General features: G+C 35.5%; 1 non-coding gene and 2 pseudogenes across 1 annotated transcript; 1 reads left to right on the top strand and 2 right to left on the bottom strand.

Moving 5' to 3' along the window:
* Positions 1-8,847: 8,847 nt before the first annotated feature.
* LOC124971646 (60S ribosomal protein L32-like) lies at positions 8,848-9,291 on the bottom strand (annotated as a pseudogene).
* A 14,512-nt stretch (positions 9,292-23,803) lies between these two features.
* On the bottom strand, positions 23,804-60,872 carry LOC124971645 (protein DEK-like; annotated as a pseudogene).
* Trnas-cga (transfer RNA serine (anticodon CGA)) lies at positions 28,918-28,994 on the top strand. The gene has a single exon. It is a non-coding gene; the product is annotated as a tRNA-Ser (tRNA).
* Positions 60,873-72,089: the final 11,217 nt, after the last annotated feature.

Below are 72,089 nucleotides of genomic sequence, written 5' to 3'. Positions count from 1 at the left end.
TGAAAAGACTCTTCAGCCTAAGGTTAGTCCTGGAAAAGAATTTAGTTGAGAATCACTGAACTACTCAGGGTAGCTGGAAGTTCTAGTAGAAGGGAGATGGTGATTGGCAGTAAATGCTTTAAGATTGTCTTTCTGGAAAATGCACAATAGTATGTTGAATTAATTCTTAACTTTCTTCACGAAAGATGCCAATTGATGCATCTTGCACCTCTGTTATACTTGCACTTCTTTTTATATTGTAAGAAATAGAACACTTTATTTGTTTTATTTCTAGCTAAATTAAAACACGGGTATAAAATCATGTATTTCCTTTATTTGCAGACATCAGTTAATTGTTTCTTAAGTTCATAGTTCTTGCTTTAGTTGTTACCATACATAGAGCCAAAACTCTTTTATGAAGATCCTATTCTGTAACTGACACTATGTTAGGATTCGGACTACAGATATGAATAATATGCAGCCCCTGATTTCAATGATTTCAATCCAGAACATATGACTTTTATGACAATCACCTTTACAGCATCTTCTGAATTGGAAGATGATCTGGTAGGCAGAAATTTTAAAATCGCCCTTCAAGATCCCATGTTGATGTGACATAACTCCTGTAATTAAGTTAGTGGATACACTCCTACAAATAAAAAGGCGTTCCATATTCATTGGTTGGAATAATTGCTACTATGGAAATGTCCATACTACCCAAGGCAATCTGCAGAGGAAAATGAAATCCCTAATCCCCATCAAATCCTGATGAAATTTTTTAGAGTAAAAAATCATTCCTTAAATATTATGGAGTCATAAAAATCCTCAAACAGCCAAAAGTATCTTGAACCAAAAGAAAAAAAGCTTGAGGCATCACACTCTCTCATTCCAAAACATATTTAAAGTGATTATAATTAAACACCATGGTACTGACATAAAAATAGACACATTAATCAATGAAAGAAGACTGACCCCCCCCAAAAAAATCCACAATTTTGGACAACACAATAAAATTGGACCTTTATCTCACAGTATATATAAAAATTAACTCAAGATATATTAAAAGCTTAAATATCAGATTTGGAACTGCAAAATGATTAGAAGAAAGCATAAGGGAAATCTCTATGATATTGTTCTGGGTTTTGATTTTTTGGATATGACCCTGAATGCACAAGCAACAAAAGTGAACATAAACAAATGGAATGGCATCAAACTGTAAACTTTCTGCCCAGCAACAGAGGGAATTAACAAAGTGAAGAAGGCAACCTACAGTTTATGAGAAAATAAAAATTTTAAATCATATATCTAATAAGGAGTTGATTTCCAAAATATGTTAAGAAGTGTAGTAACTGAATAGTAAGAAAAACAATAACCTGATTCAAAGAATGGATAAGGGATCTGAACAAATATTTCTCAACTGTATACATACAATTCCAAGTGCATGAAAAATGTGTGACATCACTAATCATTAGGGAAATTCAAATTAAAATCACAAATCTGTTAGTATGACTTTTAACAAAATGATGAAAGAAAGGGTTGATAAGATGCAGATAAAAAGAAACTTTTATAAATTGTTGGTGGGAAAGTACATTTCTACAGCAGTTAAGGAAATGGTATAGAGGTTGGTCAGTTAACTAAAAGTAGAACTACCATATGATTTAGTAATCCCAATCCTGGATATATAAGCAAAGAAACTGAAATGAACATGTCTAAGGAATATAAGCACTACCACCTTCATGGCAGCATTATTGACATTAACCAAGATTTGGAAACAACCTAAGTATCCATCAATGGATGGAAAGATTAAGAACATGTGGATAAATATATGTGTGTAGATATATATATATATATACACAATGAACTACTACTTTGCCTATCAAATGAGATCTTGTCATTTGTAAAACATAGATGAATTAAGAAGACAGTTAAGCTAAGTGAAATAGTACTGCTATAGAACAACAAATACCTCACCATCTCACTTAAATGTAGAATCCAAATAAGTAAAGCTCAGAGAAGTAGAGAGTAGACTGGTGGTTACCAGAGGCTGAAGAAAGTAGGCTTTTAGGGGAAGGAAATATCTTGATTAATAGATATAGAATTTCAGTTTAGACATGAAGAATGAGTACTAATAATCCATTATAGAGCAGGGTCATTATAGCTAAAAATATGTGTTGTACATGTCCAAATTTTTAATGTTGATTTACTTTTTAAAATTTAAAATGTATTATTAACATTGTTTTCTGTTTATAAATTGAAATTGTATACATTTAATAGAATAAAATGTGATGTTTTGATATATGTATACAGTGTGATGTGATTAAATCAAAATAACATTTATCATCTAACCTATCATTTTTGTGACGTGACTTTTTAAAAATATTTTTTGTTGTGGATGAAAATAATGCCTTTTTTAAAATGTATTTTTATGTGGTGCTGAGGATCAAATCCATGGCCTCACACATGCTAACCAAGTGCTCTACCACTGAGCCACAACCTGTGATGTGACATTTGGAATTTGTTTTTAGTTATTTTGAATACATAACACATTGTTATTTGCTATAGTCACCCTATTGTTTAATAGATCTCAAAACCTATTTCTCCTGTCTCTCTGAAACTTTGTAATTATTGATCAACAACTCTCTGTTCTCATACTCCTGAAGTCCTATCTGCTGGAAACTATCATTCTATTCTCTATTTCTGAGTTTGATTTTTAAAGTGACTTTTTGTGTCTGTTCTGTTTTATTTAGCTTTATGCCCTCCAAAGCTATCCATTGTAAAAATGATGAAATTACCTTTATTTTGAGACTGAAAACTAATTTTGTTTATGCAGAAAACTCATGTGAATAGACTAGACTCACCATGATAATCTCTCCATCATAGCTCAACAAGTTCTTTTGGATTTGGTTGCAGATCACCATAATAAAGCATAAAGCAAATATGGCAATGAAACAAGCCACTCAATTTTCTTGATTTCCTAACATCAAAAAAAAAAAAACTATCTACCAGCATCTTTTATGAATATAGACTTGACAATCCTAACAAACAACTAACAAAGTACACCAATATTTAAAAAGAAATATATACCATGAACATGTGATCATTGTTTCAAGAATAAGTTTAGTTTGACATATGAAAATAAATAAATACAATGCATCATGTTGATAAGACAAGAGACCATCTCAATAGACACAGGAAAAAAAAACTAGAAAAAATCCAATTTCTTTCTTGATAAAGAACTCAAACTACCAGGTATGCAGGAGAACTTCCTCAATCTGATTATTTAAAAATATATAGAAACCTTATGGTTAACAATTAATAATATCAAAATGAAAGATTTACTCTTAAGTACAACAACAAAGAAAGAGTGCTTACTTTCACCGCTTCTATTCTATATTGCAGTGAAAATTTCAGCCAAAGCAATTAGGAAAGAAAAATAAACAAAATCATTTGAGTTGGAAAGAAACAAACATGCTATTTGTATTTGAAGCCAACATTATCTTGTATATAGAAAATCCAAATTAATTACCAAATAAACATATGAACTAGTAAACAAAGTGAGCAAGTTTGCAAGATACAAGATATGCAAACAAAATTCAATTGTATCAATTGTGTATCTGTATCTTAGCAATGAATAGTCAATGAAATGAAGGAAACAATAACATTCAAAGTAGTTTGATAAAAAGAATAAAAGAAGCATAGATCTAGGAAATAACAAAAACACTTTTCCAGTGAAAACTGTACATCACTCAAGCAAACTAATCAAAACAGAAATAAGTAAAAAGAATCTTGTGTTATCTGATAGGAAAACTTAATTGTGTTAGCACAGCAAGGCATCACTGATTATACTTACAGATTCATTTCAATACTTCTCAGGATTCCCATTGACCTTTGTTGTTGTTGTTGTTTTTGGTACTGGGGATTGAACCCAGGGATGCTTTACCACTGAGCCACATCCCCAGCTTGTTTATTTTATTTATTTATTTTTTGAGATAGGGATTCACTAAGTTGCCAAGGGTCTCACTAATCTGCTAAGGCTGGCTTTGAACTTGTGATTCTCCTGCCTCAGCCTTCCCAGTCGCTGGGAGTACAGGCACGCTCCACTGTGCCTGGGGCCAACTGGCTTTTAAAAACAAAAATCAACAAGTTAATTGTATAATTCATATGGGACCCAGAATAAGTTCCAAAATAAGAACCCAGAATATCCAAAATAATTTTGAGAAAGAGAAACAGATTTCAAGGATTCACGCCCCCAATTTCAAAGTTTACCACAAAGTTACAGTAATCAAAATTGCATTATCTTGATACAAATGCATACTAATGATCAGGGGAAGAGAATTGAGAACGTAATAATAAGGCTATATATATTTATCACCAATTGATTTTCACCAAAAGTGCCAAGATCATCAAAGAGGAAACCTGGTATTTTCAACAAATGATGTAGGACCAAATAGAATAGTCACATATGAAAGACTGAATTTGAGCCATTACCTCCAACCATGCTCAAAAATTAGCTAAAATGAGGTGGGTGAGGTGTCACATTCCTGTAATCTCAGCCACTCGGAAGACTGAGGCAGGAGATTGTAAACTCAAAACCAACCTCAGCAACTTATGGAGATCTTACCTCAAAATTTAAAAATTAAAAAAAAAAAAAGATTGGGGATGTGGCTTAGTGTTTGAGAGCCCCTTGGTCCAATCCCTGGTACTAAAAAAAAAAAAAAACTAAACTAAAATGGATCAAAGACCTAAATGTAAAAGCTAAAACTATAAGTCATAGAAGGAAGCATAAAAGTCAGCCTTCATTACTTTGTACTGATATCCAAAGTATAAGCAACAATAGGAAAAACATAATTTAGAACTCTTCTAGGTTTGAAACTTTTATGAACCAAAGGACAATATCAAGAAAGTGAAAAGACAACCCACGAAATCAGAGAAGATATTTGTAAATTACTTTTCTCACATGACTCTAGTATCTAGAATATATTACAAAAGGTCTAAAAACTTAACTGAAAAAGAAAAATAATTTCTTTGGTACTGGGGATTGAACCCAGGGGCACTTACCACTGAGCTATGTCCCCAGCACTTTTTATGTTTGATTTTGAGACAGGATCTTGCTAAGTTGCTGAGTCTTACTAAATTGCTAGTGCTGGACTCGAATTTATGAATCTCCTGCTTCAACCTCCTGAGTCATTAGGATTACAGGCATGTGCCCCAAGTCCAGCAAAAAGTAACAATTTTTAAATGAGGAAAGAATATAAAAAATATAGCAAGAATTCTTAAAACTAAACAATAAAATAAACGACCTGATTAAAAATAGATAAATATGTCAACAGACATCTCCCAAAGAAGTTATGCATATTTTAGTATATGTACAGAAATACAGAAAACTATGTGAAAAGATGCCCAGCATCATACATCATTAACAAATTATGAATAAAATACATGCATACCATTACACACCCATTAAAATGGTTAAAACAGAAACTTTCATTCATTGCTGGTGGGAATGCAAAGCCACTCTTGGAAGACAGTTTGGCAGTTTCTTACAAAAACATAGTGTTATACAATCAGGGTAATACAATTACACTCCTCACTATTTCCAAAGGAATTAAAAACATATACACAAAAAAATCCCTGCACATAAATGTCTACAGCAGCCTTATTCAAGGTTGCAAAAGCTTGGAAGCAACCAAGATACCCTTCAGTAGATTAATAGATAAATATACTGTGGTACATAGAGATAATATATTATTCAACACTGAAAAGAAATGAGCTATTAAGCCATGAAGAGACATGGAGGAAGTTTAAATGCATATTACTCAGTGAAAGGAGCCAATCCGAAAAGGCTGCATACTGCAGGATTCAACTGTATGACAATCTGGAAAAGGGAAAACTATGAAAACAGCAAAGCGTTTGGTAGGTGCCATGAAAGTAAGGGGAGGATGGGATAAATAGGCAGAATAGAGAGTTTTAAAGCAATAATACTATTTTATGTGATACAACAATGGTCTATAATCATCATTATGCATATATCAAAACCATCCAATATAAAATGCCTAGAGTGAACCTAATGTAAACTATGGACTTTAGGTGATAATCATGTGTCAGTGAAAGTTATTAAATTACAATAAATATTCTATTCTGGGGCAGGGTATTGACACACAAGCAGACTATGTATGTGTGGTAGCAGGAGGTATTTGGAAACTCTCTGTGACTTCAGAATCTAAAATTATTCAGAAAATAAGATTTTTAAAAAAAATTTTAGTTGTAGATGGACATAATACCTTTATTTTATTTGTTTATTTTTATGCTGGACTGAGGATCAAAACCAGGGTCTCACATGTTCTAGGCAAACACTCTACCACTGAGCTACATCCCCAGCCCAAGAATTTTTTGCAGGGAGGGAGTTATCAGGGATTGAACTCAGGGGCACTCGACCGCTGAGTCACATCCCCAGTCCTATTTTGCATTTATTTAGAGACGGGGTCTCACTGAATTGCTTAGTGCCTCACTTTTGCTGAGGCTGGCTTTGAATTCATGATCCTCCTGCCTCAGCCTCCCTGGGATTACAGGCACGCACCACCATGCCCAGCCCCAAGATTTATTTTTCAAAAAGGTAATATCTTAGGGAAATAAACAATGATTCATTTAAAAAAAAAAAACTCTGTGTAAAATATTTGAGTAGGTATTTCTCCAAAAGATATACAAAATTGATCTGCAATTGCTTGAAAAGTTAATCAACATCATTAGTGATCAGGAAAATGCAAATTAAAACCATAATTAGAAACTTGATATACATTATATGATTATACTAAAAAGACTGTAACAAATATTGTCAAGGCAAAGGAAAACTTGAATTCTTATACATTACTGGAGTACTGTACAATGGTGCTGCCACTTTGGAAAATAGTCTTACACTTGTTCAAAATGTTAGGCATTAAAAATACCTTTCAAGGGCTGGGGTTGTAGCTCAGTGGTAGAGCACTTGCCTGCATGTGTGAGACCCTGGGTTTGATACTCAGCACCAGAAATAAATAAATAAATAAAATAAAAATGATCTATTGACAAGTAAAAACAAAAAGTTTAAAAAAGAATACTTTTCATGTCAGCAATCCTAGTTTCGGGTATACACTATAGAAAATTAAAAAATATATCTAAATAAAAACTAATTCATAAATGTTTGTCACAGCATTATCTATAATTTCTGTAGACTGGAAAGAACTCAACTGTCAACTAATGAATGAATAAACACAATGTGCCAAACCATATAATATAATATTATTCAACATTAAAAATAAGGAAGTACTGATATATTTTACTCTGTGGAAGAACCTTCAAAATGCTATGGGTAAGTGAAAGAAAACAGTCACAAAAGTAGACTAGTTGTTGCTAGTACATATGGAGAGGTAGTTGGGGAGTAACTGCTAATGAATATGGAGTGGTATTTTTGTAGAGGAATGAAATATTAAACCTATAAATCCTGATGAAATTTACACAAATTTGTGAATACACAAAAAACAGTGAATTATAAATTTTAATTAATTTTATATTTTTAAATTTTATCTCAATATGAGAAAGATATATTAAATAGAATGATGTTAATGAAAGTGGTAGCATAATTTTACACATTAATTTAAAAAATTGCCTAAATATAGATGCCAGAGCAATTAGATTTTGAAATGTCGGCTAATATCCTGTACCTGTTTTTCCACTTAAATCCTGCCTTTTCTTTTCACTCATACACACAATCCTGGACTTCCTGAATTGTTTTCTCTTTGAGCCCTTAATAATTTTCATTGTTCATCACAATTTTGGTACACAGCATGTAATTCCTTGCATTATAATTAATCTCCTTATATATGTGCAATATTGTTTAACCATATTTTTATTTCTGTCAGAGAAAGGGATATACTTTATTGTTCCCCAAATCAAACACATGGAAAATATATAGTGAATAATTAGAGAATTAATGCTGCTTATATTTATTTTTGAGATTCACTCTTCTGAAAAATGCCATTAAAATTTTGACAATAACTGCACTAAATCTGTACATTACTTTCAGTAGTGTGGACATTTTAGGATTAATTCTAGATTCCATGCAATCTAGATCATTTTCCGTTCATTCATGTCTTCATCAACTTATTTCCCTAATGTTTTATATTGTCCAGTGTACAGATCTTTCACCTCCTTGATTATATTTATTCTTAGGAATTTCTTTGCTATTATAAATGGGATTGAATTCTTGATGTCTTTTTGTAGACTTTATTGTTAGCATACAGAAATATTACTGGTTTGTATACATTGAATTTATGACCTGAAATTTTACTAAATTCATTTTCTCTTTGAACATATTTTGATGTAGTTTTTATTTTATTTATACAATATTGTGTTATCTGCAGAGAAACATTTTACTTTTTCCACTCCAATATTAATAAGTTCATTTTAATTTATTTTGTCTATTTTCTCTGTCTAGAGCTTTCAGTTCTATTCTATATTGAAGAATTGGTAAGCATGAGCAACATTGTCTTGTACTTTTTATAAAATATTTTTTACTTGTTGATGAATACCACACCTTTATTTTATTTGTTTATTTTATATGATGCTGGGGGATCAAACCCAGTGCCTCACATGTGCTAGGTGAGCACTGAGCCACACCCCAGCCTGCCTTTTTCTTGACCTTAAAAGAAAAAAAATACTTTTTCACTATTTTGTATGATGTTTACTTTGGGTTTGTCATATATGGCCTTTATTGTACTGAAGTACACTATTTCTTTTTTTAAACACCACTGTTTTATTTTTATTGACAAGGTTTGTAAGAACTGATATTTAAAATCAAAGGTGAATTTGATTTTTTTAATGGTTTTTATGGTTTTATTTAAGCACACAAAAAATGTGCCCATGAACTGTCTCTTCGTTTTTCTTCATTGCGCAGCATGGCATTGGGATTGTGACTCTGATGGCCAGTTGGGCTGCTCTTTCCATGATGGCTTTGCGATTCTTGGAGGAAACGTTGTGAGCAATCTCAGCACAGCAAGATTTGTTGCACATCAGCAGCACTTCCAGTTCCTTGACAGCGTGGATCAGGAACTTCCGGAAGTCACTGGGCAGCATGTGCTTTGTCTTCTTGTTGCTCCCATAACCAATGTTGGGCATCAAAATCTGGCCCTTGAATCTTCTCCGCACCCTGTTGTCAATACCTCTGGGTTTCTGCCAGTTGCACTTAATTTTGACATATCAGTCTGACTGGTGCTGGATGAACTTCTTGGTCCTCTTTTTGATGATTTTGGGCTTCATGAGAGATCTGAGGGCAGCCATGATGCCAAATACAGATGGCGGCCACTTCTGTAGGCAGCACCAAGGAAGAGAGAGGAAAGCGGCGCTGAAAGGGTTTGGTGAATTTGATATTAAACACCTCTACAATGAAAACTACAGAATGCTAAAAAAAAAAAATTAAAGAAAACCTTAGAAGTTGAAAAGATCTCCTATGTCCTTCAATAGGCACAATTAATATTGTCAAAATGGCCATACTACCAAAAGCACTATACAAATTCCAATTAAAATCCCAATGATGTACCTCATAGAAATAGAGAAAGCAATCATGAAATTCATCTGGAAGAATGAGAGACACAGAACAGATAAAGCAATCCTTAGCAGGAAGAGCAAAGCAGGTGGTATCGCAATACCAGAACTTCAATTATACTACAGAGCAATAGTAATAAAAATGGCATGGTATTGGCACTAAAATAGATAGGTAGATCAGTGGTATGGAATAGAGGACACAGAGAGAAACCCACATAAATGCAATTATCTCATACTAGACGAAGGTGCCCAAAACATACAATGGAGAAAAGATAGCCTTTTGAACAAATGGTGCTGGGAAAACTGGAAATCCATATGCAACAAAATGAAACTAAACTCCCTATCTATCTCTCACCCTGTACAACACTCAACTCAAAATAGATCAAAGACCTGGGAATTAGACCAGAGACCCTGCACCTTATAGAAGAAAAAGTAGGTCCAAATCTTCATCATGTCGACTTAGGACCAAACTTCCTTAACATGACTCCCAAAGCACAAGAAATAAAAGCAGAAATCAATATTTGGGATAGATTCAAGCTAAAAAGTTTTTCTCAGCAAAGGAAACAATCAACAATGTGAAGAAAGAGTCTACAGAGTGGGAGAAAATCCTTCACACACACACTTCAGATAGAGCACTAATCTCCAGAATATATAAAGAACACAAAAACTTTTTACCAAGAATACAAATAACCCAATCAATAAATGGGCTAAGGAAATGAGCAGACACCTCACAGAAGATCTACAAACAATCAATAGATATATGAAAAATGTTCAACATCTCTAGTAATAAGAGAAATGCAAATCAAAACTACCCTAAGATTCCATCTCACCCCAATTAGAATGGCGATTATCAGGAATACAAGCAACAATAGGTGTTGGAGAGGATGTGGGGAAAAAGGAACACTCATACATTGCTGCTGGGGTTGCAAATTGGTGCAGCCACTCTGGATAGCAATGTGGAGATTCCTTAGAAAACTTGGAATGGAACCACCATTTGACCCAGCTATCCCACACATTGACCTATACCCAAAGGACTTAAAATCAGCATACTATACTACAGTGGTGCAGCCACATCAATGTTCATAGCTGCTCAATTCACAATAGCCAGATTGTGGAACCAACCTATATGTCCTTCAATTGATGAATGGATAAAGAAACTATGGTATATATACACAACGGAATATTACTCAACTCTAAAGAAGAATAAAATTATGGCATTTGGAGGTAAATGGATGGAGTTGGAGAATATTATGCTAAGAGGAATAAGCCAATCTCCAAAAGCCAAAGGCCGAATGTTTTCTCTCATAAGTGGATGATTATACATAATGGAAGAGGGGAAGGATGGATTGTGTAGAGGGAAATGATGGGTGGGGAAGGGGAGGGGGGAAGGAAAGATAGTAGAATGGGACAAACATCATTACCCTATGTACATATATAGTTACACAAATGGTGTGACTCTACTTCATGTACAACCAGAGAAATGAAAGTTGTACCTCATTTGTGTGCAATGAATCAAAAAAATAATAATTAAAAAATAGATAAATAAAATCAAAGGCCAATTTTTAGGTCTCATTTAGGTGCTTATTTCATTCACTTTTATTAAGTATACCTTTCCCTAATATCCTAACTTTATCAAGAAACAAATGAAACCTGTGAAAATACCTGTTAAATCATTTATATGTACATTTCTGTGATACAAAGATTTTTAAACACTCAGTTGGTACATCAAATATCTAATCTGTCATAGGCAATGTGTTTAAACTAATTAAGACCATTAATTTAAAAGAAAATTTAGGGGGGAGATCCAAGATGGCAGACTAGAGGGAGGCTGCATTCCTTGTCGCCCTGAAACTCTGGTTTCAAGCAGAGGATATCTATTTCTTGGTGAGGCAGATTTTGCTGTGATCACATGCAGTCTGCCACCATATCAACGCCTTTTTCTGAGTGCAGATTGCTCACTGTCAGGCGCCTATCATCCACCATTTGCCTGCCTCTTGCCTGTCCATTGACTGCCTTTTACCTACCCATCACCTGCCTTTTACCTACCCATCACCCACCACCCGAGGTTCACCTCCGGATCCTCCTACAGCTGCCAGCAGACTGATCGCAGACCACCTGTGGAGTGCCAGTTGCCTGCTATTGCCTGGAAGTTCTCTGTCACAGTACATGCAGGTTTGATTACACGTGACTGCCGCCATTGTGAGACAACAGCCAGACCCCATAGGACCCCTGACCGGACTGACTGAGCCCCATCCAGGATCCCTCAGCCCAACCAATCACGCCATGCCTCCGGGGCCGTCACATCTACTGACTGCTCCCTGGTACCAGGACCCCCAGACCAACTGACTGCATCCTATAACCAGGACCCCATACTGACATTGCACGCAACATCCAGGATCCTGCTACCACACCAAACACACCCGACCTCAGGGACCCCTGCCAGACCAACAGCACCTCGCCTCCAGGACCTCCAGCCGACCACATTCACACCCCGAGCTGCAGCTCCCCATTAGCCAATACATTTGGTAGCCAGAGCGGCCATCTTGGAAAATCCTGGAAGCCATAGCTCCGATCTTTAGGTGGAGCAAATTCCATCCTGAGATGCCTGCTGGAGACTTGAAACTCATTGTCAGGTACCTCTCATGCACCAGGCTACTGAAGACTGGGAGGTTTGAATACGAGATGACTATTAGAGTGTAGATAATCTTTTATCTCCTTACTGAACAATTTTAAGTTTTTTATTTATTTACATTCTTTGCTCTCTTTTCCTTGTGTTTACCTGTTCCCTCAGAGTCTTTTTCTCCCTTTTTGCATGCTAAAATCCAATTTCTTTTGATTACACTCTCACACTTTCTATTATTTAGAACTTCTGTATATTCTTTTCTTATCCCATTAACAGCTTCACCCTACATCTCTCTGCATCCTCTTTGTCCTCCATTAGAAAATGCAGACCTTATTGCAAATCTGTTTGTTTTACTGAAGATAATATTTGAACTCATTCTGTTTATTATGACAATTTTTGTTATTGTCCTCATAGGCGCTATTTGGTCTAGGATTGCATTGTGTCTGAATTGGGCACTACTAATATTGATCTCCCCTTAAAGAAAAGGTTTTGGAAACCTATAGTGTCACTATAAGCCTATAGGGGGAAATCTGCAACACCCCAGATCTGCACTGCTAGAGCGGAAGCACATGAACAACATGAAAAAACAAGGGAAGAAAATGATCCAAACAAATCTAGATTCTATATTAATAGAATACAATGACAGTATGGTAGAAGAAATGTCAGAAAAGGACTTCAGATTATACATGATTAAGATGATTTGTGAAGCAAAGGATGAGATAAGAGAGCAAATGCAGGCAATGAATGATAATACCAATAAGCTGAAAGAGCACCTGCAGGAAGCAAAAGATCATTTCAACAAAGAGATAGAGATTATCAAAAAGAAAAACCAAATGGAAATCCTTGAAATGAAGGAAACATTAAACCAAATAAAAAACCTCAATGGAAAGGATCACCAAAAGACTAGACCACTTGGAAGACAGAACCTCAGACAATGAAGACAAAATATTTAATCTTGAAAATAAAGTTGCCCAAACAGAGAAGATGGTAAGAAATCATGAACAGAATCTCCAAGAACTATGGGATATCATGAAAAGACAATTTAAGAATTATTGGAATTGAGGAAGGCACAGAGATACAAACCAAAGGAATGAACAACCTATTCAATGAAATAATATCAGAAAATTTCCAAACCTGAAGAATGAAATGGAAAATCAAATACAAGAGGCTTAGAGAACACCAAGTGCACAAAATCACAACAGATTCGCACCAAGGCACATTATAATGAAAATGTCTAATATTCAAAATAAAGATAGGATTTTGAAGGCTGTGAGAGAAAAGCATCAGATTACATATAGGGGGAAACCAATACAGATAGCAGCTGACGTTTCAACCCAGACTCTAAAAGCTAGAAGGGCCTGGAACAATATATTTCAAACTCTGAAAGAACATGGTTGCCAACCATGAATCCTATACCCAGCAAAACTAACCTTCAGATTTGAAGATGAAATAAAATCGTTCCAAGATAAATAAAAGTTAAAAGAATTTGCAAATAGAAAGCAAGCACTACAGAATGTTCTCAACAAAATATTCTATGAGAGGAAATGAAAAATAACAATGGAGGTCAGCAAAGGGAGGAACTGCCTTAGAGAAAATCTACTCAAAGGAGAAACCAAGCTGTTGCTCCCTGTCGGGCAATAAGATCTGATGTACCTCCTCAGGGCCCACCTGAGGAGAATATGGGGCAGAGCAGGATGATGAGTGTGGGTGGCAAAGGAAACAAACCAGAGCTGGGAGGTCTGTCAGTGCATGAGGCAGAGCAAGAATCTCATTTATTGAGGAAATCACACAACTTTTATGTAGGGTGTGGGCTAGGTGGGAACCAATTAGCTTAAAGGTCAGCAAGGCACAGGGGGTTCATGCAGGTGAGAGTCCCATAGGACTATATGGCAAGCATGAGGCGATCACGTTCACGGAACTGTTGTTAGCCAATCCCTGAAGGTCATCTGATTTATCGTCATTAACCTTTGAAACCGCCTGAGGCCATGATCTTGCTCACTTACCAGGGAGTGATGAGTCAGCCTGAGTTAGTTAACATGTCATTAATCCCAACACCAAACTAAGCTAAAAACCACACATAAGCCCAAATGACTGGGAATAGAAATCATATCTCAATAATAACCCTGAACGTCAATGGCCTAAACTCATCAATCAAAAGACATACACTGGAAGAATGGATTAAAAAGAAAGACCCAATAATATGCTGCCTGCAAAAGACTCATCTCATAGAAAAAGACATCCACAGACTAAAGGTGAAAGGATGGGAAAAAAACTACCATGCACATGGACTCAGTAAAAAAGCGGGAGTTTCCATCCTTGTATCAGATAAAGTGGACTTCAAGCCAAAGTTAGTCAGAAGGGATAAAGAAGGACATTTCATACTGCTTAACGGAACCATAAATCAGGAAGACATAATGATAGTAAATATTTATGCCCCAAATAATGGTGCAACCCTGTACATCAAACAAATCCTTCTCAATTTCAGGAATCAAATAGACCACAACACAATAATTCTGGGTGACTTTAACGCACCACTGTCACCACTAGATAGGTCTTCCAAACAAACACCAACCAAAGAAAACATAGAACTCAATAACACAATCAATAACCTAGACTTAATACATATATATAGAATATTCCATCCATAAATGAGTGAATTCACTTTCTTCTCAGCAGCACATGGAACCTTCTCAAAAATAGACCATATGTTATGCCACAAAGCAGCCCTTAGGAAATGCAAAAAAATAGACATACTGCCTTGTGTTCTATCACATCATAATGGACTGAGAGTAGAAATCAATGACAAAATAAAAAACAGAAATTACTCCAACACCTGGAGACTAAATAATATGCTATTGAATGAAACATGGGTAACAGAAAACATCAGGGAGGAGATAAAAAATGCTTAGAGGTCAACGAGAATGACAAAACAACATATCAAAATCTCTGGGACACTATGAAAGTGGTTCTAGGAGGAAAATTCATTGCATGGAGCGCATTCCAGAAAAGAATGAAAAGTCAACAAATAAATGACCTAACATTACAGCTCAGTGCCCTAGAAAAAGAACAGAATAAGAGCAAAAGTAGTAGAAGACAGGAAATAATTAAAATCAGAGCTGAAATCAATGAAATTGAAACAAAAGAAACAATTCAAAATATTGACAAAACAAAAAGTTGGTTCTTTGAAAAAGTGAACAAAATAGACAAACCCTTAGCCACACTAACAAAGAGAAGGAGAGAGAAAACTCAAATTACTAAAATTCATGATGAAAAAGGAAACATCATGACAGACACCACCGAGATACATAACATAATGAGAAGCTACTTCGAGAATCTGTATTCCAACAAAATAGAAACTACCGAAGACACTGACAAATTTCTAAAGACATATGCTCCTCCCAAACTGAACCAGCAGGACATACACAATTTAAACAGATCAATATCAAGCAATGAAATAGAAGAAGCCATTAAAAACATACCATACAAGAAAAGTCCAGGACCAGAAGGATTCTCAGCTGAGTTCTACAAGTCCTTCAAAGAAGAACTCATTCCAATACTTCTCAAAGTATTCCAGGAAATAGAAAATGTGGGTACACTACCGAACTCATTCTATGAAATTAATATCACCCTCATACCCAAACCAGGAAAAGACACACCAAGGAAAGAAAATTTTAGACCAATATCCTTGATGAATATACATGCAAAGATCCTTAACAAAATATTGGCAAACCGTATCCAAAATCATTAGGAAAATTGTGCACCACGATCAAGTGGGGCTCATGCCTGGAATGCAAGGATGGTTTAACATCCTTAAATCGATAAATGTAATCCATCATGTCAACAGAGTTAAGGATAAGAATCATATGGTTACTTCACTGATGCAGAAAAAGCATTTGACAAAATACAACACAACACCCCTTCATGCTCAAAACAGTAGAAAAAATAGGGATACTAGGAACATACCTGAACATTTTAAAGTTATTTATGCTAAACCCATGGCCAACATCATTCTTAATGGAGAAAAACTGAAACCATTCCCTTTAAAAATGGGAACAAGACAGGGATGTCCTCTTTCACCACTTCTATTCAACATTGTCTTTGAAACTCTAACCAGAGCATTTAGACAGACTAAAGAAATTAAAGGGATACGAACAGGAAAAGAGGAACTTAAGCTGTCACTATTTGCTGATGACATGATTCTATATCTAGAGGATCCAAAAACCGCCTCCAGAAAACTTCTAGACCTCATCAATGAATTCAGCAAAATAGCAGTCTATAAAATCAACACAAATAAATCTAAAGCTTTTTCATACACAAGCAATGGAACATCTGAAAGGGAAATGAGGAAAACAGCTCCATTTGCAATAGCCTCAAGAAAAGTAAAATACTTGGGAATCAATCTAACCAAAGAGGTAAAAGATCTCTACAATGAAAACTACAAAATGTTGAAGAAAGAAATTGAGGAAGACCTTACAAGATGGAAAGATCTCCCATGTTCTTGGATAGGCAGAATTAATATTGTCAAAATGGCCATACTACCAAATGTTCTATACAGATTCAATGCAATTCCAATTAAAATCCCAATGATGTACCTTACGGAAATAGAGCAAGCAATCATGAAATTCATCTGGAAGAATAAGAGCCCTAGAATAGCTAAAGCAATCATTAGCAGGAAGAATGAAACAGGCGTTATCGCAATACCAGAACTTCAACTATACTACAAAGCTATAGTAACACAAACGGTATTGTATTGGCATCAAAATAGACAGGTAGAGCAATGGTACAGAATAGAGGACACAGACACAAGCGCAAATAAATACAATTTGCTCATACTAGACAAAAGTGCCAAAAATATGCAATGGACAAATGACAGTCTCTTCAACAAATGGTGTTGGGAAAACTGGAAATCCATATGCAGTAAAATGATATTAAACCTCTATCTCTCACCCTGCACAAAAATCAACTCACAGTGTGTTGGGACTAATGACACATTAACTAACTCAGGCTGACTCCTTACTCCTTGTCGAGTGAGCTAGATCAAGGCCTCAAAGACGGTTTCAAAAGTTAATGACAATAAATCGGACCACCATCAGGGATTGGTTAACAACAGTTCTGCAAACGTATCCTGCCTAGCCTCCACCCTACATAAAAGCTGTGTGATTTCCTCAATAAACGAGATTCCTGCTGTGTCTCGAGCGCTGACAGACTTCCCGGCTCTGGTGTGTTTCCTTTGCCACTGACACTCATCATCCTGCTTGGTCCCATATTCTCCTCAGGCGGGCTCTGAGGAGGTACATAAGACCTCTTTGCCCAACAGGGAGCAACAGCTGGTGACCCATGTGAGGAAGACGAAGTCACCGACAGACAAAATGGACTCCGGGTGAGTGTACTCCCATAAAATATGGGACAGTCTAATTCCAAGTCTGACCCCTCCCTTGACTCCCTTAGGATTCTCCTTAGAGTAGAGGATTGGAACTCTCAGATAGCCAGGCGTTTCAGACCTGGAAGGCCCTCACTAAGGCAGCCCCTTGGCTGCCTGAAGCAAAGTTGTTTGACTGATCCACATGGGATTATGTAGAATAACTTGTTAGGAAGAGGGAAATCAATTTAGGGGAGGGTCCCCCATTAGGAGTCTGCTGTACATTATCCACCCTTAAGGCCTGCTTCTCTCCAGTACCTCCAAAAGTGGTCTCCAAGTTTCTTCCCAAAGAGCCGCCACCTAAAGAACCGTTGGCTCCTCCTGTTGCATTTCCTTCCAGAAACTTGCCACATAGTAAACAACATTGGGAGACCTTTAATGAGGAGCCCAAATCCATCTCCATCCACTCCACCCAAGGTTGAAGAACCACGAGGGCAGCCAGCCTCTACACATAGCGAGGGCCCACTTCTGCCCCGGGGAGGCTCATTGCCACCATCTTGTATTCTGGGGCCACATCAGACTCCAATGAAAGCCCTTGCCCTCCTCTTTCCGGATGGTGGGAAATCTTCCTGGTGGCCATTTTATGATACTGGGCAAGAACTCACAGACTCTAACCTCTCCCCTCCCTGTATGGCCATCCTGGTAAATGTTAAAATGTTAGTTTTGGAAGGAATGACTACCGATCACAAATTGGGGGCCTGTGCAGGGATGAAAGATCGCTCCAAGGGAAGGTGGATTGTGGCTACCAAAGATATTGGCACACAGCTTCCGCAAGCAAGGGAGCAGATGGAAAGGGATTCCTTATCTTCAAGTCTCTTCTTTCTTGCGCTTCTATGCTCTTCCTGCAAACTTGAACACCTCCTTCTTCTCCTCCTCTTAATCCCTCCTCCTCCTCCAACTTTGACTCTGCTGTTTCTGTTTCCATTCCCCAGTCCAGCCCACCTAGTCCTCCTGCCATGAGGTCCACATACGCTGGTGTGGAGGGAGTAACCAGCCCAACCATCAGTGGCATGTCCTAGTAAGGAGTATGATATCATAGCCCCAGTTCCCACAAGTATTGGGAGATAATTGTTTCACAATTTTCTGCCTCTAGACCTGAATTGATTACTAACCAGGAATAAGGGTTAAAATGCCCTAGGCACAAAGTTTCTGCTAAAACCTGTCAGCTCCTTCCAGATCTCAGTAAAGGCTTACATTGAAATGTAAATAGAGAAAGACTGAAGGCTCAGTAGGGGACTGGTCTCAAACCCAAGGAAAAAAATTAAAAGAAAAAAAAAAGAAAAAAAAAAGAGCCTTACTTGAACTCCAGCAAAAGTAAATTTTATGGTGCTTTACTAAAGTAATTAATGGCCGTATCATTTTTCCAGGACTATTGTTTTTTTTGAATTCCACATTTTTTTGAGCTCATGACTTTTTGATCAACTCTTTTTTTTATTCAACTAGAGTTTTTGAACATCTGTTACATTGCAATGGAGATTCACCTATAAAGTTACAAGGCCTTTGATTTTGTGTTATTTGTATGTCGTGCTGTCTGATGTCATGTTTTGTCTGTATTAAAACTGAGCACTCCTAAAATTAAAATTTAAAATTGGATCCAAATATTTTTAATTCACCTGATTTAAAAAGGTTCAATTTAAATTGGGTAAACTAATAGAAGTAAAATGTCTTCAAAATTAACTCACAAGTCTCTAGGTGGTCAAACTAATAAAATGTTGATGTTAAATAATATGTCTAATATCAATTGTTTGTAGGACTTTTCTTCAACAAGAAAAAGATGGCAAATACTGTTCAGGACAGTTGTCTGATATCTTGGTTTTAACAAAAATAAGTGAATCAGAGTTAACATGGGATTACTCATGTTTGTAGAGACATCTGATTAATTTACAAAGAAAAAATGCTAATTGTTAAATAACATTGAATACTCTTTAACTCCTTAAATTTCATGGGGTAACATGCTTAAACATTATTGGTGTTTTCATAGGTTGGTAAATAAAAGGGTTTACACAGTTAAAGCTATTTAAGGTTTTTCCTAAGGTGAAATACTAATGTTCTGATATAAACCAAACTTTAATCTATATGGTAAAATGACAAGGATTTCTTAAAAACACTAATTCACTCTTAACTTTGTGTCTACTAAGTTTTATTCTTTAGAACAATTAGTCTTAAAAATTAGGGTTTATACAATTATGGTTAAACAACTGTTAGAGTATTATACTACATTATAGAGTGTAATTTTTTATTTAAAAACTAAATTTGGTAATATAAAAGTGTCAAGGTAATTGTGAAATGGTCACTCTTTGTATATTAAATGTGTTCATATTTTCCAGCTATACAAGTTTTTAAAACAGGAAATTTATCAAGCTGCTATTCTTCAAATTAAACTTGTCTATCATGATAATTTTAAACTTATGAAGAGTAAATTTTATTGGGGATTTAACTAATGTTCATATAGACTCAGGAGTCAATATATGTAAACTTCTTAAAATGACATTTAAGAAAAAGTGTAATGTGCAGTAGCAAAAATGGGACAACAGTGATTGAGATTGGGGTCTCTGACCTCATGACTTTGGACAGTGGACTTCCTTGAGAGCTACACAGAGCTCCTAACTTTGCACTTTGCAGCTCTATCATCTTAGATCTACAGGCTCAACTTGATTCCTTGGCTGCTGTCATCCTGCAATGGCGAAGGAAGGAGGGCTTTGCCTGTTCCTTGGTGAAGAGTGCTGTTTCTACGCCAACCACTCTGGCATTGTGCAAGATAAAATAAAAAACCTACAAGAAGATCTGGAACGTCGTAGGAGTGAGCTCCACTCTAATTTCCTCTGGACTGGGTTACACGGGTGGCTCCCCTACCTCCTCCCACTTAAGAGACCGCTAATCACCTTTATCCTTGTGTTCACCTTTGGGTCTTGCATAATTAATAAGCTTATCCATTTCCTGAAAAGCTAGGCTGTCTGTGCAGCTCATGGTGGTCTGACAGCATTATACCACCCTTCATAATGATGATTGGGAGCCCAGTAGGATCATGGATCACTCATATCAGAACACTGGAGTCTAAGTGTCCCTCCCTTAAGCCCTTCTCCTCCTGAGGGGCCCACCTGAAGTGCTAAGGTGGTAGTCAATGACAGGTAAGATCCTCAGAGGAGGACAACATAAGACAGGCACACCTTCGAGTAAGGCAGACCCCCAAACTGCTAGGGTGATGTTCCATGATGGGTAAGACCCTCCCAGGGGCAACCTAAGACAGACACACCCTTAATATAAAACAAAAAAAGGGGATATGTTGGGACTAATGACATGTTAACTAACTCAGGCTGACTCATCACTCCCTGATGAGTGAGCTAGATCAAGGCCTCAAAGGCGGTTTCAAAAGTTAATGACTATAAATCAGACCACTGTCAGGGATTGGTTAACAACAGTTCCGTGAACGTGTCCTGCCTAGCCTCCACCCTACATAAAAGCTGTGTGATTTCCTCAATAAACGAGATTCCTGCTGTGCCTCGTGCACTGACAGACCTCCTGGCTCTGGTGTGTTTCCTTTGCCTCCCACACTCATCTTCCTGCTCGGCCCCGTATTCTCCTCAGGCGGGCCATGAGGAGGTACACCGAATCTTGCCCAACAGGGAGCAACAACAATGCATCAAGGACCTTGAAATCAGATGAGAGACCCTGCATCTTATAGAAGAAATAGTAGGTCCAAATCTTCAACATGTGGGTTTAGGATCAAACTTCCTTAACAGGAGTCCCATAGCACAAGAAATAAAAGCAAGAATCAATAACTGGGATAGATTCAAACTAAAAACCTCTCTCTCAGCAAAGGAAACTATCCACAATGTGAAGAGAGAGTCTACAGAGTGGGAGAAAATCTTTGGCACTCATACTTCAAATAGAGCACTAATTTCCAGAATATATAAAGAACTCAAAAAACTACACCAAGAATACAGATAACCCAATCAACAAATGGGCTAAGGATATAAACAGACACTTCACAGAAGAAGATATACAAGCAATCAACAAACATATGAAAAAATGTTCACCATCTTAGTAATAAGAGAAATGCAAATGAAAACTACCCTAAGATTCCATCTCACCCCAATTAGAATGGTGATTATCAAGAATACAAGCAACAATAGGTGTTGGAGAGAATGTGAGGAAAAAGGTACACTCATACATTGCTGGTGGGTCTGCAAATTAGTGCAGTCACTCTGGAAAGCAGTGTGGAACTTGCTTAGAAAATTTGGAAAGGACCCAGCATTTGACCCAGCTATCCCACTCCTTGGCCTATACCCAAAGTACTTACAATCAGCATTCTACAGAGATACAGCCACATCAATGTTCATAGCAGCTCAATTCACAATAGCCAGATTGTGGAACCAACCTAGATGTCCTTCAATTGATGAACGGATAAAGAAACTGTGGTATATATATACAATGGAATATTACTCAACCATAAAGAAGAATAAAGTTATGGCATTGGCAGGCAAATGGATGAAATTGGAGAATATCATGCTAAGTGAGATAAGCCAATCTCAAAAAAGCAAAGGACGAATGATCTCGCTGATAAGCGGATGATGACACATAATGGGGAATGGGAGGGGGGCAAGAATGGAGGAAGGAGAGACTGTATAGAGGGAAAAGAGGGGTGGGAGTGGTGGGGGGGAGGAAAAAATAACAGAATGAATCAAATGCCATTACCCTATGTAAATGTATGATTATGCAAATGGTATGTTGTTACTCCATGTACAGAGACAACATGTATCCCATTTGTTTACAATAAAAATAAATTAAAAAGAAAAAGAAAATTTAGTCTTATAATTCAGGAGTGAGCTGTGTATTGTGATGAAAGCCTATAATCCCAGCTACTCCGGAGGTTGAGGCAGGAGGGTGACAAGTTTGAGACCTGTGTGGGCAATTTAGTGACATCCTGTCTCAAAAGAAAAAGGGCTCAGGATGTAACTCAGTGTTAGAGCTCCCCTGGGTTCCATCCCCAGTATAGGGTGGTGGGGGGACATGGATTGAACCAGGAGTGATCCATATGTTGATCACCTAGAATCTTGATTGGCTGAAATTTAAAACCCAAGAGCCCTGATTCCTCATTAAATTTCTTTAATGTTAAAAATATTACTTTTGAGAAAATCTTTGTCAGAGATATCTGCTGTTACATACACGTTATCTTCTGGCATTATACCTAGTACTTTTTTCATAATTCTGAAGGTAGCCAGGTTTCCTGTAAATATCAGCATTTTATATGGCCAAAAGCAGTTAATAAAAACACTTTGTTTATTATAAGCCAAATGTGCTTGTACTTAAACCCACTCACCCCTTCCAAAGTTTTTGAAGCTTTGATGTCTTGATTTTGGTCTGTCCTTATATAAAATGCACCCACAGACACTTTTGCAGAGTTAACACAAACTACACATGGATGATACTTTGGAGACAAAGCAGAACTAGATAGTTCCTTCAGTGTTTCCATCACTGAATTCTGAGTTCCACTGGTGTCACACTGTCTCTCCAAACACTGACATTTCATAGTGTACACATGTAAAGACATCTACCTACATTGAATTTAAAAACTTATTTGTATAAAGGAAATTAAAAAAAAACCTTTATACAACAAATTGGTTTTAAAGAATACAAAAATAACATCTGTCATTTCTGTCATGTTGACAATTTGACATATATGCACAAGCAAGAGAAAAGTTCCAATTTAGTTCCTGGCCAGCTGTAGCTTGTTAAATATGAGCACATTGCCACTAAGTTTTCACATTGACAAGAGGAGATGTGTATTCAAACTATATAGTAAATACTGCAAGTCTCTGCAGGTATAAATGCTGGCTATAATAGTTTTGTTCTACTTGATTAAAATATGTCTTAAGCAGTCTCATATTAAGTGCACTAAAACCCACAACAGTTAGGAATCTATGACCTTATATAAAGAAATCCGAAGTGTACAAAATACAACTCCAAAAGCAAGGAATAATTACTGCCATGAAAGATTTTAAACTAAAAACTGCATAGAAATGCAATTTAAAACAGTAAATTGATTTATGTAACACTCAGGATAAAAAGGTCAGCAGTAAGTCCTACCAACACAATGCTTAACAAGGATTTAGAAAACGAAATACATTCTCTTTGGTGGTATGATGGTATAAATCAGATCTTCAAATCTATGGGAACAAGTCATCTGTCTCTGTCCTCTCAAGAAATTAGCTTCTTCTATAGTTGTTTTTAATGAAGTCTTTTATCCCATTTAAATCATAAGCAGGATAACACTCATATACCTCTTAGCAAATCTGTTTCATTGTGTCTTCCACTAAGTTGGCATTGGCCACTAATTACTGTTCCTTTTAACTCTTCATCTGTAGGTGGTTTCTTCATTTTTTTTTTTAATTAAAGGTTCATCATTTGAACTATCCCCAGATTCACTCTTGTTTGCGGTGGGGGGAGGGGGAGAACTGCTTTGATTCTTGGTGGTACTACTATCTGTCTTCTTAACATTTGCACTTTTTACAGACTTTTTATTTTTAGAAGTAGCTTTCTGTTTCACTTTTTCTTTATTAGAATTCTGTTATGATGGCTCCTCTTCATTTTCTTTATCTTCATCATCTGAAGACCCTTCCTTATTTTTGTCTTCATCACTACTAGATTCATCTGACAGAATTTCAGGACATTTGGTTCCCTTTGCCTTCCTTGCCATCCAGAACTATTCCGTTCATTTCTACTACCCTTGCTAGAAGTTTTTATTAGATTTTGACAATGGTTTGCCAGAAGGCTTTGGATGCATTAGGAAATTCAAGATCCTCTACACTAGTTCACCTGATCTCTCCAAATCAAGAACCTCACAGTTGCTCCTTAACATGGCATTTCTAAATTTTTTCAACATTTCTTCCTTCTTTTTATATTGGATACTTCCTTTTTAAAAATATTTTTATTTGTTTTAATTAGTTATACATGACAGTATAGAATGCACTTAGATACATCATATATAATGGGGTATAATACTCTCTTTTTCAAATGGAAAGCCACTGAACTGCCCCGCATTCTTCTTTAATGAGGACGCAATTCTTGGTGTGTCGTAAAGCAGTTTGTGTTGATTTCTAAGTTCATCTGTTTTTTTCTTGCTCAGAAAGAAATGTATTCTTTCAATTTCACAAAGTTTCTGCCCCTTTCCTTGTGTATGACTCTCTTTCTAAAGAAGACACTTGCATAGTCAACCTCTCCACTCTTTTCTTCTTCGTCTTGCCTTCCACAGTGAGACTCTTTTCTTTCTCCTGGTCCTCCTCGTCATAGTCTTCCTCCTCGTCGTGGTTCTCCACTCTGGGGCCAGGCATTTTGGGCTCCTTCTTGGATGTGGGCTGGGTGGGGACTCCGTGCCCGTCAGCGCAGATTCTGAGGCGGACATGCTGAGGGAGGCAGGCAGGCTGCTTTCTAGCAAGACGTTAGCATGCTGCTTCACAGAAATCTGAAGTACCTTATTTTTGTACCTAATTTGTTGGTAATTTTTATTATGAGATTATGTTGAATTTTTTCCACTATGTTGTCTTCATCTAGTGAGATAGTTGCATGGATTTCATCTCTCGTTCTGTGAATGTACTGTATCATATTGATGGATTTTTGCATTTTGAATCATCCCAGGGATAAATCCTACTTAATCATAGTTTGTGATCCTTTTAATCTGATGTCGAACTGGGTTTGGTAGTATATTGTTGTAGGTTTTTACATCTATGCTCATCAAGGATATTAGTCCACAATTTTCTTTTCTTGACTTCTAGTATAACTTTTGTGTCAAGGTTATGCTGACCACATAAAATGAGATTGGAAATGATCCATCCTCTTCAAAGTTTGAAGGAGAAGGATCAGTATTAAGTCTTCATTACCAGTGAAACTATTAGGTTCTGAGTTTTGTTTGCTAGGAGATTTTTGATTATTGATTGGACCACCTTCTTCATTATCTGTCTGTGTAGATTTTCTAATTATTCATGAATCAGTCTTGGTAAGCTTTAGGCATCTACTAATTTATACACTTGTTCTAGGTTATCCAAATTTGGGTGTATAATTATTTATATTAGTCTCTTAAGATTATTTTATTCCTGTGGTAGCAGTTGTAATCACTTTTCTTTCATTTCTAATTTTGAATATTTCCTTTTCCTTCTTAGTGTAGCAAAGGGTTATCAACTTCATCTTTTTAAAAGCCATTTCTTAGTTTCATTGACCTTTTCTGTTGTTTTTCTAATCTCCATATATGCACTAATTTTTGGAGAGGGAGAGTACCTGGGATTGAACTCAGGGGCACTCAACCACTGAGCTACATTCCCAGCCCTATTTTGTATTTTATTAAGAGACAGGATCTCACTGAATTGCTTAAGGCCTTGTTTTTGCTGAGGATGGCTTTGAATCTGCTATCTTCCTGCCTCAACCTCCTGATTCGAAGGGATTACAGGTGTGTGCCATTGTGCCTGGCTTCCAGTTTTTATTATCTATTTCCTTCTGATAATTTTGGATTTAGTTTACTCTTATTTTGATCTTTCTTTGAGGCATTAATTTAGGTTGTTTGAAATTTTTCTTTTTCTTTCCTTCCAGTCTTTCTCTCTCTCTCTCTCTCTCTCTCTCTCTCTCTCTCTCTCTCTGTGTGTGTGTGTGTGTGTGTGTGTGTGTGTGTGTACTTGTGAGATACTGGGACATGTACCCAGTAGTGCTCTAGCACTGACCTACATCCTCACACATTTTTTTATTTTTGATTGAGATAGAATCTTAGCACTAATTTACCCAGGCTGACCTCTAATTTACAATCCTCCTGCTTCAGCCTCCCAAGTTGCTGGGATTACAGGCATGCATGACCATGCCCAGATTTTCTTTTTTCTTAATATAAAAGTTTTTGTCTATATACTTCCTTTTTTTAGTTTTGGAGATAAAACCGAGAGTTTCCTGCATGCCAGGCAGACACTTTACCACTGGATCCACATCCCCAGCCCTGTATTTCCTTCTTATAGCTGCTTTTATCGATCTCCTAAGTTTTGGTATATTGTGTTTCTATTTTCATTTTGTTATTTTGCTTTTTGCTTTTTTTTCTTCTTTGACCATGTTTATTCAGGAGTATGAGGTTTAATTTTCACATATTTGTAAATTTTCAAGTTTTGCTCCTGTTATTGATTTCTATTTTTGTACAGTTTGGGTCAGAAAAGATACACGCCATAATTCCAGTATTATTATATTTGGTAGGTTTTGCTTTGTGATCAAACATATGAATCATCCTGGAGAATTTTCTGTGCATACTTACAAAGAATACCTATTCTGATACTGTTGGATGGACTATTTTGTATGTATCTGTTAGGTCTGCTTTTCTATAGTTTTGTTTAGGATCACTGTTCCCATCTTGATTTTGTGAATGATACATCCATTGTTCAAAGTGAGATAGTGAAATCCCCTACAATTTCCCTATCATTATCTATCCCTTCAATTCTGATGCATATTTAGGTACTTCAATGTTGTATGCATATATATTTATAATAATTACATGAATTGGACTCTGTATCACCATAATGACCTTCTTTCTCTCCTGTGACAGATTTCTTTTTAAATTTAAAGTCTAGTTTGTCTGAAGTAAACATAACCATCTCTGTTCACTCTCTTTCGATTACTATTTGCATAGAATAACTTTTTCTATCATTTCACTTTCAGTCAAGTATGTCCTTAAAGCTAAAGTGACTCGAGTAAGATTTTTAAGCCACCAATTAAATACTACTTAATTCTACTACTAACAAATATTTTGATTACATATTAAAGGGCATTCTGGTTAAAGAAGTGTTTGCTTTACAGTAATGGTTTTAGGAGGTGGGACTTTTGGAATATGATCAGGTTATGAAGGTGGAGCCCTCATTAATGAGATTAATACTCATAAAAGGAACCCTGAAGAGTTCCTTGCCCAATCCTCCACATGAGGACCAAATGAGAAGACAGCATCTATGAACCAAGGAGTAGGAGTTACCAGACACATAATTTCCCATGCCTTGTTATTGGACTTGCAGTCTCCAGAACTGTGAGAAATAATTTTTTATGGTTTAAAAAGTATAATTCTTATTCAATTTTTTGAAATGTATTAGTTATCATATTTTTAAAAAATTAGTACAAAATTATTAACTAAACTTTACTGTAGACTTAGCAATGGAGAAGAGTTAATATACCTTTTTTGTGATAAAGAATACTTTTCTGTGAGCACTTCTGAAGTTGCTTTGAATATTGAAAAAAACGTGTGAAATTTTCTTTCTTAACAGCTTGAACTACTGAAAAAGAAACAATTTCCCTCCTTTTTATCTTTATGAGCGAAACATATTTAGAGCATTAGTTGTGATTGTCAAACAACTGTTAACTGAATCTTAATCCTGTTCCCAATACTAGAGATTTGGTCAATATTATGATTTAGTGGAATCCCATTTAAAATCTTAGAGTAAATAATAAAACTCTAATCCAGAAAAATCAGACTGGGATCACTACTTTTCAAAAAACTATATTCATTTCTTCTTTTTAAAAGTTTATTATTTTTTGGTTAACATTTATTAATTTTATGTATTAATGGAGTTCAGTGTGATATTTCTACAAATGTATATTGTGCACTGATCATATCCAAACTCCTTTTATCCACCCTCCCTCTAAATACCCTTCCCAACTTCTATGAAGCTTCTATTAAACAGTATTCCATAGGTTGACTTTTTTTTTTTTTTGATACTGGGGATTGGTATTGAACCAAAGAGTGCTTAACTGTTGAGCTGCAACACCACCCTTTTGATTTATTTATTTTTATTTTTGACACAGGGACTTGCTAGGTTGCTTAGGGTCTCACTAAATTGCTGATGCTGGCTTTGAACTTGTGATCCTCCTGCCTTAGCCTCCCAAGTCACTGGGATTATAGGCATGTGCCACCAGGACCAGTCACAGGTTGACTTTGTAAGCTACCACATATGAGAGAGAAACTGTTGTATTTGTCTTTCTATGTCTGGCTTATTTCACTAAACATAATGTCCTCCAGTTAATTCTGGTTTGCTGCAAATGACAGGGTTTTATTCTTTATTGCTGAACAATACTTTACTGTGTTTACATATTACATTTTCTTTACCCATTCACGTGCTATTGGGCTTCTAGGTTGATTTCATAGCTTAGAAGAAAACAGGAGAATCACCTCAAGGCATTGATATAGGCAATGAATTTCTGGATAGAACCTTAAAAGTTCTTCATATTGATAATGAATTCATTTTCTTAAATATGTTTCAAATAAGCAAACTATATATGTTTCACAGGTTATCAGGTTAAGAATCTTGCTGTAGGAGGCTGGGGAAATAGCTCAGTTGGTAGAGTGCTTGCCTCGAAAGCACAAGGCCCAGGGTTCAATCCCCAGCCCTGCCAAAAAAAAAGAAAAAGAATCTTGCTGTAGATAGTTACCATTGGCCAAGAAGCTGGTCCTGGTTTAATCAGTTATAAAAGATAAAATGAATGAATACTAGATAATATGTGTGTGTGTGTGTGTGTGTGTGTGTGTATATATATATATATATATATTTATGTATAGAAGCAGATGGTTTGTTTCATAGGTCCCTCTCCAGAACAGAGAACAAAAAAGAATTGATTTCTCTGGGAGTATCTCTGCCTGTATCTGTGTTGTTCAATATTCCATAGGTGACTTAGAAATGAACACAAATGGAAGTTTTTCAAAACTGCCAATAGACAGCAAAATGTAGTTATACTAGATATTAGAATCATGATTCAAAAATCCCTTAGCAGACTGAGGTTTTCAATGTAATCAATTAATTTAAAGCTAACCAATTTGTGTTTAGTCACACACACACACACACAATATTGACAATGGGGTAGTGCCCAAAATACCCTAAAGGTTTTTACATTTAGACTCCATATAAATGATTGTTTTATAACAATCTCAGAACATTTTTATAAATAGATTGACTTGTCTTGTATAGCAAGTTTCTTGCTTCAGTTTTCCCAGCCATTAACTATGCCAAGAATGTCATAAAAAGTATTCTATAGAGAAATAGAGATGGTACAGAATGAGCATCAGTGTTTTGGGGATTTCATTTCCTTGAGATTATGATTATAAAATAGATTTCCTTCTTTCTTTTAGTCATGTCTTCTAAAAGTAACATTTTCTTTCACCAAGATTTTGTTCAGTTATTAGTTCACTAGTTCAGAACTAGGCTGAGAACACACAGAATCTCACCTAAGTCTCAGAACAGTGTTATCTCCACTATCATATCATTGCATGCTTAGCAGAGACAGAGGAATTTATGACTAAAGCACATTCCCTTGCCCTCTTGTCTCTCCAACTCTTTGTCTCCACTCAATCTATATTTAAATGCATTGTTTATAGTGACTAGTATATTTCTGAGCAAACACTACAAACCTGATAAATGCATGCAAAAATGATCCATTCACTTGCCTGCTTTTATGTAAGTTTTCACATTTCTGCATGCTTTTATGATAGTGAAAAGCTATTAAAATGGAATGCATGCATTCCTTTGTTCTCTGTGCACTTCCATTTAAAATATCTGTCTTTCTTTATGTCCCAGAAAATGTAAGTAATACGAAATTGCTTCAATAAACCTTTACATTCATATATACATTTTCACATTAAGAGCTGGCATAACCTGACATTTGTTGAATTATTGATATTCATATAACTGTTTGTAGACATTTGAATGCATACTATTGAGAAAAGGTTGAATTGATCAGAATCTTCTGAATTGCATATGCAAATATCAAAGAACTGCTATTTATTGCTATTCCAGAGTAAATGGTATTAAACTGACTTATCGAATATTTACATTGTGCATGTTGTATTATGACCATGTTATTTTAGAGCTATGTGCTCTTAAAACACAGAAATTCAGAAGCTTTGGCATGATGGCCACTATAAAAATAATAGTAGGGGAAAAATGCCTTGCAAGTTTATATGTAACACTTAAAAGTAATATTTGACAGTTAATTTTTAGGATGGGTGAATTATTATAAAAATTAGTAATGTTGTGTTTTAAGAGACTCATACATTCCTATGACACTTGTGTATAAATGGTTTTAGAACTTTTCATGACCATCATTTCATGTCTCCATTTGTGTTAGTCAGTTTTCCATTGCTCTGACAAAATACTTGAAGTAGAACTTTAAAGAAGGAAAGAATTATTTGGGCTCATATTTTCAGATGTTTTAGTACATGGTTGGCCCAGTCATGTTTGGGTCTTTGTTGAGGCAGGACATCATGAAAGTTGGAACATGTGGCAGAGGAGGCTGCTGAACTCATAGTGGTCAGGAAGTAAAGAGAATTTGCTTTCTTAACAAAGCCTTTCCTCCCAAACCCATTAAGCTATGAATCCATAAATGAATTAATCCAGTCATGATCTCACAGCCCAAAGGCCCCATCTCCGAACAGAGTTGCAATGGGAACCACGTCTCCAACCATGAGACTGGGGGATATTTAAGATAAAAACCATACCACCTTATTAGTCTACCCATAAAAACTTGCATTAACTTTAATGTTATCCTTCTAAGCATTGCTACCATCCTCTAAATACCCAGTTCTGTACCAGGAAGAACAACAGCCAAGATTATGGGGTGACGTAACTGAATAGAAGCTGCTTGTTGGTATTGCTTTTCCTTGCATTCTTCCTTCTGACCTTCTCCCTGATTCTCCATTATGTTTACATCTCTTGGAGCTTTCTTTTCATGTCTCTGAGGAGTAGCTTTCAAAATAAAGGACAGATTGTTGTTGTCAGATTCCCATCAGAAATGCATAAACAAGAGTGTAGTATTAATAACAATTATCACCTCAACAAGAAAATCTGAAATGTTAATTTTAACTTTCCTCTGCTTTTCTGTATCATTTTAACTACATGGAAACAAACAAACAAAAAAATCCCTTTGCAAATGTATTTCAGCTGATTGGCTTTAAAGCATTGCCATGAAAGCTAAACTGCTTTCTAAGGTCCCCTTGGTTCCAAACTTTAAGTTCTACCCATCATATTTATCATAATTAATCAACATGCCTGTCAAAAAAGCAGTCAAATCTACCGTCCCCACAATGTCCTGGATCACAGCCCACATGGAAAGGAGCTGAATTTTTTTCAGCTCTCTTTTTTCAACTTGTTCTAATTTATACTATTTAATCCCTCTGAGAGTTTTTTGTCTCTTACTTGAGTAATTTCTAGATAGGCAACTCGGATTAACTTGATCTTGAAAATTATGGCAAATAGAACGGCATCTTTCAGGCACTTTGACAAATAGACAGGGAGACACTATTTTTTTTTTTTAATATGGTCCCTTCAAAGTGTAACAGTGGTCCACTTCACCTTTTGAATATAGGTCTGAGGCTTATTTTTTGTTTTTGTTTTTGGAGTTAGTTTAATTAATTTATGACTTAACTTTCCTTTTTTTTAATTACTTAGATATTATCCTTCCTCTCTCTCTGCCCTTCAAAGGAAGAGATTTCAAATGGATGGAAATTGGATGGACTTAATCCTTTTTTTTTTTTTTTTTTGTACCAGGGATTGAACCCAGGAATGCTTAACCACTGAGTCACATCCCCAGTCAATGTTTTACTTTTTAAAAATTATGTTTTATTTTTACAGACTGCATTTTGATTCATTGTACACTAACAGGGTACAACTTTTCCTTTCTATGGTTGTACATAATGTAGATTCACACCTTTCATGTAATCATACATGTATATAAGGTAATGATGTCTGTGTAAGTCCACTATCTTTCCTTTTCCCACCTCCTCCCACCCCATTTCCTTCTACACCATCCAAAGTGCCTGTATTCTTCTCTTAGCCCCCTTGGTCACTTCCTTCCCCGGTTAGGTCTCATCATCCACTTATCAGAGAAAACATTTGGCCTTTGGTTTTTGGGGATTGGCTTATTTCACTTAGCATGGTATTCTCCAATTCCATTCATTTACTAGCAAATGCCACAATTTTATTCTTCTTTATGTCTGAGTAGTATTCCATTGTGTATATATGCCACAGTTTCTTTATCCATTCATCAATTGATGGCATCTAGATTGGTTCCCCAATCTAGTTTTTGTGAATTGAGCTGCTATAAACATTGATGTGGCTGCATCACTGTAGTATGCTGATTTTAAGTCCTTCGTGTATGAACTGAGGAGTGGGATAGCTGGGTCAAATGGTGGGTCCATTCCAAGTTTTCTGAGGAATCTTCACACTGCTTTCCAGAGTGGCTGCACTAATTTGCAACTCCATCAGCAATCATTGCTATGAATCTTCTGAAACAGAAATTAGGAAAAGTACTCCATTCACTATAGCCTCAAATAAAATAAAATACTTGGGAATCAATCTATCAAAAGGGTGAAAGACCTCTACAATGAGAATTGATACTGCTGTTTACTGGCGACGAGTTCTGCTTCCTCAAATGTTGAAGTTTGAACATTAGAGGAGCACACCAAGGCAAGTGTTATTAAGCAGGTTTTATTTAAAGGTAATTGTAAGAGCCCAGAAACCACTCCAGACATGGAAACTCACATAAGAGAGTTTATTAAGCAAACAGGCAGAGTGTCTCCCTGCAGGATAAGAGAGAAAATGAGAGGAAAAGAGAGAGAGAGAGAGAGCGCATGCAAGAGAGAGTGAAAAGTCAGGAGGAGAGAGCATGAAAGCGAGGAGGGGGGAGAGAGAGAGAATGGTGGGGGAGCTATTCTTAAGCAGTTGAATTCCGCCCGACTAACAGAGGACCAATAATGGAGAAGGATACTTGCAAGCTGACTGGTGAACCAATAGCTAGCTAGGATGTTCACAGACTGACAAGTAGTTGGGAGGCGGGGAAATGGCTGCAGCGGAAAGGGCAGGGAGAGCAGCTTTCAGACTAAAAAGCTAGGTTGTGATGCAGCAGAAAGGGCGGGAGAGCAGCTTTGTATTACATTACCCCCTTTCTGTTTTTATAAGAAAGTCTTTTGTTCTCCAGTTCTTTCCCGCCTTATGTCTCCTTCCTGCCTACGTGACTAGGCCTGGTTTTGCAGGTGAGAGGTAAAAAGTAAGAAGCGGATGTGGCAGGGGAAGGGCCAAAGTAATTCAGTCAGGCAAGGGCACAGGGGGACATTAATTAGCACCCCTTGCCTGCAATCCTTGATAAGGGCAGGGAAATATGAAAATCAATGGGCTCCGGAGATCTTTGACATTCCATTCTCCCAGGGGCAGTCTCCAACTTCCAGACTTCCAGAGGCAGATGGTTTTCATGGACTTCATTTCCTTGATTTGACTGATCCCCTATTTCTATACTAACTGCCTGTCTCCAATTCTGGCTTCATTCCCCCCTCTAGTTTTAGGAACTCCTTTACTGCTGTAGGGAAAGGGGATGATAACCACTCTGGATACTTTGAACTGGAAGGGGACAGCATGGTGCAAGCAGTTTGGAATTCCCTTTTAAAAATTGGGTCAATTGAGGAGTCCAAGTTAGAAGTCTGGCTGGGAAAGAACAAGTTGTAAAGGCATCTGGGGGCGGGTGCTTCTATGAGAGAAGAACAAAAAGACATGAGTACTGAAATGAGATTAATACAAAGTAAATTTGGAACATGTCAATGAATATCATGAAGATGACAGAAGTCAAGAATCCCTCACCAGGAGGTGGAAGAACTGAGAAATTGTTACCATAACATGGCCTAACAAAGACTGGAGAGGATGAGGCCTTTATTTGGGAACTTTAACATTGTCCAGGTTATCAGGACTGTAAACACAACATTTAACTCTTAATGTCATTGATGTCCCCAGAAAATATAGTTAAGCTACTTAATATCATCTCATTTTTGTAAAATTTCTTTTTATTGATATAATCTGTGTTTAGTAGAGATCTCTATATTTCTCTGTTACTTAGGACTTGATAATCATACTAGCCAACATAGATTAAGCCTACCTGTGTAATTTAGGAAGGTCTATAGGCCTTAAACTGACTAAAAACTTCTGACTCTGGCAGTTTCTCTTGATAGTTATCAGGCACATTTGCCTAAGAATCTCTCTTTTGTAGCTTCCAGTCTTTATTCTAGTGGGCTAACACAAATGTATATTTTAAGTTACATTTAACTATTGTTTCTTTTAAATGCCCGAGAATGGCTATATTTTGGTTTTAACTGTTTTGCTAGGTGTCTAAGATCAAGTTGGTCAAATAGATCTGTTCCTGCCTTGTTAAAGAGTCAGCTGAGTTCCCATAAGGGTCACTCATGGGGAACTTGAGAGCAACTTCTTAGCTCCATTAGTGCCGTCTGTTAGGCAGGGTCTCCTCGATGAGGAAGCTTCCCTAGGAAGCATCAGGGATGTCTCCCTTTTCCAATGACCCTCCTCTGCAGCAGGTGCACTGATTGGCTTTCTATCCTCTAGTGGTCTCACAACCTCCTGGATTGGGAGGTCGTATGACCTAGAGTTTCAAAGCTCCTTAGAGAATTCCTCTCATTCCCTGGGTTCAAGCTGACTTTGAGGGCAAGATAATGGTTTTCCTTGGCCTCTGTATTTAATTTCAATCTCTAAGTTTGACCTTAACCATCTAGCAAGCCAGTCTCACCAATCATAAAGTAAGAGTGCTGGGCTTTAATTTCAATGTCTTTGACTTTACAGTTATTTACCCCCTTTTATCTAATTGGGGTCTACATTATCTATACTATAGGTGATGGCTTACTATTTCAAGTTAATTTACAGTGTTTGCGCTTAAAGCAGTACTTCTGCAAAATATTATCAAACAAGTGTACTGACAGTATTTGCTGTCTCTTTCCTGTTGAAGAAAAGTCCTAGAAAAATTGTTAGACATTTTATAAACATCAACATTTCATTAGTTTGACCACCTACAGACTTGTGAGTTAATTTTAAAGACATTTTACTTCTATTAGTTTACCCAATTTAAATTGAACCTTTTTAAATCACGTGAATTAAAAGTATTTGGATCCATTTTTTAAAAAAATTATTTTTATGCATGCTTATATTTAACACAAAAGCAAAGGCCTTGTAATGTTTATCTCCATTGCAATGTAACAGATGTTAAAAAAATAACTCTAAAGTTGGATAAAAAGAACTGATCAAAAATAGTCATGAGCTCAAAAAAATATAGAATTTAAGGAAAAAAAAAGAGTCCTGGAAAAATGATATGGCTGTTAAATTTTTTGGTAAAGCATCATATAATTTCTTTTGCTGGAGTTCAGGTAAAACTTTTTGCCTTTTTTTTTCCCCTTGGGTTTGAGACCAGTCTCTGACCTTCTCCATTTACATTTCAATGTAAGCCTTGACTGAGATCTGAAAGGAGCTGAGATAACGGTTCTAGCAGAAACTTGATGCCTAGGGCATTTTAACCCTTTTTCCTGGTTAGTGATCAACTCAGGGTTGGATGCAGAAAATTGTGAAACATTATCTCCCACTACTTGTGAGCAATGGGACTGCTCTATCATACTCCTTACTGCGACATGCCACTGACTTTAGGCTGGTTACTCCCTTCACACTGGCCAACTCCTGTAGGGGGACTAGAATATGTACGTAGGACCTCGTGGCAGGAGGACTGGGTGGGCTGGTCAGGAGAATGGAAGCAGAAACAGAATGGGGCAAAGGAGATGGAGAAGCAGTGGCCGGAGGGGCCTCTACCGCAGCGGACCGGTATGGGGGTGGTTTGTTAGCTGAGTTGAAGTCAGAGGAGGAGGAGGGATTAAGAGGGGGAGAAGAAGCCAAAAGGAGGCGTTCAACTTTGCAGGAAAAGCAAAGAAGCGCAAGAAAGGAAAGACTTGAAGATAAGGTCTCCCTTTCCATCTGCCCGCTCGCTCACAGAAGCTGTGTGCCATTATGTGGCCATTTTGGACTGATTATATAAAGGGTACTGTGGCCAAGTATCATTACACAAATGAATAAGTTTTGATGGCTTTAAGCCAGGGGTCAGGCAAAGGGTTCTAAAGTTGTCTAATAGACATCCCAGGGGTGAATCTGCCAGAATCAGGACCCAGATCCCATGGTGGAGGCTGATACAGCCAAGTCAGTATTCAGAGCATCTCAAGGTCAGAGTAGTTGGTTGGAGACTAGAAGGCAGCACAGAGAAGGGGTCCTCACCCAAGCATCAGTCTGTGTGCCAGGCAAAAGCCGAGAGAGTTGAGGACCTGACATCAGGATTTTTGAGAGAGAGCTAGCATGAAGAGGAGCCTCAACCCTGAGAGAGACTCTCCACCATAAAATCAGGAACCCACCCAGCAGATAAGACTGACTAAGGAGGCCAGCCATAACTATAAAAGTCGTGTTTGGGGGTACCCCACCCCTCAGCCGCCTCGAGGGCCCTGGACACTCGATGGTCACTTCTCAGGTTGGCAGAAGAGTGTTTAAGACAGCCTAGGGGAACCCGCCTAGGGAACTCACCAATCTGAAGTTTGGTGATGGATGCAGAGCAGAGCGTCTGAACAAATGGAAGGTGAGGCTGTGTCCGGGGGGCACTGGGGCATCAGATGAGGTTCCACTTGCTTAAGAGACAATGCAAGAGCCCATTCGAGTCACAGCACTAATGTTAGAACCCAGAAACCACTCTGGACACGGGAACTCACATAAGATAATTTATTAAGCAAATAGGCAGAGTGTCTCCCTGCAGGGTAAAAGCTAATTCATCTGATTCTGAAAAGGGTACTTTCTAAACAACAAACACAAACACACACACACACACACACACACACACACACACACACAAATGGAAAGAACAATAAAATTTAAACTCAGTTCATATTAGAATGAAAGTAAACTATACATTACTGCAAAGGAAAGGCAATGATGAAATTAATCAATAGATTAGTACTGACTGTGTTCCAAATATGGTAGCTATAGTTCCAGTGTGTCACAATCACCACATAGTAGGCAAGCAATAAATATTTGATAAAAGAACAGAAGCCTAGCTAATTTACAGATGGTTTATGGAAAATCTGTTCAATAAATGTTTATTGAGAATTTAATGCATGAAATCTGATGAGAGATCAAATTGAAAGTCACAGGATCTTATCAGCAAGGATCTATGATAATCAAAATCTCATTTATTAGGTATTTTATTTTTCCCTGGTAAAACTGCAAGATTTCTTGAAAGAAAGAAAAATATTAATTTATGCTAATAAGCACTTACAAGAATATTCTAACACTTACAAGAATATTCTAACAAGAAACTCCTCTGGACTAACATCACTGTGCTAGACATTTTCAATAAAACCACCCAATCTGAAGCAATAATGTTTTTTAAAAATTAAATTAAAGCAGTATGTTGTTTGATTGGGTTGATAGTACAGGAATGAATTTATTAGAAGAATCTATTACAAAGCAATAATAAATGCTCTTATAAAAGGAAAACAGTAGAGATACATTTTGATATGGAAGAATTTGAGAATCAGGTTTTTAAAGCTTTGAAAGCATTTAATGCAGTAGTCTAATTTTATAGAAATGGAAACTAAGGCTCTAAAAGAACCAGTCATAAAATGAGTGAGAAATAGGAGTAAAATTTAAACTTGGTCCATCTCAATCAAGTACTCTTTCTTTTATTCTTGACAACCTGCAGATATTGAGTTTCATTTTGTGTTCCAATGTCAGGAAAAGACAAAAGTTGCCAAAGATCAGCTTGGTGCACTTGCCTATCTATTTTTATCTAGATATAATGTTGAAAATGACTTATGCACTACATATTGTCACATACATGTTTGACCTATGTATTATTGAATCATTCTTGCATTATTTGCCAGAAATTTAAAACTAGGAGGTTTTACATATGATTCTACATTTGAGAATTTTTCTTGAAAAAGGAAAAGATTTGGCAATACTGGGTTACATTGCCCACATGACAAAATTGACTTGACCTGGATAGGACATTCCACCATTTAAGAAGTCATGGTACTTCAGTTTATCACAATTCCCATTCATTTCTATTGTTCTCACACAGCCTGTTCCCACTCATTTATATTTACATTCTATATACCTCTGTAGCCCAAGTTGTTGAGTTTTAACTTCTGAAATCAATCTTAAAAAAATATTTTAGTGTTCCATGACTACAAGACTTTTTATTTTTATTTTTTTATTATTTATTTTTTATTTTTTAAAGACTGCATTTTGATTCATTGTACACAAATGGGGTACATCATTTCGTTTCTAAGGTTGTACACCATGTAGATTCATACCATTCGTGTAATCATACATGTACATAGGGTAATGATGTCTGTCTCATTCCACCATTTTTCATACCCCCACCCCCTCTTCCCTCTCATTTCCCTCTATGTAATCTAAAATTCCTCCATTATTCTCTCACCCCCATCCCTCATCCCCATTATATATCATCATCCACTTATCAGGGAAATCATTCAGCCTTTGGTTTTTTGGAATTGGCTTATGTCACTTAGTATGATATTCTCCAATTCCATTCATTTATCTGCAAATGCAAGCACAAGAAATCAAAGCAAGAATTGATAAATGGGATGGATTCAAACTAAAAAGCTTTTCCACAGCAAAGGATACAATCAATAATGTGAAAAGAGAGCCTACAGAGTGGGAGAAAATCTTTTCCACACACCCTTCAGATAGAGCTCTAATCTCCAAAATTCATAAAGAACTTACAAAACTTTACACCAAAAATACAAAGAACTCAATCAATAAATGGGCCTAGGAACTGGACAGACACTTTACAGAAGAAGATACACAGGCAATTAATAAATATATGAAAAAATGTTCATCATCTCTTGTAATTAGAGAAATGCAAATTAAAACAACTCTAAGATTTCATCTTACTCCAATTAGAATGGCTATGATCAAGAACACAAACAATAATAGATGTTGGCATGGATGTGGAGGAAAAGGCAAACTTTTATGTTGCTGGTGAAGTTGCAAATTGGAGCAGCTACTCTGGAAAGCAGTGTGGAGAATCCTCAGAAAACTTGGAATGAACCCACCTTTTGACCCAGTTATCCCATCCCTCAGTTTATACCAACAGGACTTAAAATCAGCATACTACTGTAATGTAGCCACATCAATGTTCAATGCTGCTCAATTCACACTAGCTAGATTGTGGAACCAACCTAGATGCCCTTCAACAGATGAATGGATAAAGAAACCGTGGTACATATATACAATGGAATATTATATGAACCTTTTTAATAAGTAGGAAATAAGAAATCTGAAATGCTTAACACTATAGAAAGATGATTTAAAACTGATTGTGGTATTATTGTAAATATTTCTGTAGTGAGGGTCATTTATTCCTTCATTAGTCAGCAAATGTGATTTTAAATTAAAGTGAAGTATGTTAAACAAGATGACTAGTAATGAAATAATTTACTGTGACACATCTACAGGTTTAACAAGAAAATAATTGAGCAAATTTCACACACTCAAAAAATAATGTTTGCTTTGGTTGCAAATGGTATAATTCAGTCCAGTTATGGTACAACATCCAAATGGTGAGAATTGTTAATCATAGTGTCAGGCTTCCATGTTATCAACTAAGTATTTATGACTTAATAGGTTCCTGATAAAGCCTACAATCCAGCAGGTAGCTAATCAATAAAAGAAAGTATATGAGTACAGGCAGAAATGTCTACTTCCTAAACTAATGCCAAAACCAAAGGTTAAATAAGTAAATGCACCTTCCATTTCTTTTGTCTATGAAGTATCACAAAGCTTGCTTAACCATTTTGAAAAATAAATTCTAAAATGACCTGATATTTTCAAGTCATATAGACTATTATAGAGTGAAATTTATTCAAAATAAAAGACATTTGCAATATTACATTCTTTTTCTTTTTAGACTAATTTAAGATGAAAAATCATGTCAAATATTACTTTCAAAGTTGATTTGGAAATTCTTAAATTGCCCACTGGAGGGCCTGAGTTAACTGGAATATTACAATTATTATGGATCCTTGTTCAAATTCTAGAAAATCAGTCAAGGTAAACTATTTTCAAGAGTCCAAAGCAGATATTATAATGTTATTTTCTTTACAATATTTCTCTTTAAAATCACTTTTTCTTTTCCCAATATTTTCTTAATAAATCTTGTTATGAGCATATTCTAGTAAAAATCCTTGTGACAGTGAAACACTATAAATGACTATTATTTAATATTTTCAACAGTCCTCTAACAGGCATATGTATTTTCTGTGCTGCCACTGAGTAACAAATACAGCTAAGCTAGAATCTTGGACATTGATTTCACTCCATTAAATCTTCAAATAGAACACATTTTGTAACTGGCTAACAGAGTATTTGGTGGGAAATTATGATGTTATAAGTTATTCTGTATTAAAAGAGATCATAACACAATAAAAATTATCCTACTCAATTTTCAATGTATAAAAATATTTATATAAAGTTGATTATATTCCTAATGATATTATGTGATTTGGTGCTTTTATTTATGAACATATCTATGAACAAATGCTAATCAACAAACATCATTTGACTATCACAAGTAGAAATCACTCTGATTATAGGAATTAACTCTGCAGGAAATTTAAATTCTGATTGGAATATCTAGATGCACATGAAAGTGTAAACATACATAGAAAATTAGGTAGGATAACAGTATGAAAAATAATTCTCATAGGTTCATTTTTTTTTTTACTGCAGCTTCATTCAGGCATAACAACTTAGCCTCTGAGAGATATCCCCAAAGCTAAAGAGCTTACTATTTCATGAGATGGCTCATATCTTTGTGGGGTTTTTTTGGGGGGTAGATGTCTGCCAAGAGACAGATTAAATTAAACTATAAATTTAATTCTAGATTCTCAGTTCCTGGAACATGTTATGCACTCAATTAAATTTTTTGAATGAATGTACTATTTTATACTAAGTCAATGTTACCTCTACAATTTCTTTCTCAGTACCAACTAAATATGTTTTTCTGATTAAGAAAAAAGAACTAGCCTGGCATCTTTCAATATGAAGAAACTTTACATATTTAAAGACAATTTTTAAAATCATAAAGTTCTAAAACTGAAAGAGTGCCTTGATTTTCAAATTAAGTTACTTGCCACCAGTATATGTGCCAAGGCTTAGAGAAGAAAACAAGATATATAGGGCTATGTTGTTTTGTAGCATCTCCTGAAAAGTGATGCATGAAAATCTTTTCATATTAAAGCAAACAAAAATATGTGGTGATATGGTATGGAAAATACACATGATTTATTCAAATGAAATACAAAATTTCAAAGAAATATCATATTTGTAGAGGAATGTTACAATACATTGAGATCTACAAAGAAAGCATAGATATTTTCCTTATCTATTAAAGGTCATTTGGTAGAAATTTTTGAGATTATTTAAGTTTATCACTACATTGTATCAATGTGGATGCTGAAATCCAGAAAGCAGAAATTATTTTAAAGAGGCTACTATATATATCAATGGAAAATCCTGATTAAAATCCATATAATTACTAATAATCAATAAATTCCTTCAATTGTGCATGTGACATATTTCAATATTCCTCATTGTCTCTATTATCCTCCTGCCTCTATATGCCTTGCAATACAATGCCTTTTCAAGCTACCTTTTAAATTACTAACAATGATTTCTGTCTAGAACATAAGTCAATGTATCAAACTTACCTCTTTTTTATTGGTTTTTTTAAGTTATATATGACGGTAGAATCCATTATGATATAATTATGAAAACATGAAATATATCTTATTTGAATTAAGACCCCATTCAAACTTACCTCTGAAAAAACATTCAACAATTCAAGGGTGTAGTTCAGTGGTAGAGCACTTGTCTAGTATGTACATAGCCTTAGTTTTAGTCCCCTTATTGCCAAAAAAATTTTTAAATGTCAATACCAGAAAGAATGCAAGTATCTAATACACAAAAGTAAGGGGACATGTTAAAGGAGCATGGGAGCTAAACTTTAAAACATCTCAATGGGTAAAGTTGGAGCAATTTGAGTAATAATTAATAAAACATTGACATGAAATTCAAAATATAAAATAAGTTTTCAGGAAGTCATAAAACATATTTGAAGAAATATTTAAATGGGAGGGAAGACAAATCTACCTTACAGAAAAAACTCCAAATAATATGTATAGTTATAATTCTTATCAAGAGGTGGAGATTGCCTACTTACTAGAATGGGGGCTCAATTTACTAATTTGCTTCCATAGGAAACAGTACAGAAGTTTGATGACTACACTTTAAACAAGGGATAAAGGCTAATGACATCTGATTACATAGACTTATCATGCACCTTTATATAAAGTCATGAATAGGTCAATTCATTTTATGGTATTCTTCCCTAAATCAATAATGCTAGCTTTTATTTTAAATGAGAAAAATATCACCTACATCCAAGTCGAAGACATTATGAAAAATACTTGACTGCTGTTTTTCAAGCCAGTCAGGATCATCAAAAATAATTAACAACTGTCAGAAATGAGATGAACCTAAGGACAGTAGTGGGACTTGGGACATAGCTCAGTCGTAGGGTATTTGCAGAGCATGCACAAGGCCCTGGATTCAATTACAGGACTGTAAGACCAAGCAAAACAAACAATGAGAAAAAAAGAAAGTAAAAGGACAGTAGAAAAGGAATGGAAAACCCAAATAATGTATACCGTTTAGTTAATAACTAGGTACCAATGGCAAATTTTTGGTTTTCAAAACTGTATCATGGTAATATAAAATGTCAGTTTTAGGAAACTGGATTAAGAGTATATGAAAACTACTAATCCTACTATTACAGCTTTTCTATATATCAAATTATTTTTAACAATAGTAACAAGAAAAAAATAGATAATATGCTTTAATAAAACCCATCATTATATGCACCAGTAAAAATTAGACCTATATAAATGCAAAATATTAAATACACAAATGGAAAATTCAATCTTCATTCTTATAACAAAATATTTTATTTTATTTTAAGATATTAAAATAATACTTCAATAAATATATAAAAGAAGACACAACTAAAATTAGAAATGAAAGGGAATACATTGCTACTGATCTTATGGAAATAGAAAAGAGTATAAAAATGCTATGAATAATTGTACAGTGACAGTTTAGATAATTATAATGAAAGGGGCGTGTTCCTAGAAACATACAAATTACCAAAACTGATTTAAGAAGAAATAGAAAATCTGAATAATCTAGCATGAATATGAGATTCAATAAGTAATTAAAAACCTACCAACAAAGAAAAGCCCAGTACAGATGTCTTCATTGGATAATTATTCTAAGAATTTAAAGAAGAATTAGCCAATCTTTCTCAAAATATTTCAAAAAATTACAGAAGGAGAAAATTCTTTATCCTCCGAGTCCGGCATTCTCCTGGTATCAAAGCTAGACAAGGTCATCATAGGAAAAGAACAGACCAACCTATAACATGAATATATAAGTGAAATATTCTGCAAAGTAATTACAAAGATAATCTAGTAGCATACTAAAAGTACTATATGTTATGACTAAGTAGAATTTATCCAAAATATGTAACAATAGTTCAACATTTGAAAATCAATTAAAATAATATCTCAAATTAATTGAGTTAAAGGGAAAAACATGAAGATGCCAATCGTAAAAACCTTGACTAAACCAAAACTCTTACATGATAAAATACTAAAAAACTAGAAAGAGAAAAAACATCTAGCATTATGCATAATCATAAAGACTGAAAGATTTTCCCCTAATATCAGGAACAAGTATAAGAAACCTGCTTTCACCCTATTATTGAACACTTCACTAAAGTTCTAATTAGTGAAGATGAGCAAGAGAAAAAGTAAAAATGCATACAATTTAGGAAAAAAGAGGAAATCTATATTTATTTTCCTATAAAACAACTTTAGAGAAAATCCTAAAGAAGTCATACAACAACAATTAGATCTAAAATTCCAAATCAGTAATGCTTTAGCATGAGATAAATATATATAATATCTTGCATTCTTCATCTAATACCAATGAATAGTAAATAAAAGGATATTAAGAAAGCAATCCATTTGATATAGCATCAAAAAATAAAATACTAAAATACTTAATAATCAATTTAATTAAGGAAGTCAAGTTTTATACTGAAAATGGCAAAACATTGTGGAAAGAAATTAAAAAGACCCAAATAAGTGAAAATATAGCTTGCATTTATAGAAAAGAAGACTTAATATTGTAAAGATGACGATATCATCCAAAGTGATCTAGAGATTCAATGCATTCCCTATCAAAATTCCAGTGACTTTTTTTTTCAGATACAGAGGTATGAATTCTTAAATTCATGTAGAATTGCAAGGAGACTGAAATGATCAAAACAATCTTGTGAAATAAGAACAACTTTGAAGGAAAACCACTTCCTAAATTCAATATTTACCCCAAAGTCACAGTAATCAAAACTGTTTGACATTGGCATAAAAATGAGTATATCGATCCATGGAATAGTACTGAGAGTCCAGAAATAAAGACACAACGTATATTCAATTGATTTTTAATGAAGATACCAAGATCATTTGGTGGCAAAAGAGTGTTCTTTTCAACAGATGGTGCCAGAACATCTGGATATCCACACACAAAAAATATTAAGTTCATTCCATCACACCATGAAGAAAAATTTCCTCAAAATGGATTAAAGATACCTATTTAGTTATTAAACTATAAACTCCTTAGAAGAAAGTATAATAAATTTTTGTGATTGTCAATTTAGCAATAGACTCATATATGATAATAAAAGCAGAAGCAACAAAAATATAGATGAATTGGTCTTCAGCAAAATTTAAAAATTGTGCATTATACCTAGGTCACTATCAAAAAGTGAAAACATAACCTACAGTAATGAATTCATTAAACTTGTGTCCTTATCTCCAGTCATAGAATTTGTCAGTTTGTCTGATTGCTTAATTTTAGTTCTGTTATGCTTGCATCACTTATTCTTTTCTTTCTACCCTTTAGAAGCTCCAACTATGTGTTTTATAGATGCAGGTTATCAATAAATTTTCTTGAACTATCAAATGAATGCTATCTTATCTTGTTTCCCTGATAATTATTATCAAAAACAATGTCTTAGCAATAAGAAAATAATTCATAGAAATGTAGAATAAAAAAATGATCAAGTTCATCTTAATATGAGGAATATATCCTAAAGGAGTAAATTTTAAACCAAATTTTGATGGAAGTAAGGAGGATTCATAAGTGGGAAATACGAATGAAGCAGATGGTACAAATGAAGCTATTACAGTAGTATGTGTGGAAAAACAATGGAGTCAATAAAGTAATAATGCAATCAATAAACACAGGGTAGTAACATTGGTATAAAATGGACTGAGGAATAAAAGATTTCATGCAGTGCATGGGCTGTGATTGAGAGTAATACAGAATATATGATTATAAGGAAAATATAACAGGCATATTATTAACTAAACTATTTATCTATTGCCTAACTGTGATGCATTTGGCTCCTAGTCAACCCAGAGAAATTAGATTTTTTTCTATCCAATATTTTATCTATCAAATCAGGGAGATTAGAAATGGTACTATCTCTCTACCTACTATTAGAAAGAAGAATAAAGACATAGCATGGATATACTGAATAGATCCTACCAAACAAGGCAATTCAAGACATGTAGCAATCTCTCTCAATATAATTGAACCTGCTGGCTGTGGAAATGGGTAGTGCATTAGGAGTCTATTCACTTACTATAAGGTTATAGATTATTATAAAGCTCTAGTTCTAGATTTTGGAAAGAATATCTATTTTACAATAGAAGTAAACCAGGCGTACATCTCACTAATGTCATATATGATAGGCAAAACAGCCTACAGTAAAGAAAAAAACCGCTTTACGTGTGTGTGTGTGTGTGTGTGTGTGTGTGTTTGTGTGTGATTGACACATTGCCACAAGAATGTTTATTTAAGTGTATCAATTATCAAATCTGCTTTAGTATTCTGTACAAATTGAAGGTTTTCATGATGTGGCCTGTTGGATGTTTGTCAACTATTAACTACTACTGCTTTTTTGTCGTTTTTGTATACAGGCAGACTTGCACTAGATTTCAATTTATCTATCAGTACTAGCCATGACACCCTCCCTTCCCCTAACACAATAGTTACAAAGACCTGCTGAAACTGGATTGCTAATGGTTTCTTCCAAACTGCCCAAATTACAAGGTAAAATTGACAACAGACTTTTATTAATAAAGAACAACCTTCAAGTATATTAAATGTTTCACTTATCCACTTAAGTACTTTTAAAGCTCTTTTAACTTTGACAAGCATAGAGAAAAACAGTCTTGACAGTGATGGAGAGTGGAAAACATGCATGGAATTTGGTTGCTTGCCAAGTAATTGAAGGACACAATAAATAACCCCTCCATGTCATTAGAGATGATGATATAACTTGAAAGGAAGCCCAAAGTATCTAAGGTTAATCATATTTATTTCATAGGAAATCTGGCTGAAACTTTAAGCTTTAAAAGGAACAGAAAACAAATGAAGATGTTTTCCTTAGTGTAAAGGGATCTGTGGGAATCCTGTCAGTTTTTTCTACATTAAAACCATCTTTTCATACAGGAAGAGTCATACTGCCTTTATTCCCCAACCCTTGAAAAAAAAAAAAAACCCGCAACCCAAGAAACAATTTAAAAATTCTATTTATGGTTATTTTTCACAAATTCCACTAAAGGACAAACAGGAGAAAAAACTTAAAAAGCAATACAAACAAACCTCAAAATTCACATCTAAATACATCAAAATGTATTTTAATATACATGGAATATATATGAGTAGCACAGAATTTGCCCAGCTTCATTTTCATATAGACTGCACAGTGCAATTTGCAATTTTAAATAATGCCAACTCATTTTTAATTTTTTTACACAGAAGCACTTTGAATCTAGTCACAGAGTTGGTAAATGTTGTGTTTTCATTTTAGAGAAGAGAAGACACAGAGGTGAAGTAACTCACCCAATGTAAAACAGATTAGAGATGTCGGACTTAGAACCATATCTGAGATCTCCTGATTGCAAATTCTTTTTTTCCCATTTGGGATCATCATTACCTCATAGTAATGTCTTATATATGATTTTTATAGTTGCTAAAGTACTTCTTCATATACTAAGTGAAACAAGAAGAAATTGTCTATAGCCACCCATTTTGGATCTATTAAAATGACAATTTCATAGGGTTCACACAGACATTAACACCAACTTTCACATCACCCTCATCCCTAAACACCTGAACCTACATGATAAGGGAACAATATTCCCAAGTACTCTCAATTTAGGAGAACATACATATAATGAGTTTTTATTACTCTCTCCTTCCTTTTTTACTCCCTTTTGCCTCTTGACATCTAGATCCTATAGGTGACTGATAGATGATTTTACACAAGAGTTCTAATACTGATCTGAGAAACTTGGAACCGCTCCTCAAGGTGTATGTCCCACTCATTGTAGGCTAGTAATTCAATGGAATAAATTTCTAAACAATATCCAAACTGCTACTCTAGTATAATTATGCTGCTCCTTACAATGGTATTATTCATTTCCCATCAAGTAATCTAATATTTATTCTGCCAGTATGTAAGATTTCTTTAAGGATCACCCCCACTTTTCTCTTTTTTATTTCTTCCATTCATTCTCTTTTCCTCTCCTCCCTTTTCTTTCTCATTCTCTTCTCCATGTTTGTCTCTTTACCATTTATCTCCCCTATAACTCCCATTTCCCTGTTTGTTTGTTTTTTTAATCTCTCCTGCAGAATCTCCCTTTCCTATTCTTTTTCACTATCTATGTAAAACTTCGATCCTGCAGTAAACATAGAACAATTTGCAGAATCTCTAGTTTTCTCCTGCCCCGAAGAAGCAGCCAACTTAAATTCTAGACTATTTGGGTGTCTTTCCTTTGCACTAAATATTGAAATTTTTTTCTATCTAGAGGGACTGTGATAATTATGTCCCAAGGCACTTATTTGGCATTAATAGGTTTTTAGTCATGATATTAATTATTCTGATTCAGTAATATATTTTAATTAAATTTAATTTAGAGATAACTATAAGTTCACATGTAGTTGTAAGAAATAATACAGACATTCTGTGCATACCATTTACACAATTTCCCCAATGGCAAAAATTAGCAAAAGTAGAATGTAATATCATTGTCAAAATATTCACATTAAAAGGGCAAGACTCTAATAGAGCAAATTACATCATGATTTATGAATATGTCAACATGAACCCCATAATTATGTATAATGATAATGCAATAATAGAAAATTAAATAAAAAGTAGAGCAAAATACAGAACATTTCCATCACCATAGGTATCACTCAATTTTCCTTTCATAGCTATACCCACCTCCCTTCTAAGCTTTGTGCTTGACCTTTCTGGTAATCACTAATCAGTTCTTCATTTCTCTAATTTTGTGAATTCAAGAGTGCTATGTAATTGCAAACATATGGTTTTTTTTCACTAAGGAAAATTTTCTGGGAATTTGTTCAGGTTGATATATGCATCTATATTCCATTCCCTTTTATTGCTGAGTAGTGTTTTCAGTATATAATACTCAATGTTTTTACTAACCACTCATCCATGAAAAGTAATTTTTGCCATTACAAATAAGTCCACTCTAAGAACTCGTGTACAAACTTTAGTTTGAATATAACATTTCATTTCTTTGAGATAAATGTTAAGGAGTACAATTGCTAAGTCGTTTGGAAGTTGCATGTTCATTTTTTTAAATGACAATTGTTGTTTGTCATTTTACATTTCATTGTCAACTGTGTTAGTCAGCTTTTCATCATTCTGACCAAATTACCTAACGAAAACAGCTTAGAGGAGGAAAAGTTTATTTTTGGCTCAAGTTTCAGATGTTCAATCCATGGTTGGCTGACTCCATTACCCTGGAACCAAAGTAAGGCAGAACACAATGGTGGAAGGGCATGGTGGAGAAAAGATCCTCACCTCTTTGCAGCCAGAAAGTAGAGAGAGAGGGAGGAGAGAAAAGGAGGAAGGACAAGACTTATTCACTAAGGGTATGTCCCCAGTTACCCACCTCCTCTAGCCACAACCCACTTGCCTACAATTACTACACAGTCCATTCAAATTGTGAATTCATCAAATGGATTAATTCACCTATTAGTTTACAGCTCTCCTAGTCTAGTCATTTTACCTTTGAACAATCCTAAATAGCAGGAACTTTTATGCAAACCATAGCAATCAACATTATGAAGAATCTAGTTTTTCTGAATTTTTGTGAACACTTAATGTTTCAATATTTTTTTATTTTAATAGTTCTGACAGGTGTGAGGCAATATCTCTTTGTAGCTTTAATTTGCATTTACTATCTAATGATGATAAATGTTTTTATATGTTTATTTGCCATCTGAATGTCCACTTTTGTGAATTGATTTTACCCATTTCCTTTTTTATTAGCTATTGAGTTCTGAGAGTTGTTTTTATATGTTAGATACTAGAGCTAAATTTTTAATTGATTTTCAGTTTGTCAAGTGTTTCTTTAACCAAAAGTTCTTGGAGAAAATGATTTTAATGTTTATAAAACTAAAAGCATGTATGTATCTATATGCAATATGTCATACATATACAAAATATATTGATATTTATATGTCTGTCTACTTTTTCAGTAATGTGATAAATCCTACTTTGCAATCATGTGGGATATGGTGGTCCCTCTAATATACTGATGGAGTCAGTTTGCTAATACTTTTGAGGGTTTTTGCATCTATATTCATAAAATATTATCTTCGTCTAGTTTTTGTATTAGAATTATAACTTCATAAAATAAAAGGGAAATGTTCTCTCCTCATATATTTTAGAAGAAATGATATGGAGTTGGTGTTAATTATTCTTTGAACATATAGCAAAATTCTTAAAGTGAAAGCATCTGAACTTTATGACTTATGTTTTAGAAATGTTTAACTTATGGATCCAATTCTCTTAATAGTTACAATATCATGCAACAAACATGCACTAAGGTTTTTCTAAATATCAAACTCCATGTTATGCACTTAGAATAAAAAGGTGGTAAGATATCTGACCCTTAATGGTCTTAAGTTTTAGATGAGTGAAGAGACACTTAATCTCATATTTAAAAAAAAATATAAGTATAATCATTAGGATATATGTAGGGTTTCAGGAAAATATAGCAGATTTGAAACAAAAAGTGGTCTGTGGATAAGAAGAGGCTTCAGGAAGAGTTCTACGGAGGAAATTAAACCTTGAAAGACAAATAAGACTTAGCCCAGTAAATAGAGATATGCATAGGAGGGTTAGGGCAAATTAGGCAAAGAAGCAGCAGAAGCACATACATAGAAATGAGAAGTAGTATAGAGAAAGGATATAAGTAGTTTGAAGTTGCTGGGGCATAAAGCTTGAAGTGAGGAGAATAAGGACATGTGGCTGGAAATTTAGACTGTCTAAATCATGAGGGATATATAATAACATCTATGATGCTCTTGTTGAACTTTCAAAGGTTAAGCAAAAGTTATGAACAATTTTTTTATTGATGCATAACAAGTGAACAGAGGAGTGGTTTTCATTGTAACATATGCATATGTTCATGTAACATAATATGATCAACTTTATTCACCAATACCTCCTCCTACCCTACCTTTCTCTGTCCACCGATCCCCTTCCTGTACTCTAATAGTCTTCCTTCTGCTTTTGTATCTTTTTCTTCTTTTTTTCTCTAGCTTTCATGTAAGAGAGAAAGTTTTCATTACTTGTATTTCTGGTCCATCTTATTTCATCTAACATGATACTCTCTGAATACATCTGTTTTCTTGCAAATGACATACTTTTATTCTTTGTTATGGCTGAATAAAGCTCCACTGTGTATATGTTATTCAGTCATCATTTGACCGACAACTAGGCTGATTCCATAACTTGACAATGGAAATAGTGCAACAATAAGTATTGATATGCATGTATCACTCAAATATGTTGATTTTAATTAATTTGGATAAATAAGGAGTAGTGGTATACCTGAATCACATGGTAGTTCTTAGATTTTTTGTTTTTTTTTTTTTAATTGAGAAACCTCCATACTTATTTCCATAGTGGCTGTGCTAATTGACACTCCCACCAACAGTGTTACTTTGTACTTCATCCTTTCCTCCATTTACTATTGGCTGTATTCTTAATGATTAAAAATTCCTTCTGACTGGACTCTGACTGAATATCAATGTACTTTGATTTGCATTTCCCAATAGCTAAATATTTTGAATATTATTTTAATGTAATTGTTGGCCATTCATACTTCTTTTGAGAAATGGCTGTTGTGCTCACTTGACCATTTATTGCATGGATTATTTGGTTTGTTTGTTTTGTTTTGTTGTTGTTGTTGTTTTGGTGTTCAGTTTCTTGAGTTCTTTGTAAACTTTGGAAATTTTGAAAGAGCAGCTGGCAAAGATTTTCTCCCATTTCATCCAATCTCAGTGGCTGGATCCCGCCCTGATTTAGGTGGCAGTTTTGTGAGTTCACAAGGATTTCCTGATATACCAGGAGAATTACAAAGATTTTACCCGCCTTCCTCCAGTACAGACCTAGGTGACTTTGGAAATTCCACAGATATCCTGGAAACTTGTGCACCCCCTGGCACTGCAGAGGAGTTGGTGCCAGGACCTCCCCTACCCACGGGACTGAACTTTCTCTAGAGTGGATGAGGCACTTTCTGTGTACCCCCAGAGTGTTTGGTGTACATGGAGAAATACTATGTACCCAGATTGTAGAATGGGCCCAGTTCTGTTTCCTTTGCTAACTGGTGATTTTCTTTGGCTTTAGGCTTGTAGTATTATTGCTGTATAAATTATTCAGATGACTTGTTGCCATGTCGTTCCTCCATGGCACTATTTTTTATGTTCTCTAGAGAAAGGATGGATAAGATGGTTTCCCCTAGGTACAGGATTAGGCATGACTCCAACTAGATGACTCTCCGTCCCAGTTCTCTACTTATAAACTGAGTAAAGCAGAGCACTTCTCATGTTAACACCATGCTATAAAATTCCTGGTTCAGTTAAGTTCAAACTGACTTTTACTTCTGCCAGTTTCTGCAATATCCTTCCAGATATAGCTGTCTTTCTCTCCCTTCACTGGCACTGCATGTGCAGGATCAGAACTTATTAGCTCTCACTTTATTCCAGTAAATGGAGTCTCTGATTCTCTTCAAGTTTCTTACTGTCCAAAATTGAACCTTAATACATTCCCTCAGTTGCCCACCTCACTGAGTAGCTGGTCTTCAACTATTTCAGTTTTGTAATCCTGAATGAACTGGTACATGCAACCTGCTTCTACAACAATATCTTGCCTTCTCATAATTTTTATTTTATATTTATTTTAGTGGACACATAATAAATATCTTCCAAATGAATAAATTAACTTATGTATATATGTAGGGCACTTAATGACTAAAAGATTGGAATCAAGGAAATTTATTAAGAAGTAATGCAATCATTTGTAAAAGGTAATGTGAAGGTTGAAACTACTATAAATAACAATAAAGACTAAATAAAATATATTAACATAAGGGAGGAAAAGTAATATTTCCATACTTCTCATGAGTTTTTATTTGGGACAGGCCCTTGTAACAAAGGACAGATTAACAAAAGAAAAACAACAATATATTAATATGTGTAATGTACATTACACTGGAGAAATATCAATGAAAACATGATATTATTTTACCTTCACTTTCTTCTCTCTGGGCCCAATGATGTTGAAATATAGAAAAAGATAAGAAGACTACAATATTGGGGAATCAGACAACAAGTATTTAGTAATAAAGTGGGAGATTATGATGTAAGTGTTGGTGGTTAAAAACCTAGGGAAGCAGAAAGGGGGAAATAAACCCTTATAACTTATAGTATTGAAGCCAGAATTAAGGACAGGCAGTTAGTGTAGAAATAGGGGATGGGGTCAAATCAAGGAAACAAAGGCCATGAAAGACATCTGCCTCTGGAAGTTGGAGACTGCCCCTGGGAGGATGGAATGCCAAAGATCTCCAGAGCCCATTGATTACCAAATTTACCTGCCTTTATCAAGGACTGCAAGCAAGGAGCTACTAATTAGTGCCCCCTGGGCCCTTACCTGCCTGAATCACCTTGGCCTTCCCCCTGCCCATCTTCTCACTTTATGCAAAACCAGGCCTAATTAGGTAGGCAGGAAGGACAGATAAGGGGGAGAGAACTGGAGAATAAAAGAGACCTTAACCTATAAAAGATGTAGGGTGTGCTCACTTCTTGGAAATTTAGAACATCAGCCATGGCCCCTTCTTCCTCCCGGGAAAAGTCTGTGTTATTACTTTTAAATAAAATCTGCTTAATATGCTTGCCTTGGTGTGCTTCTCTAGTATTCAAACTTCAACATTAGAGGGAGCAGAACTTGTCACCGATCAACGGCAGTATCAGATTTGGAGGCTCCATTGGGATTTACACCGAGGTAAGTAAGCTTCTCTCTCCATGTACCCCACATCTGTTTGAGGTGCATCTTTCTGTCTCTTTATTTTTAGAGGGTAAAATGGGCACCCGTTGGCTACTTAAAGGCAGTTAGTGCAGCCACCATTCTTCAAGACTCGGGCGAGAGGTTTCTGGCCCAGGCAGTTTCCAATCACCTGCTCTGTACACCAGGCATGTTGAACTCTGCCAAAGCCATTTCCTACTTTTCTGTCTAGGCCCAGAGTGCAATTGTCACCAGTACACAGTGTCCCTAGTCCTGACCTACCCAGGATGCATGGAGGAGGAGGAAGGGTTGAAACAACTGCAGGGTTCTCTGGCCCAGGCTACTCTGGGGCAGACCCCAAAGGTTTCTTCTCTGGAGTTCCACTCCTGACCACCTAAGGGGTATCCAGGGTGGTCGGTAGATGAATGGCACTGAGGGAGAGCGCCAATTACCTTTGCCTCCGTTATGTGCTCCACAACACTCCCGCACATCCACTCCCTCCAGGATGCTCCCCTTCCCTTGCCAGTCAGACATTAGGAATTCAAACTGTAGGATTAAGGCCTGGAATGATTAGTATGAAAATGCCCAGGTTCCCTGTGTTTGCATAGTTAGCTTTCACTAGTCTATCTAGAGTCTCTCCATTACTGTTCCTATGCTTAAATGTGCTCACTGTGTCTTTAAGCTGCAAGACGGAGGCATTTAAAATCAACCCCTCCCATGAGACCCTCCAAGAAAAGGGCATTATATGCCTAAGAACCAATAGATGTCCCCTCATCCTCCGGAGATTTCCTTTAGTCTTTAGGGCAAAAAGATAGGCAAAAGGCACACTTTTTACTTTTGTCATCATTTTTGATAATTAGGAGTTTATAGTGGCAGGGAGGAAAGCAGTAATGTCCTTAAGTCTGAATCCTCCAAGGGTCTCTAGAACAGGGCAAACTAGAACCCTAGCACTTTGCTAAAGAAGGCCAGAAATAACTTTGGCAAAGCCAGGTAGTGAGAGATGGGTTTTTCTGGACCGTAAGGAAGCTCAGTTAGGGAGACGTCCCTAATACTTCTAACTCAGGAGGGAGCTTCTCTCTCAACAGTATTGCCAGGTTCACCACTAGCCTTCATACTGCTAAATTACAAATGATCAAGAAAAGTGCCTTTCATATGTTACCATGCTTGACAGCAATAATCTCTACCATGAGAGGAGAAAGCCTTGAGGAATCATCACCTACTGAGGGAGGAAAATCAAGGGGACCTCCCCCCCAACTTAAGACACATAAAAAATAAATTTAGGGAGGTTTTTGGAAGATCCTAATAAATATTGAGATGTTTCAAAACTTATGCCAGGTATTTGACTTCACCTGGAAAATTATGCTATTAACCATCTAGAGCACAGGCAGTTCCCAGAAACCATCCTAACTGGGATTCAAATAATGAGTAGGATGCCTAGAAAACTATTATGAGGCCTTCAGGAAAGTCCTGTTACTTTCACAGACAGACTCAGGAAAACCATAAGAAAACACACCACCCTTAATCCTGAATCCATAGAGGGCCACCTACTTTTAAAGTATAAATTTATCATTCAGTCAGCCCAAACATTTAGAGGAAATTACAAAAATTGGCATGTGGTCCTGATCAATCCTTAGATAATCTTCTCCAACTTGCATCTTCCATATTTTAATAGAGAGCATAAAGACAAGAAAAAGGACTTATTAAAGATTATTCAAAACCTTAAAGATCATTCAAAATGACAGAAACTTTTAATGCCGTGCAAGAGCCCATGCAATTCACCTATTTTAGGAGTTAAAAAGCAAACTGCCTAGTCCAAAACCTTAGAATAATAAAGCAGTAATTTACCCCACCCTGTAGTTCTTATCTTGGATTCCAACTGCTGCTAGGTTTACTAAGTTAGATTTAAAAGATGGCTTTTTTTGTATACACTAGGCTCTTAATCGCAATTCCTGCTCGACTTTGAGGAACCAGATAATGTGTCTCAACTAACCTAGACAGTGTTGCCTCAGGATTTAGATGGCCCTCAACTGTTCTGAACAAACCTTAGCTGAGGACTTAACAAAATTCAGAGATAAAACCTCTGTAATTTTTCTCCAGTATGTAAATGACATCCTTTATGTGCCTCCACCCAGGAGGAATATCAAAAGGCCATCACCAGAGCTCCTAAACTTCTTAGCTAATAGTAATTATAAGATCTCAAAAAAATAAAACTTAGTTATGCCATCAACAGATTCAATGCTACAGGAAAATAGCCACCATAGGACAATATTCTGCCCCAGGAATATCAAAAAGGGGCCTTACTTCAAGCTCCTGTCCTCAGCTTACCTATGAAGCAAGATTTAACCTGTTTGTCACTAAGGGGAAAATAAATCCTGGATAGGCAACCATAGGCAGCTCAATAACCAATGGCATATCTCAGTGAGGAGCTTAGCATAGTAGCTTCATTCTCAAAAGTAATGGAAAATAAGGTCTCATAATTTTCATTGACATTCAAGCCTGTCCTGATAGAAATGGCTAAAATGCCCTAGGCACAAGGTTTCTGTTAAAACCTGTTAGATCCTTCCACATCTCAGTCAAGGCTTACATTGAAATGTAAATAAAAGAAGCCTGAAGGCTCAGTAGGAGTCCAGTCTCAAGCCCAAGGGAGAAAAAACAAAAAAACAAAAAGAGTATTACCTGAACTCCAGCAAAAGTAAATTTTATGGTGCTTTATTAAAGTAATTAATGGCCATATCATTTTTCCAGGACTATTGTTTTTTTTTTAATTCTATATTCTTTTGAGCTCATGACTTTTTGATCAGTTCTATTTTTTTATTCAACTAAAGTTTTTGAACATCTGTTACATTGCAATGGAGATTCACCTATAAAGTTACAAGGTCTTTGATTTTGTGTTATTTGTATGTCATGCTGTCTGACATCATGTTTTGTCTGTATCAAAACTGAGCACTCCTAAAATTAAAATTTAAAAAATGGATCCAGGTACTTTTAATTCATGTGATTTAAAAAGGTTCAATTCATATTGGGTAAATTAATAAAAGTAAAATGTCTTTAAAAATAACTTGCAAGTCTACAGGTGGTCAAACTAATAAAATGCTGATGTTAATAAAATGTCTAATATCAATTGTTTCTAGGACTTTTCTTCAATAGGAAAGAGATGACAAATACTGTTCAGGACACTTGTCTGATATCTTGGTTTTTACAAAAATAAGTGAATTAGAGTTAACATGTATGGGATTACTCAAATGTGTTTGTAGAGACATCTGATTAATTTACAAAGTTAAAATGCTAATTGTCAAATAACATCGAGTACTCTTTAACTCCTTAAATTCCATGGAGTAACACACTTAAACATTATTGGTGTTTTCATAGGTTGGTAAATAAAACGGGTTTAAAATTGCTTTGTGTCATCACTAAACTAAAAACAAGTGTACTAAGAGTTATGTTCTAACAGGTACAATTCTATATACAGAGAGTTCCAAAAGTTTCAACTGTGTTTCAATTAGAGTACTATAAATAACAAAATATTTAATCTTATTAAAATGGAGTAATTTATCTAAATTCAGAAATCTCTTAAGAGTTGTTTCAGAATGTGAACAAAAAGGGGTCAACAGATAGGAAAGAGAAAATAAAAGTTTCTAGATATGGAAATTTATTTAGTGAAGAACAGAATCTTTCTGAGTAAGAAAGTGTTTATGTGATGAAATACATGAGGGTCTAAGTAAGTGCTAAGAAAGTCTGTGTAAGTAAAGAGTAAATTTCAACAAGTTTGCATGTAACTAAGGTGGTTGTATGTATGTGAGAGAGTTAAAGCTATTTAAGGTTTTTTCTAAGGTGAAATACTAATGTTCTGATATAAACCAGTTTAATCTATATGGTAAAATGATAAGGATTTCTTAGAAACACTAATTTAGGGGACTGGGGATTTAGCTCAGTTAGTAGAGCACTTGCCTTGCATGCACAAGATCCTGGATTCAATCCCCAACACCACCAAAAAAAAAAAAAAAAAAAAAAGGAACACTAATTTACTCTTAACTTTGTGTCTATTAAGTTTTATTCTTTAGAACAGTTAGTCTTAAAAATTGGGGTTTATACAATTATGGTTAAACAACTGTTAGAGTGTTGTACTATGTTACAGTCTAAATTTTTCTTTAAAAACTAAACTTGGTAATGTTATATAAAGCCGATACCCCGCCTCCCAACCACTTGTCAATCTGTGTTCCGCCTGCCTCTTACATTACAGGAATTTCCTGTTTCCCACATTACGTCCTAACATGCTAGCTAGGTATTGGTTCACCAGTCATCTTGCAAGTATTCTCCTCCACTATTGGTTCCTTCCAGCCCACGAGATTCCAATATCTGGGAGAAGCATCCATGCCATCTTTCCCTTTTTCCTTCCTTTTCACCCCGGAGTGGACACGCTAGTCATATGCATAATAAAGTCTCTTGCATGAAGCCCTGTGTCTGCTGTGGATTTTTCTGGAGCTATTGTCGAGCCGCAACTGAAATGGGCGTCTGCAGTGGCAGCTTCGTGGGAGGGGCTGGAACCGCTGCGGATCCTGAGCTGAGCTGCATTTTTCCTTACAGGTAATATAAAAGTGTCAAGGTAATTATGAAATGGTCACTCTTTGTATATTAAATTTGTTCATATTTTCCTAGTATACAAGTTTTTAAAACAGGGAATTTATCAAGCTGCTATTCTCCAAATTAAACTTGTCTGTAATGGTAATTTTAAACTTATAAAGAGTAAATTTTATTGGGGATTTATTTCTATCATTTAATGTTCTATTATAGGACCTGTTATCAATAGGGTATATGTAAAATTTGTTACTTTTTACATTGAGATAAAATATTTTAAATGTAAATATATTTCTAAAAGTTAATGAGAGCCTGATTTGTTTAACAACAAAAGGTTAATATCATGAAACATAAAAGCATTTTGCCACTTTGCCACACAAAAGGAAAGTTAAAAGCTCTCTCAGCCTTTCTTTAATTCATGTTTTAGATATAACGTTAAATTGTGTTAACTTTAATGTTCATATAGACTCAGGAATCGATATATGTACACTTCTTAAAATGACATTTAAGAAAGAAGCAAATATCAGCATCAGAATTAGAACACTTAAGATTTGTAAGGAGTCACACCTTACCTGAGATAAGGCTCTGCCTCCCACCTTACTGCATGTTAGAGTGACTCCAATATAAGCCAGACTCCAGCTTCTATAAAGTTATATTCAAAAGATTGGTTTTTGTTGTAAAATTACTGTGATCTCAAACAGGGGATATAATGTATAGCTCAGCCAAAATTTAAGATAGCTATTATACAAGCCAAATATATTTTTAGTCTTGCTAATTTCATTTTGTAAAACTGTTGCCTGTTACTGTTTTGCAGAAGTAGCTGCTTCAGGAACACACAACCTAGGTAACTTGTGATAATAAGCCATCACCTACAAAACAGATAGTGGTAACTTCCAGTACTAATACAGACTCCAGTTAAATAAGGGAAAATAACTGTAAAGTTATAGACATTGAAGTTAAAGCCCAGTACTCTAACTTTATGACTGGTAAGACTGGCTTGCAAGTATGATTATCTAGCCCTAAGTAACAGAAGTATAGAGATCTCTACTAAACACAGGTTATACCAATAAAGGGATATTATACAAAAATCAGATGACATTAAGTAGCTTAACTATATTTTCTGGGGACATTAATGACATTAAGAGTTAAATGTTGTGTTTACATTCCTGATAACCTGGACAATGTTAAAGTCCCCAAATAAAAGTCTCATCCTCTCCAGTCTTTATTAGGTCCTGTTATGGGAACAATTTCTCAGTTCTTCCTCCTCCTGGTGAGAGATTAATTGGCATGTTCCAGATGCTACAACATTTATTTTTTACTAATCTCATTTCAGTACTCACGTATTTTTGTTCTTCTCTCATAGAAGCACTCACCCCCGGATGACTTTACAACCTGATCTTCCCCAACCAGACTTCTAACTTGGACCCCTCAATGAACCTGATTTTTAAAAGGGAACTCCAAACTGCTTGCCCTTCGCTGCCCCCTTTCAGCTTTGAAGCAGCCAAAACAGTCAGCGCCTACTTTCCTTACAGCAGTAAGGAGTTCCTAAAGCAAAAGGGGGGAATGAAGCCAGAATTAAGGACAGGCAGTTAGTGTAGAAATAGGGGATGGGGTCAAATCAAGGAAACAAAGGCCATGAAAGACATCTGCCTCTGGAAGTTGGAGACTGCCCCTGGGAGGATGGAATGCCAAAGATCTCCAGAGCCCATTGATTACCAAATTTACCTGCCTTTATCAAGGACTGCAAGCAAGGAGCTGCTAATTAATGCCCCCTGGGCCCTTACCTGCCTGAATCACCTTGGCCTTCCCCCTGCCCATCTTCTCACTTTATGCAAAACCAGGCCTAATTAGGTAGGCAGGAAGGACAGATAAGGGGGAGAGAACTGGAGAATAAAAGAGACCTTAACCTATAAAAGATGTAGGGTGTGCTCACTTCTTGGAAATTTAGAACATCAGCCATGGCCCCTTCTTCCTCCCGGGAAAAATCTGTGTTATTACTTTTAAATAAAATCTGCTTAATATGCTTGCCTTGGCATGCTTCTCTAGTATTCAAACTTCAACATTAGAGGGAGCAGAACTCATTACCAGTCAATGGCGGTATCGGTATTAGCATCATGTCAATACCAAAAACAACAAAGAAAATGTGTGAAGGAAAATTATGGGGTAATTTATTTTGAAAACAAGCATTTTTTAAATCCTTTGTAAAATATTAACTGAACTAATTAAGCAATGATAATATATGACCAAGTTGAATTTATCTGAGGCTGCAATGATATTTTCACATTAATGACCTACTTATATAATTTACCGCATTTATAGGTCAAATGATTAAATTATATGGAAAACAACCCAAAACCAATTTATGACTTTAAAGCATAAATGTAGCAAATTCTGAAAAGAAAGAGAGCTTCCTTAAATTGATAAAATGTATTTTGTAGACTCAAAGCCCTGAACAAAAATCTTTTTTTTTTAACATTTTTTTATTCAACATTAAAGTGGAAATCCTAGTTTACACCCAAGGCATTTTTTAGAATGGAATAAGAAAATATTTAAGGATCAAGGAGAAAACTAGCATTATTTTCTGATAAAAATATCATTTATGATTTTTAAAATTTCAAGAGACTTAGTGACAAGCCATTTTAAAATTCCAGAGAGCATTCCAAGTTGAGATACCCAAAGACCATTATACCAATCTCATTTGAATTGCTATCCATCAAGAATATACAACAAAGAATTTAGTTTTAAAATCCCTATTTACAATGGTAACGAAAACCATGTTACTTGGGAATAAAACTAGCACAATTGGAGAAAGTTACTGGGAAGAAATTATAACCGATATTAAAGATATGAAAATTAACTAGAGTAGAATGCTATAGTCTTAGAAAGGAAGACTCTATTGCATATATGAGAAGAGTTCCTTAATTCAATATGAGTTTCCTCAAGATCCTAAAACTAATTTTTTAATTGAGACTGACTAAAATCAAATTATAGGTCCTTAAATGTTATATTTTAAGGAATATGTAATTATCATAGGGATAGACATGCTTCAGTGGACACAATATGAATCTGTGCATACAAAGGTTCCTGATTCATAGGAGAAAGGAGTATTACAAATAACTGCAAGGAATTATCTGTTTCCCCAAAACTTGTATTGGTATGAGAATTAGTTATATTTATAAAACAATATCTATATATTATATGCTTTACAATATAAACAATCATAAATCTCAGTTTGAATAAGTAAGAAAATCAAAACTCTAAAACTTTTAGAATGATATTTTTGACTTCATGATAGGATTTGATTTTGTATATAAAAATACAAAAAAAAAACCTTTTTAAAGTGTTACATTTAGCTATATTAAAATTAAGTCCTGGGTACTGAGGTTGTAGCTCAGTGGTAGAGCACTTCTCTAGCACATGTGAGGCACTGGGTTCAATCCTCCCATACCACATAAAAATTAAGTAAATAGAATACAGTTATTTAAAAAATAAGCCCTTCTACAACAAAAGAACTATTAAAATATTAGGAAATACAATTCATTGGGAAAAATATTTGTAATGCATCTATCTGACAAAGAGTTAATATCTACTACATAGAAAAATATTTATGTATGTATTTGAAGGCATAAGAAGGTATATATATATACATATACTTATACCCTTTTTAAATTTATTTTTATTGTAAACAAATGGGATACACATTGTTTCTGTTTGTACATGGAGTAACAGCATACCATTTGCATAATTATACATTTAAAATTTACATAGGGTAATAATGTTTGATTCATTCTGATTTTTCCTTCCCCTCCCTCCCCTCTTATCCCTCTATACAGTCCTTTCTTCCTCCATTCTTGCCCCCACACCCCCCATTATGTGTCATCATTCACTTATCAGTGAGATCATTCATCCTTTCGTTGAGATTGGCTTATCTCACTTAACATGATATTCTCCAATTTCATCCATTTGCCTGCAAATGCCATAATTTTATTATTCTTTAGAGTTGAGTAATATTACATTGTGTATATATATAGAACAGTTTCTTTATCCATTCATCAATTGAAGGACATCTAGATTGGTTCCACAATCTGGCTATTGTGAATTGAGCAGCAATGAACATTGATGTGGCTGTATCTCTGTAATATGCTGATATTAAGTCCTCTGGGTATAGGCCAAGGAGTGGGATAGCTTGGTCAAATGGTGGTTCCATTACAACCTTTCTGAGGAATCTCCATACTGCTTTCCAAAGTGACTGCACTAATTTGCAGCCCCACCAGCAATGTATGAGTGGACCTTTTACCCCACATCCTCGCCAAGACCTATTGTTCCTTGTATTCTTGATAATTGCCATTCTAATTCAGGTGAGATGGAATCTTAGGGTGGTTTTCATTTGCATTTCTCTTATTACTAAAGATGGTGAACATTTTTTCATATGTTTGTTGATTGCTTGTAGATCTTCTTCTGTGAAGCGTCTGTTCATATCCTTAGTCCATTTGTTGACTGGGTTATTTGTATTCTTGGTGTAGAGTTTTTTGAGTTCTTTATATATTCTGGAAATTAGTGCTCTATCTGAAGTATGAGTGGCACAGATATTCTCCCACTCTGTAGGCTCTCTCTTCACATTGCTGATAGTTTCCGTTGCTGAGAGAAAGCTATTTAGTTTGAATCTGTCCCAGTTATTGATTCTTCCTTTTATTTCTTGTGCTATGAGAGTCCTGCTAAGGAAGTTTGATCCTAAGCCAACAAGTTGAAGATTTGGACCTACATTTTCTTTATAAGACGCAGGGTCACTGGTCTGATTTCAAGATCCTTGATCCATTGTGAGTTGATTTTTGTGCAGGGTGAGAGATAGGGGTTTAGTTTCATTCTGTTGCATATGGATTTCCAGTTTTTCCAGCACCATTTGTTGAAGAGACAATCTTTTGTCCATTGCATATTTTTGGCACCTTTGTCTAGTATGAGAAAATTGTATTTATTTGGGTTTGGGTCCGTGTCCTCTATTCTGTACCATTGATCTACCTGTCTATTTTGGTGCCAATACCATGTCATTTTTGTTACTATTGCTTTGTAGTATAGTTGAAATTCTGGTATTGTGATACCCCCTGTTTCATTCTTCCTGCTAAGGATTGCTATAGCTATTCTGGGTTTCTTATTCTTCCAGATGAGTTTCATGATTGCTTGCTCTATTTCTGTAAGGTACATCATTGGGATTTTAATTGGAATTGCATTGAATCTGTATAGCACTTTTGGTAGTATGGTCATTTTGACAATATTAATTTTGCCTATCCAAGAACGTGGGAGATCATTCCATCTTCTAAGGTCTTCCTCAATTTCTTTCTTCATTGTTTTGTAGTTTTCATTGTAGAGATCTTTTACCTCTTTGGTTAGATTGATTCCCAAGTATTTTATTTTTATTTTTTTTGAGGCTATTGCAAATGGAGTTGTTTTCCTCATTTCCCTTTCATCTGTTTCGTCACTTGCGTATAAAAATGCTTTAGATTTATGCGTTTTGATTTCATAGCCTGCTATTTTGCTGAATTCATTGATGAGGTCTAGAAGTTTTCTGGAGGAGTTTTTTGGATCCTCTAAATATAGAATCATGTCATCAGCAAATAGTGACAGCTTAAGTTCCTCTTTTCCTGTTCGTATCCCTTTAATTTCTTTAGTCTGTCTAAATGCTCTAGTTAGAGTTTCAAAGACAATGTTGAATAGAAGTGGTGAAAGAGGACATCCCTGTCTTGTTCCCATTTTTAAAGGGAATGGTTTCAGTTTTTGTCCATTAAGAATGATGTTGGTCATGGGCTTAGCATAAATAACCTTTACAATGTTCAGTTATGTTCCTAGTATCCCTATTTTTTCTAGTGTTTTGAGCATGAAGGGGTGTTGTATTTTGTTGAATGTTTTCTCCGCCTCAATTGATATAACCATATGATTCTTACCCTTAATTCTATTGACATCAAGGATTACGTTTATTGATTTAGGGATGTTAAACCATCCTTACATTCCAGGGATGAACCCCACTTGATCGTGGTGCACAATTTTCTTAATATGTTTTTGGATACGTTTTGCCAATATTGTGTTAAGGATCTTTGCATCTATATTCATCAAGGATATTGGTCTGAAATTTTCTTTCCTTGATGTGTCTTTGTCTGGTTTGGGTATGAGGGTGATTTTAACTTCATAGAATGAGTTTGGTAGGGCCCCCTCCTTTTCTATTTCCTAGAATACTTTGAGAAGTATTGGAATGAGTTCTTCTTTGAAGGACTTGTAGAACTCGGCTGAGAATCCATCTGGTCCTGGACTTTTCTTGGATGGTAGATTTTTAATGGCTTCTTCTATTTCATTGCTTGATATTGATCTGTTTAAATTGTGTATGTCCTGCTGGTTCAGTTTGGGAGGAGCATATGTCTTTAGAAATTTGTCAGTGTCTTCGGTAGTTTCTATTTTGTTGGAATACAGATTCTCGAAGTAGCTTCTCATTATGTTATGTATCTCGGTGGTGTCTGTCATGATTTTTCCTTTTTCATTATGAATTTTAGTAATTTGAGTTTTCTCTCTCCTTCTCTTTGTTAGTGTGGCTAAGGGTTTGTCTATTTTGTTCACTTTTTCAAAGAACCAACTTTTTGTTTTGTCAATTTTTTTGAATTGTTTCTTTTGTTTCAATTTCATTGATTTCAGATCTGATTTTAATTATTTCCTGTCTTCTACTACTTTTGCTCTTATTCTGTTCTTCTTTTTCTAGGGCACTGAGCTGTAATGTTAGGTCATTTAGTTGTTGACCTTTCATTCTGTTCTGGAATGCGCTCCATGCAATGAATTTTCCTCTTAGTACCGCTTTCATAGTGTCCCATAGATTTTGATATGTTGTATCGTCATTCTCATTGACCGCTAAGAATTTTTTTATCTCCTCCCTGATGCTTTCTGTTACCCATGTTTCATTCAATAGCATATTATTTAGTCTCCAGGTGTTGGAGTAATTTCTGCTTTTTATTTTGTCATTGATTTCTACTCTCAGTCCATTATGATGTGAGAGAACACAAGGCAGTATCTCTAATTTTTTGCATTTCCTAAGGGCTCCTTTCTGGCATAACATATGGTGTATTTTCGAGAAGGATCCATGTGCTGAGAAAAAAGTGAATCCGCTCGTTGATGGATGGAATATTCTGTATATGTCTATTAAGTCTTTGTTACTGATTGTTTTATTGTGTTCTATGGTTTCTTTGGTTGGTGTTTGTTTGGAAGACCTATCTAGTGTTGACAGCAGTGCATTAAAGTCACCCAGAATTATTGTGTTGTGGTCTATGTGATTCTTGGAATTGAGAAGGATTTGTTTGATGTACAGGGATGCACCATTATTTGGGGCATAAATATTTACTATCATTATGTCTTCCTGATTTATGGTTCCCTTAAGCAGTATGAAATGTCCTTCTTTATCCCTTCTGACTTACTTTGGTTTGAAGTCCATTTTATCTGATATAAGGATGGAAACCCCCACTTTTTTACTGAGTCCACGTGCATGGTAGTTTTTTTGCCCATCCTTTCACCTTTAGTCTGTGGATGTCTTTTTCTATGAAATGAGTCTCTTGCAGGCATCGTATTGTTGGGTCTTTTTTTTAATCCATTCTGACACTCTATATCTTTTGATTGATGAGTTTAGGTCATTGACGTTCAGGGTTATTATTGAGATAAGATTAGTATTCCCAGTCATTTGGGCTTATTTTTGGTTTTTAATTTTGCTTGGTTTCTCCTTTGAGTGGTTTTTCTCTAAGGTAGTTCCTCCCTCTGCTGATCTACATTGTTGTTTTTTATTTCCTCCTCATGGAATATTTTGTTGAGAACATTCTGTAGCGCATGCCTTCTATTTGTAAATTCTTTTAACTTTTGTTTATCATGGAAGGATTTTATTTCATCTTCAAATCTGAAGGTTAGTTTTGCTGGGTATAGGATTCTTGGTTGGCAAACATGTTCTTTCAGAGTTTGAAATATGTTGTTCCAGGCCCTTCTAGCTTTTAGAGTCTGGGTTGAGAAGTCGGCTACTATCCGTATTGGTCTCCCCTTATATCTAATTTGATGCTTTTCTCTCACGGCCTTCAAAATCCTATCTTTATTTTGAATGTTAGGCATTTTCATTATAATGTGCCTTAGTGCAGATCTGTTGTGATTTTGTGCATTTGGTGTTCTGTATGTCTTTTGTATTTGATTTTCCATTTCATTCTTCTGGTTTGGAAAATTTTCTGATATTATTTCATTGAATAGGTTGTTCGTTCCTTTGGCTTGTATCTCTGTGCCTTCCTCAATCCCAATAATTCTTAAATTTGGTCTTTTCATGATGTCCCATAGTTCTTGGAGATTCTGTTCATGATTTTTTACCATCTTCTCTGTTTGGGCAACTTTATTTTCAAGACTAAATATTTTGTCTTCATTGTCTGAGGTTCTGTCTTCCAAGTGGTCTAGTCTTTTGGTGATCCTTTCCATTGAGGTTTTTTATTTGGTTTAATGTTTCCTTCATTTCAAGGATTTCCATTTGATTTTTTTTGAGAATCTCTATCTGTTTGTTGAAATGATCTTTTGCTTCCTGCAGTTGCTGTGTCAGGTTATTGGTATTATCATTCTTTGCCTGCCTTTGCTCTCTTATCTCATCCTTTGCTTCACGAATCATCTTAATCATGTATAATCTGAAGTCCTTTTCTGACATTTCTTCTACCATACTTTCATTGGATTCTATTAATATAGAATCTAGATTTGTTTGGATCATTTTCTTCCCTTGTTTTTTCATGTTGTTCATGTACTTCCCTTCTAGCAATGCAGTTCTGGGGTATTGCAGATTCCCTCCTATAGGCTTGTAGTGACCCTATAGGTTTCCAAAACCATTTCTTTAAGGGGAGATCAATATTAGAAGTGCCCAATTCATACACTATGCAATCCTAGACCAAATAGCCCCTATGAGGACAGTAACAAAATTGTCATAATTAACAGAATGAGTTCAAATATTATCTTCAGTAAAACAGATTTGCAATAAGGTCTGCATTTTCTAATGGAGGACAAAGAGGATGCAGAGGGATGTAGAATGTGGCTGTTAATGGGATAAAAAAAGAATATACAGAAGTTCTAGATAATAGAAAGAGTGAGAGTGTAATCAAATGAAATTGGATGTTAGCATGCAAAAAAGGGAGAAAGAGACTCTGAGGGAACAGGTAAAAGGAAAAGAGAGCAAGAAATGTAAATAAATAAAAAGTTAAAATTGTTCAATAAGGAGAAAAAAGAAAATCTACAGTATAACAGTCATATAGTAATGAACCCTTCCAATCTTCAGTAGCCTGATGCAGGAGAGGTACCTGACATTGAGCTTCAAACCTCCAGCAGGTGTCTCAGGATGGGATTTTCCCCATCTAAAGATAGGAGTTATGGCTTCCAGAATTATCCAAGTTTGCTGCTCTGGCTTCCAAATGTGTTGGCAAATAGGGAGCTGCAGCTCAGCGTGTGGACGTGGTCAGTTGGAGGTCCTGGAGGCGGGGTACAGTTGGTCAGGCAGGGGTCCTGGAGTTCGGGTGTGTTTGGTGTCATTGTGGGATCCTGGAGGCAGGGTTCAGTTAGTGTTGGGTCCTGGTGATAGGATGCAGTCAGTTGGTCTGGGGTCCTGGCAGGAGGGAGCAGTCAGTCAATGTGGGAGCCCCGGAGGCAGGGAGTGATTGGTTGGGCTGAGGGCTCCTGGAGACGGGGCTTAGTCATTCTGGCCTGGGGTCCAATGGGGCCTGGCTGTTGTCTCAAAATGGTGGGAGCCACGTGTGTGTAATCAAACCTGCAGGTACTGTAACAGTGAACTTCCAGGCAACAGCAAGCAGCTGGTGCTCCACTGGCAGTCAGCGATCAGTTTGTTGAGGGTTGTCTGACCATCGGTTGTTGAGCCTGGTGCGTTGGGTGATGAATAGGTATAAGGCAGGCGATGGACAGGCGAGAGGCAGGCAAATGGCAGATGATAGACACCTGACAGTGAGCAATCTGCACTCAAAAATGGTGTCGATATGCTGGTAGACTCCAGGTGGTCACAGCAGACAAATGGGGTAAACAGCAGGGGATCGATAAGTGGCAAAAACTGCCTCACCAAGAAACAGATATCCTCTGCTTGAAAGTGGAGTTACAGAGCGAAAAGGAACGCAGCCTCCCTCTAGTCCGCCATCTTGGATCTCCCCCTATTTATATATAACAAGTAATACAACAACACAAAATTTAGAATGTATGATCAAAAGATATATAAAGATAATTTGCAAAAGAAGGAATCTAGTGGAAAATATATTTGTTTTTTATATTTCTTTTCAACTTTTCTGTATATCTGAAGTTTCTAATAACATGTGTTTTGAGAGGATTATAACTCAATCTTATGCTCAGACTCTAAGATAACTGGATGATGTAGTTGTACCATCAGGCAAGATAGTGCATATTTTGAAGTAGAGCATGTTTTGGAAGTAAGATGATGAATTTTGTTTGGGCTAGATTTTGTTTGAGGAATCTACAATGAGAACTCCAGTAAGTGCTTAGTAAGTAAACCTAAAGATGGTGTTAGTGCAGCAACTGGACTAGAGAAAGAGACTTGATATCTATAGTTGATGTGGCTCTGATTAAGCCCTAATATGCTTTTATTTTAATTTTTATTGGAGCTTTATAATTTTACATAGTAGTAGAATTCATCCCAACAAACTCATACATGCATAGAAATTGATTTCAGTTCATGATACTTCCTTTTCCCGCCACTTTTTGCTCCTGTCTTACCCCTCCCCTTCCCCTTCCTCTAGTCTACTAGATTTCTCTTTGTTCCTCTATTAATTTGTATATGATTGTTCCCTTATGTAATTATATCCTTCCCTCCCTTGCCTTTATTTTACTCTTGCTTCCGCATATGAGAGAAAACATTCGACCTTTGAGTTCACTTAGCATGATATTCTGCATCTAATGTGCTTTTATGAGAACACCTACAGAGACAACCTACAGTGAAATATTCATTCTTTTGAAGGCAGAGGTATAGGGAAATTATCTTTAAGGGAAGCATAGGACAAGTAGATCCACAGTGAAGCAGGGGAAATAAATTAGAAATATTAAGAAAGCCAGAGATAACTGTTTCACGGTGTCAATACAGAAGAGAGTGCTATCACAGGGAGGCAGCCAATCCTTAACTAGCAGAGACCACCAACCAATTCTCACAATGAAGTATTTGTTGGATAGAGCAACATGAAAATCCTGTAAAGTAGGTATTATTATAACCATTATTTCAAAGATGAGGAAATTAATGACAAGAAGATCAGTAATTAACTTAATATAATGCTGGTGTTAAACACAAAGCCAGAATTTAAACTTAATTCTACAACAATATATATATATATATATATATATATATATATATATATATATATATATCAAAACATTATTTTCCTTGTAGTAAATGCACATAATTTTATCTGTAAATTTAAAGATAAAAATACAATACTTAAAAATAATCAATAACCTTCCGAGCTCAATCTTTGATAAGAACAAATCTTTTCATCTCTGTATGTTCAATGTCTGGAATATAATTAATGGTCATTGTTGAAAGGATGCATGAGTGAACAGGGAGATGTAGGTGATTTTGACAGTTTCATTTTTTTCTCGGTGCTATAAATAGAGTATGTGTTTGAAAGAAGAGATTTATAAGCACCAACTATTTTCTTTGATTGCATGACAGGTGAATTCACATCATTAGTGTATGTGTAAATGTGTGTTACAAATCAAAGTAAATTTTGAAAGCTGTATGTTACTCTATAATGTTTCTTTCTCCACTTTTCTAGAGTTTAAGTGACCTAAGTTTTCACAATGCTGCTAAAATATATACCTATTGTGAACTTCATTGAAATAACTTATTTTTATCCATCTTTAAGGCTTTTCTGTTCCTTCATTTTACATCCTCAATTGTGTTTGAGTTCATTTCATTGCCATCACAATTAAGTGGAAACCACTGATATCAAATAAAACCAAACCATAATTTCTTGCCTACACAATTGCAATAGCTCCCCAATCCATCTTCCTATACTAAGCACTGATCCTTTTCTAATTTACTATTCACACTGCAACAGAATTATGCTGCTGCCTGGAATGTTTACCCCCCTCCCATCTCCAGATATTTTCTAAAACAAAGTTCTCTGATTTAAATCTGAAAATCACCTCCTGAACAAAGCTCTCCTGAGTCATCAGATCTATTCTAGGATTTCATAACATTCTATAGCTTTTTGTTTGTTTTTTTGTTTTGAAATGATTGTAGATAAATATTCAATTGTAAGAAATGACAGAGCTTCCTATGCCTTTTTCCTGGTTTCTTCAAATCATGACATCTTGCAAAACTATAGCACCATAGCACAAGAATATTGTTACTGATGCAGTCATAATAGATAATTTTCCATCACCATAACAATATTTTAACTTGCTGTTTTACTGTCACACCCACCTCCTTTCTACCCTTACCACCTCCACAACCTTTGGAAGACTAATTAGATTCCAATTCTATAATTGCAACATTTAAAAAAATGTTTTGGTAACTAGAGTTGTACAGTATATAACCTTTGGGGATTATTTTTTCACTGAACATAATTACCTTGAAATTCATCCGGGATGCTACATATATATCAATATTTTGTTTCTTTTTATTGCTGAATTGCATTCCAAACTTCATAGCATTTTACAGTGTTTATAATTATTCATTTATGTGATTGTTTAACTAATAGCTCTCTCTCTAAGTAAACATCATAGTCCATTCATGCAGACATACTTTCTCTCTGATTTATCATTACCTCTGCAACACCTAGTCTGCTGTAGTAATTTATTAAATATTTATGGAGCTACTGAGATTACTAGTAGATACCTGGGAGTATGTCAAATCAGAATTACTTATCACTGCTGTGTTTCAAGTTCTAATTGTGTATATTTTATTGATTTATAAATGTACTTATTCAACAATTATTCATTATTTACTGGGTATCAGGTATTGTTCTAAACTCTGAAGATAAAATGACAACAAATAAAATGTCAAAAAATCTGTTTTGTCTGTAACTTACATTCTAGTTTAAGGATCTAACCAATTTTGTAAAATTAAATTATATGATTCATGAACATAATTATTAGTTTAATGCAGAGAAATAAAGCTTGGGGAGGCATTAAAAGATTGCACTTTTACATGAGGTATTCAGGGAAGGACTTAATCAAAAGGTAACATTTGAACAAAGACCTGTATGGGGTAAGGGGTGAATCATGTACGAATCTCAGAGAAGATCTAGGTAGAAGCAATACCAAGTATGGAGTTTTATCAGAGTGAGTAGAAGTGTACTTGAATGTCATCAAACTGAATTAGTGAGGGGGAAACTCATAGGAAATGAGGTCAAAGGGGCTAGGTCAGTACAGTAGCCACTGACACATATAGTTGCTGAGCACTTTTTAAAATTTCTGAAATAGAGTCTTGTTGAGTTGCTCAGGCTGACTTCAAATTTTTAATCCTCCCGCTTCACAGGAATTTAC

Source organism: Sciurus carolinensis, chromosome X (assembly GCF_902686445.1).
Source record: "Sciurus carolinensis chromosome X, mSciCar1.2, whole genome shotgun sequence".
In the NCBI taxonomy this organism is placed as follows: domain Eukaryota; kingdom Metazoa; phylum Chordata; class Mammalia; order Rodentia; family Sciuridae; genus Sciurus; species Sciurus carolinensis.
This window is presented reverse-complemented; position numbering and strand designations above follow the sequence as displayed.